Here is a 72,089-nt window from a genome sequence, read left to right on the forward strand (position 1 = left end):
TTTTGTGGACTTTACGGTACTATACCTACTTCAATCAAAGAGGCCTTTGATGAACAAAAAACAACAAAACCTGTCAAAGGCTCTTCTTAAAGCTGTTACAAAATCATTTTGTTTTTTGCCAAAGTAGGAAAATATTCTTTTAACAGCAAAATGTTCTTCATTGTTGTTCTTGATGCAGCACACTCATCTTTCATTCCCCACATTTTTCTACATTTCATACAACAGCGCCGTCCCACTCGTTTTCCCGGCCCTCGACAAGTCTAATGCCTTATTAAACAGTCACTCCTTCTCTCTGCGCGGTCGCTCCATTTTCTCACTACAGCTGGAGACAGTGTAGTAGCATATGTACAATACTACAACTGATCTCGAGCATGAGGTATAAATACAAAAGAATCTTGTGTATTTGTGGAGATCTCTCACATTCTTTGCATGTAACAGGATCTCGAGGCACAATCAGCGACTTTTTTTCCAAATTTGTAAATGTTTGTATTGTAATTATCTACGCGTTCATACACAAACTATGTTATAGTGCATCACTGGGCTTATACGCTTCATACGTGTATATAGCTGGACCAGCTTTGTCGTGGCGTTGCACACCGTAAGGCCGGTTGAAGTTTTAAAAATTTCACGTTGTCGGACATGGTGATGTCATCAGTGAATGTCGTGTTTTAACAAAAAGTGGTAGGTACCACATTTGACTGTTGACTTTGCAGATTTGCTATGCACCAGTAAGGGAACAAAGCTTAACATGATTTGTTTCTTTTTCTCAAGTTCACTTGAGCTTCCACATCTGGGAAGCGAAAAAATTAAATCACAGATGGGATGCTCTAAAACCATAGGAAATCTTATTCCAACAATAACAAAAGTGCAAAAATTGGTTGTATTCCATCTTGTCCTGCTGCAGGTTTTGTGAACACAAAGGTCACAAGGAGCCCTTTCCCACTGCACCTGGTGCTGGTCCTCACTGATGTTCGTCCAGAAAAAGCACTCCTGGTGTCATATTATTCAATCCCTGAATCTTGCTTGCCTGGAGTCCTGGTGTGGTGACGTCCCAGCTGGGCAGGCAGTGATACAAGTTGTTTACATCAACCACTTTGAAGCAACCTTTCTGTCAAAACTCCGAAAATGGCGCCGTGATCAGTTGCAGAACAGTGGGAGAGTTTAGACATTTCACATAAAGTGAAGATGTGTGGAGTGAGCTGAAGAGACATGGGGCGACTGGATCACTGAAAAAAATTATGATTTGGCTAAGTCAACACCAATTTTAGGGGCAGTTCAAATAAATTTAGTGCTTTTTGAAGGTCACAGTGTAAGTAAACCTCAAAGTCAAGCGTAATTTTGTGTGAGTGCGCTGTTGGCATGAGGGTTCCATATGTAACTGAAGGCATCTTATACAGGCCATGAAGCCCATCGGTATGATGCTTGTCCCTGGATAACATTACGTAAGAATCTACAACTCTCTCTTGATAGAACCAGCCTTTGAATAGTCCATCCCAAATTACTTCCCCAACTAAAGATCGTACCCATTTATAGATGTTGGAGTCAGACACTGCAGAAAAAAGGTCTTGTCCAAGGTCACAGACAAGTGACCTGAAGCACAGACCTGGTATTGAACCTTGGTCTATATATTGGTAGTCCAAGTCCTATCACACAGAGCCACCTGTTCTGGATGGTTAACTGAAGGATTTTCCTGACATCATGCTGGATGGACGTTTTCTTCAGATTTGACCTTGAATTCAAAGAAAGCAAACCAAAATAACAAAAATGCTGTTACTACCTTTGTCAACTGACAGACCTGTCTGCGTTCTTGGACAAGACACTTGGGGCCGTCTTCCATCAGTTATTACTTTTATTTTGGAAACTTTATTATTGCCTAGGTCTCCCTTGCAAAAGAGATCTTGATCTCAATAGGACTAACCTGGTTAAATAAAGGTTAAATTAAATCAAATTAATTTTGTCGTTGATTTTTGTGTTCAGTTTAGTTTCACAGTCCTATGATGTGTTGTTCCGCCTCCGCAAAAAGGACTGCCCTGGAATGTAGACCAGGTTTTTGCTGGCATAAAGTCCAAATTCTTTAAGCTCTTACAATGCACCTGACCACACCTCAGGTTTTAGACCAAAGCAAGTCCAACTGTCCATGCTGTTTACAGAACATGGCCACTGGGGGTGAAAATGACAACTGCACCGGGTGCAGACTAGCAATGATATTAGTGCTTTGCACTGGCTGGTAGATAAGGTCCTACACCTGCATCATCCCAGTCCACCCAGCTGTGAATGGTTGCCGGTTTTGGCTGGTGAGTACACCCGTGTCCCATCCAGGGGGAGTCACGAATTATCATCTGCTTCACGCTACAGGAACTGGAGATAAGCCTGATGAGCCCTGAGGACATGAGTTTGTCAGAACTGAATGGAAGAACTTGTATTGCTTTTAAGGAATTAGTGGAGTGTGAACAGCGCTGACAGGATGGGTGTAGTTTTGACAGAAGTCTAAAGTGTCTGATACCAACTGGGGTTGATCACACCTTTGGGGTTTTGTAGTAAAGTTAATTTACCTACATTGCTCCTGAATTCCAGTAAAACAACACCAACACAAAGGAAAATAATAGTCTAGAAAGAGTATAGAGAGATGTCAAATGAGATTTCAACTAAAACATTTTGAACAGGAAACAAAGTGAGCAAGAACAGGCTGACAGCTGTCGGTTTGTGACTTTATTATTTATTATTTAATTGCTCTTGCTCTGTTTCACTCCCCATTTTTTTAAATTGGAAAACTGTAAAAGACTTTTGAAGGTTAACTTTACCCAAGCTCTGATCCTACTTAAATCAAGTTCTTTTCAGGATTAATGAAGGAACTGTTTGATCAAAATGAGTCTTTTTTTATGTTACTTTGCTTTAACTGTCTCCAGGTTCTAATGTTTTTTGTTTTTCCTTGATAATTGCTGATTTTTTTTATTTTTATTTTATTTTATTGATGAATATGGTACTTTGTTTTTACTGTCTGCTGCTGGATTAAAGACCCAATTCAGAATTGTAACACAAATATCATCTTTATATGGGACAAATTGATTTAAGGCTAGCACTGGATGCTAAGCGACATGGTAAATGTCTTACAGCCCACGTGGTGGTTTTCAGTGTTGAGCTAATTGTCACACATAAATATAAAATGTTACAGTTGTGAGGTTAATATTTGATCACAATCATAAACTGGGTTAATATTCTTGTAGAACATGTTATTCATTTGCAAAAACAACAACAAAAAAACCCCTCAAACTCACTTTTGAGCTCGTTAGCTGGCTTGACGTGCTAAGCCAGCTAACTTTCCTGGGTAGCATATAGCTAGCTATCTTGACCACTGTCACTAACGTTCCAGATGGATTGGCTGCTATCTGAAAAATATTAACTGTTTGAAGGGCATTGTGCTATCAGTATTTTGATAAAAAAAAAAAAAATTATGCTTTTTTTGGGGGGGGGGGAGTGACAACAAATTAGCATTATCTGCATAGTTTTCTGCTCAACAAATTATGGGGGGGGGACAAAGTGAAAATTCTAGCCAGGTTCCTTAGTGTGTCTTTGTAGGGACCCAGGGACTAGCTATCGATGAAGCATCTTGCAATGGTATTGTTTAATGATGAGCAGTAGTAATGTGACCTAGCATAAGCATTGCCAGCATTTATTTTTCCCAAATGTAGCATTTTTGGAACAGTTTATACTGTTGAAAACCAAAACGTACTAAAATTACAACTAACTAATATACTGAATGCTACTTCTGTTGCCTCAAGGATTAACAATTTTAAGGCAGCTTGCGACTGGACTGCAAAGAAAACTTGGAAAGTTCACCAACTTTATATAAAATTATCACGTACTGTAAATTTATCATATTTTCTCCCATAGATTCCAATTTTTACACGGGAATCAATTAAGTTCAATCCAAAATGGGCATAAAAATGCTAATATGACCCCGCCCTCCCCCCATTCACAGAACATACAGATGAACCATTTTATTGTTGAGGTCATATTTATAGCTTCTCTTACCCATAATGCATCTCTGTGTATTTGTTTTTACTGTTTTGGTGATGGTGCACATATTAATCATTTTGTATTTTCTTCAAGCTGCTACTAGAAACTTCTTACAACATATAATTGAACTTTTTGAAATGTACCGTCCTTCCACCCAATCATGGAAAACTGTGCACGACACGCTCGGCTCGGTCGGCTGTGCCACATTAACCACCACACTGACTGCAGTATGTTCCTGTACAGAGCACTGTTAAATTCCTTGTATTCTCTGGAAAACAAACTCTTGTATTTTCCCGTATATGTAAAGTACTAAAGAAAATGCAGTACACCATGTGATGTGTCTTTTTTTGGTTTTGTTTTTTAACTCTACACATGCCAGTGTTGGAGAAGGTGAATGTTGATGTTTTGTGTAATTTTTAAAAGTATTTTCCTTGCGATTAGCAGTGCCAGCATAGGACTAATGCTGATCCCTCATTAGACATACAACCTACTCCGTATTCCGCTTTGAAATGTTGAGTTCCAGGTGGGTATCAGGCAACCAGCAATGTGATTTTTACACCGGATGTCCTTCATGATGCACCTGCAGCTCTACAAGAGTAGAAGAAGATGATAATATCATAGCAATAGCAATGGAACAGGTCTCGACCTCACAATATCTAATAGTACAGCAGATAACTGTAAGAATCGTTCAAATCCAGTTATAAACACCAAAATTTAACTGTGTATACCTTTTGGTACATATTGTAGAAAAATAACTTTAGCCATTTGAATTTTCAATAGGGGGCCAAGTAGGGGTCAATTGAAGAACTGCATAGGGGTCAAAAAATGTTCCAATCATATTGAAAGCTATACCACATTATGTGTCTGATCACAAAGATCCCAAAAAGGTATAGTTTGGACTATCTGTGACTGAATGTTCTGGTGTTATGGGGTAAAAACAGCAAGAATGGTAACAAAGGTCAGTTTCAGATTGTACAGGGGTCAAAAGTTAAAGTTGCTTGTTTTGGTAAAACGTGGTGCAAATTATTGGTTGAACTAATAGGATTAACAAATGGAATAGTTCTGTGTTGAATGTTTGGTCTCCAAAGTAAAGGTCAAACAATGTCGACATCCATTGGATTCTGTGACATATGTTACCCCGTAACATGATAACTAAGCATGACACATGGTGCAAACTATTCCTTTTTAAAATCCTACTAACTCAACCAATAATTTGCATCACGTTTTACCATAATTGGAGCAACTTTAACTTTTAATCCCTGTACAAACTGAAAGTGACCTTTGTCGCCATGCTTGCTGTTTTTACCCCATAACTGGGGAGATGGCTGTCATTACATCATCAATAAATGCACAAGTTTACTTTGATATTTTGGACACTTTTCTTATCCCATCAATTGAAAGGATGTTTGGGGATGATGAAATCATTTTTCAAGATGATAATGCATCTTGCCATAGAGCAAAAACTGTGAAAACATTCCTTGCAAAAAGACACATAAGGTCAATGTCATGGCCTGCAAATAGTTTGGTGGAAGTTGAAGAAAATGGTCCATGACAAGGCTCCAACCTGCAAAGCTGATCTGGCAACAGCAATCAGAGAAAGTTGGAGCCAGATTGATGAAGAGTACTGTTTGTCACTCATTAAGTCCATGCCTCAGAGACTGCAAGCTGTTATAAAAGCCAGAGGTGGTGCAACAAAATACTAGTGTTGGAGTGTTCTTTTGTTTTTCAGGATTCCATAATTTATTCCTCAGAATTGAGTGATTCCATATTTTTTTCCTCTGCTTGGTCTAAAAAAGTAACCGTTACTGACTGCCACAATTTTTTTTTCCTGATTTCTTATAGTGTTTCTTAAAGCCAGAAAGTTGCCATTTGAAATGACTTTAGTTTTGTGTCATGTCTGTGATCTGCTTTTTTTTTCTACAAAATGAAACAACTGAATGAACATCCTCCGAGGCCGGTGATTCCATAATTTTTGCCAGGGGTTGTAATCTGGCATTGGCATTTGATGTCTGCTATCAGAAGTATTCACGAGCTGAAACTCTCTAGAGACTCTACACCAAGATGGACCACTTGTACTTTAAAAAGTTTTTTTTCTCTTTTTTTTTTTGTAACATCCTTGTAACTGTTAGAATGGCCCAAGTAGTGGGCCACCCACCTGAGTTTGGTCTGCTTGAGGTTTCTTCCTCATTACCATCAGAGGGAGTTTTTTTCTTGCCATTGTCGCCTGTGCACTTGTTCGGAGGGTTGGTAAGGTTAGACCTTACCCTTGTCAAACACCTTGAGGCAGCATTCTTGTGTTTTGGCGCTATATAAGTAAAATGAATTGAATTGATGAACCCAGGACCTTCTTCCACTGCACCACCATACCACCCAAACTGTCTCTATGACTGTGATCTGCAGTCATTTCTTTCCGGGTGGCAAGCAGAGGACTGAACCAATGTGTGCAGCAGCCAGTTAGACCTCATCTACCCTGGAATCAAGGGTCACGTCTGCAGCAGGGAGACTCCCGTCCTGTATTCACATCAGACCGGGTTCGCTGGAGCCCTGCCACAGGTGAAGCTCGATGTATTTTATGGCAAAGCACTTTTATTTACACTTTCAGCACCAACATAAAAGCAAAAACAGATTTTTGTTTGTGAAAAAGCAGATGCTGATTTCTCCCATTTTTTTTATTTTCCTCCTGTGGATAGGCGAGTCATGAAGCCTGTGATCTCACTTCAAGATATTTCCAGAGGAGCCACAATGAAGCCTGACAGCAGAACCATCTTTAACTCCATAAAACATCAGCAGTAAATGTCAGAATTCTCTGTCAGAGCCTCACAATCAAAGGCAGAGAGGCTTCTTTCTACACGTACAAATTTTACAGGCCTTCAACAATCATACAGGGAGAAATCCATCACAGACGGGCAGATAATGTGCTCCTCTACGGACAACAATGCACTGCACAGACACAGCACGCTGCATTCTTGTTACGGCCTGAGGGAAAAGCTCCTTGTCAGTAAAGTTTCATTTCTGTAAATGTACTGAAGTAATAAATCACAAACTGCAAAACTCACTGAAATTTAATCACACACAGGCACTCGAGAGAGCGCAGACCTCCACCAATGACTTTGTCCCGAAGGGCCCTATCTTGATAGTCCACAGCGAATAGCACAAGTGCATTTTGGGTGTGTCCAAATGTGTTATTTAGGTGGAACATCTGAACACAAAGTAAGGTGCAGGGTGAGAAGATAGGAGCAGAGTGCATTGTAAAGTGTATAACACAAAGTAAGGCACAGAGTTCAAAGTAAGGCGCAGGGTGCAAAGTAAAGCTCCAACACCTGCAGCATCTGCCTCTTTCATTCTGGGATGCGCACACAAACAAATAAACAATCAGATGTCATCACAAAACTTCTGCCCTTCTCTATCTTTTAACATATTAAAACACATACACACAGACAGTAACAGTCTTCCAGGCCGTCAGGGGCAGTGATGAGTCATGTGACACACACAAAGTGGCGAGCATGTGTGTCACATGATGATTGTTCAATTATATTCCAACCTAGAGAGTCACATCTGATGGACTGTAGGAATTGTGCCCTCGAACTTGTTGCTCTGCTTTGTGATATAGTCCAGATTCGAAAACTGTATCTTTACTGGTTCTGATTGTAGACCAAAACACGTGGACACTATGGCGCAATCTGGGTCACATGAATTGGATCTGACCTCCTTCATCCAGAGTGGTTTCAACACTTTTTAAACTGAAGTGTGCCAGCTTTGACAGATCAGCTGCCATGTTTGCTGATGATGACACACTTTGTGACACTAAGTGGGTTCACGCATCACGAGCCAAATCCAACATCAAAGTGTCTCGGTTACCCACACCGGCTGTGAAGGTGCCAACGGACCAAGAACACATTTTCACTGTTTGAGAGATGCATTTGCATGTCATTACATGGAGATGACTCCAGGGTCCAATCACAACCCACTCTGAAAATCTGAGATTTTCCTGCATTTCACATAAAGTGGAAAAAAAAAGCAACAACCGAGTCAGACAGCAGCCCTGCAGCTTTAAGACATACTAATTATTTAATGACATTCTGTAATTATCCATTCAGGCCACAAGTAATATTATTCTTTTTGACTGATCGTCATCATTAATAATATTAATAATGATAATCAGTCATTATTATTAAATTACCAATAACAAATAAATCAATAAGATTATTATTATTATTATTATTATTATTAAATTCCAGAAATTGTAAATTATGTTGTAACCAGGTAGTTAAATCCAGTACATGTAAATTTTTGCCCAAATCTGTAAAACCAATCCATTTTTTGATCTGTTTCCTTCACAGTTTACAGATGAATAGAAACAAGAATTGTTCCATTTCACATTTTCAGTTTAGTATTTTGGACAAAACTGAGTTTCTGTTTAGCTGGAACACCATGTACATCCACAGGAAAAGCATAATTAAATCCAATTACTGAACATAACAATAGGACAATAGGAAACAAAATCTTCCTTTGGGTACAAATAAAGTTACCTTGATTTTGACTTTGTACTGTGCAAGTGTCCTTTTATGTGAAGCATTGTCATTTTTAAACACCAGTTAATAATTTGCACAAATTTGCTTATACTGTTGACTAATTTGTGCAAATGTGTGTATACTGTTTTCTAATTTCTGCACACTATTTCATGCATAAAAAATAGAAGTAGCTAATCATACACACATTTTGTAAAGTGTGCACAAATTACTAATTTGTGTTACTTGTTAGGAATTTGTACACATTATTTAGTAATTTGTGTGCACCAGTATTTTTTCCCTTTTATATGACGATATTAACAATAATTGCAGCAATGTGTGAAATCCTGAATTATATTTGAAATGTCAAATTGCAGCTCATATTTCTGCTGTGAATTATAACCATATATTAACACAGTCACTCTTGCTGATGTTGGTTTCTTGCCCAAAAATGGAAGGAGAAGCCAGTCTAACTCTTGCACAGCTTGGAATTGATGTGCTTGAAGGTTTCACTGTGAAACATCATTAAACTAAACAAGTCTGGATGGATATCAAGAGGTTCCGCCGTGAGTGGTCAACACATGTTGTGGAAACAGTCCAGACACTGAAATAGGTAATAACTGAGTTGCGTCTTACTGTGGGATCAGAAGAGGTGATTATTTGGTATTTGGGGTTGAAAGTTTTGTTGTTATCACAAACAGCACCAGACCACCAGTACAGATTTGGAATTAAATTTATAATAAATATAACTGCAAATGCAATATTGTTCAGGAAAAGCAGAAATTGTTGTTTTCCCTGAAATATTAAGCTCAAATGTTAAGGCAGCTTGAGTATTCACAAATTTACATTCTGTGTGTTGTGGCTGTAGACATTTTTATCCCTTCTGCATAAAAAAGGAGAAAAAGTAGTGAATACAAGTGACAAAAACAAGCCCTGAAAATGTCGCTGCAGACTAATACATAATGTGTTCTTGAACCACCAACAGTCCAAGAATGGAACCACTTTAAATTTTTTGTTCAGCTACAAGAAAACTTATCCAATAAATAACAGACTAAAAATGTGTAGCGGTTCAAAAAGAACAAACATACTTGAATTAGGTTACAGTCATAACTTTCAGGTAGTAAATATGGTAGAAACCCTGTTTTTAAAGGAATTCCCAACACAGGTCGTTTGAGATGTATTTGACATTTATTTAATATATATTATAAATGTATTTTTACTTTTCTTTTTAAACATTTTCTTCCATTTTGGTCTTGACAGGTGCAATATATATATGAACTTTAAACCCCGACTTTACTTTTATGCTGGAAAAAAAAAAAAAATATATATATATATATATATATATATATATATATATATATATATATATATATATATATATAAGTTCTGTTGCGTCCCCTTTCAGAAAATTGAGGGAACGACCCTACATTTCCCGAAATACCATGCGTCTGTTACGGCGTACAGTTAAGGTCATTTTTAGCTGCGGTTTTTTTTTTTTTTTTTTTAAATACAGTGAGTTGCGTTCTCGAAGAGTTGAAAGTTTCCACGTTTATGTTTAACTTTATCAGCGACTATTTTGTAAAACTAATCTAAATATATGTACTTGTGTACGTGAAACGGAGCTCGTCAAAAGCAGACTGACTGCCACATTTAAACATTTAAACTAACCGCGTAGCTAAAAACAACATAAGCTAACTAGCATTAGCTGTTTGATTGTGAACAGGGTGATAATAAATTAAAATAAATAAATTGAATATGGTGGTGTTGAGAGACGGATTGTGTCCTGGACTGGATGAAGATTTAGTTCGCGATCTACGAGCTGCTGAAGTTAAAACAGGTTAGTTTGTTGTCATCTTTGATACTTCGAAAGGACCACGTTTGAAAGTACTGCACTAGTTTGTATTTTACGTGGATGAATTTTTACCTTATCTTAGCACTGCAGTTAAATTCCTAAGTGCTTATTAAGTCATTTTGGAGATAAATGGTAACAGTTCTGATTTCTTCTTTCCACAGTGGAAGACTTGGTGTCGTCTGATATTGAGCAACTTGCTCAAAAATGTTCAGTATCCTACAAGGTAACTGTGTGATTCATGTGTCTGAGTGATCTGTATGGATCTCACAAAATTCTCAATTTCAATTTTTCAATTTATTTTCATTTATATAGCGCCAAATCACAACAGAGTTGCCTCAAAACTGTGTGAAGCGTAAATTCTCGTGTTTTTAAAAAAGGCAGTGGATATTGGTTAATATTGGTCACGTGATCATGAGGCTACGTACTTGTATTTGTTATTAATACGTAGATTCCTAATCTCCGTTAACCACTAACCCTAATCATCACCCCTATCCTTAACCCCCTAACCATAACAATAATAAATATAGCTGCAAGCAGCGATTGAGGGGTCGAAGCCCTGTTCACGCAATTCAACCCATGAATAACAGCCGTGCAAAGCTCCCAATGTCCCCCGCATCTTCCGATGCCATTACCTCTCTGTGCTACGACACTTTCGCATTAATGGCTACATATAGTTGCCGTTTTAAAAGTCTACTGTGCTGAAATTCACTTAAGGTACCAAAGTAACACTGCATGGAAAAATAAGCATCAAAATGTTCCGCTGGTCAGTATTAAGTTAATTTTATGTTGGGTACAAGTTTGAACACCTATAACATACCAATTTACTTTGGATACCTAACACAGTTTCATAAATCAAGACAACTGGAAAGTCTAATTGAGGGGAAATCACCCAAAATTGCATGTCACAATTGGCCACAGCACATTTAATGCACACAACTGACACTAAAATATGTCTTCTGTTGTTGATTCAGAGGCACTTTTTGTGTTTTTTATTTATATGGGTTCCACCGAATAACATACACATAAAATCATAAATCTGGCAATAATTTCTTCTTTAGTATATTCATGTGTACAAGTCAATCATATATCTCACAGTTCAATGGTTGCGAAAACGTGTCATTTTTGAAGCAGCTTTTAAGCTCCAGTTTTAAGCTCCAAATATATGTTGTTTACAATTTACAACTAATTCCATGCTGTCTATTTTTCGCAGGATATTTATTGTTTACAAATAGAATTTTTGCCTCCGTTTCCATACATTTCTTAGTGGCTGCATTATGACTGCCACGGATGCGAATTCCGTAACGGTTTTGTCACATATGTAAACCACCATTTCCTGATTATCTTCTTGATGTTTTTGTTCTAAAACTGGTTGTTGAGTTGTCAGTATCAACAATGGTGCTGAACACAACGGTATTTATGAATTTCAGTCTAAGCATGCTTGGTGGTGATTCTCGATCTTTCACTAAACTCACTAATTATTGTACGTCACGTCCGTAGACCAAACAGTACCTTAGTGCTCACAGTCTCCTAACCTATTATCATTGATTACTAATATTAGTAAACAACTTTTAAGCCTGGTATATCATTATATCACTCCATCTCATGCTTTATCTAACCTGTTTTCTGGTGGGGGTTTTTTTTTTAACTATTCTGCACTTCTCTATATTTTCCAATGAAAATCCATTGTTGTAGATCAAATGATTTACAACAAAGTTCTAATGCATCAGTTCAGTGTACAAGGTGACAAAAGGTTTTCTGTATACTATTTACACCTTACTTCATGCCCTTCTGGACTTGGACCCCTAATAATAATTTAAAAAAGCTTAAACCAGGTTATGAAGGAGCCACATTTTAGTTTGGATTCTGCGGTGGCAATAAACAAATGTATGTGAACCTTTGAGCTTTTGCACATTTAAATGTTGGAATGACAGCAAGTTTAAAAAAAATGCTTCTGCATATAAAAATTTCTGAAAGGATGCCCCCTTTAAGTTCACAGTGAAAACTAATCTGGGCAACATGACTTAAATGAAGTAAAAATATAAAAGCCAAAATGATGGCTTGCATAAGTAGTGGCACCCTTTAGTATAAAACAAGTAAATTATCACTTTTACAGCCAGTTTTCTTCAGACAAGTCAGGGAATGAATACATGAATGTTTCCAAGTCACTGAATATGTCTTTGACTTTATTTACATCAGTCATGAAGAAGTACAAACAGTTTGGTAAATCTGTCTGGAGGAGGCAGTTCTCAAAAACTGCATAACCGTGCTGGAAGAAGTCAAATGCGGAAAGCCATCAAGACACCCAGGCAACCCTGAAGAAGTTACAGGCTTCTGTAGCTGTGATTAGAGAAATTGTGCATCGTGCAACTTCCGCATTTTGCATAATCAGGTATAAATCTTCAGTGAAGTGGTATAGAGGAGAATTTTCTGAAAAAGAAGACTTGGAAAGCTCTGCTGCTGTTTGCCAGAAGGCACGTGTGAGATGAAAGCCTAGATTAGGTCTGTTTTATTGGATGAAAATCCTTCTCTGCTTCACTGATGCACAATGCAGAACTTGCGCTATGCACAGTTTCTCCAATTGCAGCCACAGATGCTTATAACTTCTTCAGTGGTGTCTTGGTGGCTTCCCTCACTCTTCTCCTTCTTGCACAGTCACTCAGTTTTGAGAAGTATTTCTTCCAGACAGATTTGCCCCATGATACCATCCTGTCTGTATTTCTTATTGATGGATGTAAATGAAGTCCAAGACATAATGAGTGACTTGGAAATGTTCATGACTTGTCTGAAGAAAACTGGGTATAAACGTGATGATTTACTTATTTTACAGTAAAGGGTGCCATTACTTACCCAGCCCATCATTTTTGTTTTTATATTTGTATTTAATTTCTCTTGATGTTGAAATATATTTGTCACTGTGTGTTTAAAGGGCATCATTATATATATATATTTTATACAGAGAAAGCAGATTTCAATTTTGTTTAAAAAAAGTTGTCATTCCAACATTCAGATGTGTAAAAGCTCCAGGCTTCACATACTTTTTTTTTTGCTGCTTTTTCTTGTGATTTTGTTGGATTTATGTCGTGTTTCCACCTACATAAAATGTTTAGCTCAGGTTCACATTATCCAGGAGAAGGTTAGCGTTCTGTCAATATTCGTTTATTGCAATTTTCTTCAGAAGAAGCAAATATAAAATCTTGCTAGCGCAGCTTACAGTGTGGCCTATCCTGGGCTTGCTCTGAGTTTAAGGGTTGAAAGTCAGATTTGATTTATGTCCACCATACTTTCACAGTGGTTCTCTTCTTCAATGAATCACAGTTTAACACGGGTCAAAAGCAGTTTTCTTCTCCAATGAAACGGAAAAGTAGAAAGTCCTCACATAACTGAAATAACTGTCAAAATTATTATTTTTTTCTTTCTTGAAAAATGAAATGGCTGTTAAAATAGCAGCCGATTAGTTTTGTGTTGAATGATTATTTCATGATTGCTGTTTTAGTTGAAGTTGGCGGCATCACATTACTATTATTATTATTTTTTGCCAGTTTTTCCTGTGGTTTTAAAAAAAGTGACAAATATGTTGTGCAACCTAACTTATTTATTTATTTGAATGATTATTATTTTTGTTGCTCAATACTGCAGACAAACTTCCACATTCATTGTAATTATGATCAATCACATCCATGGTTTTATTTTGAAAAAATGAGCACTTAAAAAAAAAAGAAACTTGGCCATGTCTTACTTGGAATAAATAATGTGGTGTGGGCAGCTGAGGCTGTGACCTCTAGAACGTTGATCTTTGACACAGTTACACCCACATGCGCCACAAATTCCTCAGTGTGGAGGTAAATGTATTATATTTGATGGGCTGTAATTTAAAAAGTCACCCTAGAAGCAGACCACCCACTGCATTTATTATGTGGATTCATGGTGAGTCAGATTATGAGGCTAACAGGTTTGAGCTTGAAACTGTTTGGTCGCACACCATCAGTGCACTGAAGAACAAGTTTCAGTTCATTTTCCTTTCTGAATATTTCATTGTATTTTCCACCCTTGATCATCATAATCATCATCATCAAATTGTCAACAAGAAATAATGGCAAATGCTGTGTGTGTATATGTCTCTCTCTCTAATAATCATTTTAGCTTTTTAATGTGTTGTTGTCTCTGTTACATTAATACCTAGAGATCAAAGATCTCCCTGCCAACAACAAAAAAAAAATCATACATTACTGACATTTATAAATACGTTTTCTTACTGAATTCTGGGTTTCAGATAGGGAATGTACTGAAGCCCTGAAATGCTCACATTGCCCACTAGATGGTGACAAAAGCTGCTGAAATGTGTGGCAAGGTCTGGACTGTTTATTCATTTGATCTACTTACAGTTGTGTCCCTGACCTTATGGGCCACTTGCTTTGGCTCACCAGCAGTATAAAAATAAAAGGCTCCTCTTGCTGTTGTTGTTTTTCAGTATATAGAGTGTTGCTGTTTACATTTTTCTTTTCAGTGAAGTAGAAGTGAGCAGAGCTCATGAGAGGAACTCTGCTTTGTCACTTTCTGACCTTATGGGCAGATAACATAGCAAGTTTAAGGATTATGGTGTTTTTCACAACTGTAGAAATGTTCCTGTATATTTCTAAGCCTGGAAGTGGAACCAGAACAGTCTTGTAGATAAAACTGTGTCAGTGTGTGGGTGGACGGGCCACAGAAGTCAATCCAAGTGTTCACGGTACACAGACGAGAGACTCGGTAACATGTCATTCTCTGTGGTCCACCGTCGTTGCTCTTGCTGCAGGGGCCAAATTTGGCACTCGGAACCCAGAAACTGTTTTTTTTTTTTTTTTTTTTTTTTACTAACAGTTCATCTGTGCATTGATTTTACAGTTCAACAGCTAAACGTGCAAAATGTTGTAAAATAACAACAACAAATCTTGAGGTCACTCAGAGACAGTGTTGCCACAGTTACTTTGAAAAATTAATCCAATTACTGATGACTCCTTGAAAAAGTACCTTACTTACTTTACTGATTACTCAGTTTTAAAGGTAACTAAGCTAGATTACCAGTAGCTGCTGACAACACCACCCCACTACCACCACCACCACCACCACCTAAACATGAAAATGATAACCATTTTTCCAAATGTTCACTTTACTGGAAGTGAATTTTTAACAGTAATGTAAAGAAAACAATGTATGTCCTGATATTTTAAGTTGAATTTAAATACTATTTCCTGAAAAAAAAAGTAAAACATTAAATAAAGTCTAAACATTTTAGTTGTTGAAAGTATTATTATTATTATAAGTAGTAGTATGAATAAATGTCTCCAAAAGTGGACCTTTAATCTACGGGTGTTGTTGGGGGCCAGGTCCCTCTCCCCCATGCCCCCTTTCCATCTGGATTTGCCCCTGGTTTGCTGTCTGAGCAGGAAGAAAGGATAACGTGTATTTATGCAGAAAACATGACCAGATTGACAGGTAAGAAAGTTTTATCAGGGTTTTTTTTTTCATCATGCCGTCCTCAGAGACTTTTGGCGCATTTGGGTGGAAAGAGAGCGCTAGTATTTGTTGTTAACGCATTGCGGGTCTTCAGCTGGTTTTAGTGAGGACACTTACAGCGGCACCAAATTTTAAAGAAAAAGTGTAAAAATGTCTCAGTATAGCTTGGTGCAGGTGTGCTGCCGTCACCGCGCTTTGAGACACGACAACTGTTTTTCAACTCGGAGCTACTCTGCCCATGGGCCAGTTTTACTGATGTGTGGTTCCCGTGTCTTGGACTTGAACATTTGTCTTTAGATTAATACTTTAAGGTGGATGCAGATGCAAATTTTGGTGCTTTTACAAATAGAACGATTCTCTTGAGATTTGTAGTTATCTGATGTACTGTTAACAGAAGTGGGTCAGGCGTAGGAACGCGTGCTGGTTCTGGCTGTTACTGTGTCCACAAACGCATAAAGAGAGAATAGAAAAAGTTAACTAGAATAGCACTCAGTAGAGGATGTGCACTATGTAGTGTCATATGTAATATCTGTGGACAAGAACTTTGGAACCTGAGTGAGTCTGCAATGTCCAAGTATTTATGGACCTTCGCTCCATCTGTCCTTTTTTAACCTTTATGTTAATTTAGGCCTCAATCCATTTTGTAATCCTTAACCCATTCCAGCAGCCCCTTCCTGTCTGAAAATGTGTTTTTGTCCATCAGATCCGGATTGTTTTCTGGATCTTGGCCAAAGTGCATCTGGGTTAAATATGCATAAAGTTTTCTCATGGAGGCCGGTTGATTATTTTATGAGAATTGTCCCATCTTGCACTATTAACAAATGTTGGGTTGGGGGGTGGGTGGGGCCTGACTCCTTGGCTGATCCATGAAGACGTGCTTTGTGTCTTTCAGGCTCTGTTTGCCATCCGCAGGGTGCTGCTGGCCCAACACACCGCCTTCCCCGTCTCAGGAGCCCATCTGTATGAAGAACTGTTGAGCTCCACAGCCATCATCTCCACCGGAAATCCCAGGTAAAGACAATTCTGCTCACGCGGCAGCACACGGCTCCCTCTGTGGGAATTTAAATACGGGCTCAGTGCCATAGGAGCAGAATGCAGGGTTCACCTCCGGAATAAAATATCCACCCGCAAGGACACATCTTCACATCCTGAATTAAATTAACAGACAGTAAATTACTGAGGAAAAGAACCCGCTTTTGTGGCAAGTTTCATTTGATGGCACTTTGTAACCTTCGTTTGATGCAGTGGTTCATTAAATGGACGTAGAATTTAATGTTAAAGTGTCACATGGAATGATTTGTTAAAAAGAAGCCGTATTAAGCCTTTGTTCAAGTTTGCTAGCAGACACGTGGGAAACTCGAAGCTTTTTAAAACCTTGAAATCGGAGTGTCCTGCAGGCAGCCAAACACCATGGAAGTAGTATTAGCGATGTTTCTTAAGCGCTAATTGTCAACAAAATGACAGTGTGTGGATGTCAACAGACAGTTTACCTTCTCACAGATGAAATTAATCCCAATAGAATTCCAATATAAATCCAAAGCACAAAATAGCCTCCAGGCTAAAACATAGCTTTCTCACTTCTTGTTGATGTCAGTCCTGGGCAGGCTTCTCTTTAATTCCATAGTAGGCTAGCAGAGGATTTGATTGGCTGGTCAGTGGACCTATCAGGTTTTTGTTGAGCTATGGCAACAGGCATGATTTTTGGTACGTCAATGACTGGACCCTCCGTGTGGGAAAACTGCTATGAGGAATGGGGTGGAAACTGTATGAATTTGTGTAAAGTGTTGTTTTTTTGTGCAAAAATGACATTTTCTCAGCTTTGTCAGTAATTCCAAGTCTTTCTGCAATAGTTTACACATTTACCAACATCACAAAAGTCAAGCAACATTACACCCAGTGAGTCAAAAAGTCGCACATTCTCGAGGAATATTGGTTTCTCAGAATGCAAAAGATGGAGAACCACACCCTACTTTTTTCTGGGTCAGACTCAAAACTTCTCAGTCACCCCTCATATCTCCCAGCTGGCTTGGGAACACCTCTGGATTCTCCAAATGAAGAGTTATAGCACTTGACTGAGGATAGGGAAGTGTGGGATGAGGATAGGGAAGTGTGGGATGAGGTGCTTGGTCTGCTGTTCCTGTGACCCGGACCTGGTAAAAAAAAAGCAGGCAATAAATTTGATCTTTGTGTAGTTGTGCTGCCCTGATTTTATCATTTTATTTTTATTTTTTTTATGCCTTGCCTGTGTTTTGCTCGTGAAGTTGCTCGCGGTGCCTCCTGATACATCAGCCGCATTAACTTGATCTCCAGCTTGTCGACTTTCCACAAAAAACCAACTGAGCAGTGATAGGTCCTTAAAAGAGGTTTGTGGTACATGATAAAATTAAAATTTAATGGCTGAATGAAGGCAGAGATTCCCTCTGCAGCCTACGCGGCGTTGGGTTACAGCCGCTGCTAAGCTGCAGCGCTCAGATAGAGTATCGCTCGCTGCTCTCCTGCACATCGATGGGCTGCAACACATAATAATTTGGTTATCTTTAGGACGACGGAGCACAAAGCTGATAAATATGCCACAGAAATGTTTCTTTGTCCGGGGCACAAACCGCTCTGGACACGTCTGTGAAATGGGCCGGCGAGAAATAATTTATAGGCTGTTACCTTCACTGTTTCAGCGTAATTAATGACCTCAGGTGGTTTTTCTTTCTCTCTGCGGCTCTTGTTAAGCAGTTTTCATTAATTTGTTACTGCTTTGGACTTGTGATATAAAACTGACTAAGCCCCGGCTGCTGGTTTTGAGTAGAGGTGCCACCACTGCCCCCTAGTGGTGATATGTGTGAACTGAATGAATAATGCCACTCCAAACAACCTGCAGAACCCTCAGTCTCACATTTTAGAACCAGTGAAGTCACTTTAACCTGTGCTTAACTTCTCACCGTAATATTCAGTAGGATGGCCTCACATGAGGTGTTAGACAAGTCACAGTTTAACCATCATCACCATCATCATCATCCGGCTGTAGCCTTCTGGAGATGCTCCACCTTCAGCCCCGGCTGTGTCGGTTTCACCGAGCCTCTGTCGCATACGTCATCATGCAAAGACGATGACATTCCACAAACTGTACGGACCATTGGCTGAAAGCCGGCGTCGTCGAACCCAGACGCTGCCGTGCTGCTGATAGACGAGACACTTGAAGCTTCAGGAAAGACTGATCATCATCCAGACAGCACTCAGAAATCCCCAGCGTTCCTTCAGAATTCTCAGAAATTGGTGCAACCAAACAACTGAGGTTTGAGGAAAAAATGCACCCATGAGATGTTAAGTCCTCCATCAAACTGTTTTCTCAATCTTGCAGTTGCTGTTATTGTTCAGTGCTTCCTCTGTAATCATTTTGTGGTGGTGGGCTGCCGCTGATTCAGCAGGTCAGGTGCACGTTATAGCTGCATGCACACGTTTATTTGATCGCCAAATGCAGTGATGTTGAAACAAACCTGGGAACAAAACATTCTACGGAAATACAGTTGTCAGTTGACCCGAGTAGTAGGTTTTTCTTTATGAAGTAGTACATCATGTGTATCTGACAGAGCGTCCGTCTCTCTCTGCTTCATAAGTGCGGAGCAATAACAGGCAGCGCTCAGTGCTGCCACACTTAAAACATTTCACTCTCCTTCACTTAAAATACACACAAAGTCTATTTTTTTTGTCTGTTTTTGTGATATATATAGCAATTTACATGGAAAATAAATGATTTCCCCACCCCTGTTTTGGTGGCTGTTTTCTTCCTGCTTACAAGGACTGTACAGGTGTGTAGCCAGAGGGGCAAAGGGTTGAAGGTCCACTTCTAAAGAGCCTGATCCTGTCAGAACTCAGAAGCTAAGCAGAGCAGGATCTGGTTAGTACTTGGATGGGAGACCTCTTTGGAACACCAGCGGCTGTGTGTGTTTCTCTAGGTACAACTGGAGTTGTGTCAGGAAGGGCATCTGACGTAAAACTTGTGCCAATTACCAATGCGGATCGGGCTGTATCTGCTGTGGCGACCCCGAACAAAACTGGGAGCAGCTGAATGAACAACAACTAGCTAGGGTACCCGGCGCTGCCCGGGTTAACCTGTTTTAGACACAATCATTTTAATCAAAACAATTGCCCAACATTTGTTTTTGTAATGCTGATGTCTTAAAAATGTAATAGTTAATGGACTAAAGTTTGTCCAGCAGAACTATAAGAGGTGGACTCCCCAAACTAAGTGGAAATACTTGGTTAAAAGACAAACACATTTGCAGTCCTTCATGCAGACTTTGCTTTGCAATCAAATTTATAACAAAATTACACACAAAAGGTAGGTAACAGTAAATGTAAATATCAGTGAATCAAAATTGAGGTAGTGGTGTATTTCACAGTTTTTACATTGCGATTTTACAAACATAAAATGAATGTATTCAGACAGGAAGGCAAACTGGGTTGTACAGGACAGTCAGGTGCTTAATAGTTGAGAACATAAAGTAGCTGTAGAAAGGGATTAAATAGACAGAGATGGCCAACACATATACAGGGCTGGAAATTTGAATCTGCCTGGTCATACCCACAGCCGGCTATTTTGGGGGGATTGGTATCAGCTTGTTCCCCATGTCATGAGGATTCAGAATATATATAGTTTTTAGGGCTACATATTATAGTTTGGGAGTTTAGCCCGGACAGACAGACACCAACAATTATACTGTTGTTATTTGGGGTGTGGCGTTGGTTGGAGGGTGCAGACTGGACTTCCTCCACTGCAAATAAAAATTGTCAAGGAAACTTTCACCTCTAAAACTCTGTGATTGACAAAAAATAACATCCGAACATCTGTGGACTGACGTAGCATTTATTAGCATTACGTCTTTGGCAGAGGTAACACGTTTCCAGCGTCTTTTTTGAAATATCGCGTTTGACCCAAACCCAGTGGCTGAGCTGGATAAAGCTTAAACAGCGGCCATTAAATTGAACTCTGCTAAGTTCCTTCTTTATCCAACAGCAGTATTTATTTATTTATTTATTTATTGCTGTGAGTAATCCTTGTGAGAAATGAACTGGACGTTGTTCCTCACAGCTTAGATCAACTGCTGGATTCTGGGGTGTATACCGGAGAGATAACGGAGCTGTGTGGCAGTCCCGCCAGCGGCAAAACGCAGGTAAACATGTCCTCCCTTCCTGCCATATCACTGATTTTATTTATTTATTTTAACGTGTTCCTTCATGTCTGCTATCATAAGAAAATGTTACTCTGGATGACGAGCGTTTTTCTACCTTTTGAGTGTCAGAATGTCTGAGAAATACAAAAATCAAGAAAAATGTTCTGAAGGGGGAAACTATTATTTAAACTTGAAGGAAAAGGTCATGATGAGAATAAAAGAATGTCTTTGGAGAATTGCGTTGTAAGAAGTCATAATAAAAAGCTGAAGGTGATGAGAATAAAGTCATAATTGGACCATTTTTTTTAAATAAAAAAATATTTATTTCACAAGTCATATGTTCAGATGTTATAATTTGTCACATATTATTGTGACCTCATTTTATTGTAACATCGCAGCCTTTTTTGCTGTATTTTTTAGTCTTAAAAAATACAACTTTATAATAAATATGTTAATGTTGGAAAATGGACTTTTCCTCATTATGACATTTAAAGTGTTTTTTGTTATAACATCACAGCTGCAGTTCATTTATTTAATTTCATATTTTGAGTTTTCAGAAAAAATATCACTTTAACCTAATATCTTTTTTGTAGGGGTTGACCAGTAATCAGTGTCGATAATTATTGGTCAGCCCCTAATTTTTTTGTAAACTTTTTTTTCCTCTTAAAATCAGCTGGGGTCAACCGATTATTGGCCTGACCGATTATCAGCGCTGAATATCGGTTGACCCCTGATTTTTGTAAACTTTCGTTCCTGTTAAAATGCACACTTAGGACTTTTTCATCAGACTTTTAAGGTAATTTTCGTTGAGTAAAACTTTTTTCTTTCAAATGTGACACTTTTACTCTCTGACCTGTTTTTCTCTTTCAGCAGCGCATCTCATCGTCTGTTGTAGTTTCTAGGTTGAGTGAGTGAGTGATTGATTGATTTATTTATTTTTGTCATCACGTGTGTTGGCTGCTCTTCTGTGATAGGTGTGCCTTGGCGTCGCCGCGCACGTCTCCCACCAGCTGAAACAGAGCGTGATTTACGTGGATACGACAGGCGGGTTGTCAGCCAGCCGCCTCCTTCAGATGCTGCACGCTGAGACGAGTAACACAGACGAGCAGGTGGGACACCAGCCGTTAACTTTGGAAACGCACAGTGGCATGTGACATCACACTGACTGTGTGACATCATCATTTTCTAGATGCAAGCTCTTCAGAGGATCCACGTCTTTCAGATTTTTGATGTCTTCTCTTTACTCGACTGTCTGTATGATCTTCAGCAGGTTTGTTTGTTGTTAGTTTTTTTTACTATAAGTACTGTCATGCTACTTTAAACACACTGACAGTCATGCTGCTCCCGCGGGAGCTTTAAGGAAGACGGATCAAATTTTCAGCACTCTAATTTTGTTGCATCAGGCGTCTGTTGGTGGCGGCTCGGTGAAGGCGGTGATCGTGGACTCCGTGTCAGCTGTTATCGCTCCTCTGCTGGGAGGCAAACAGAATGAAGGTGATATCTCTGTCTGCTGTTTGCACCCGAGCCAGTAAATACCAAACGTCTGTCATCATCTGAAATAAACATCACCACAGGGCTCAGGAACGCCGCGTCGGTGTTCACTCATCAAAAACATGGAAGTTTCACACCAACTCACACAACAACTTCAGTGTTTAATGTAGAAACTAGTCAAATTCATCTCACCTGGCTGTTCTGAAATGTTTTTTTATTTATTTTACTTTTTTTTTATTTAATAAGTTCAAACCAGTTTGCCTCTAGTCTTTATTGATTTATTTATTCCAGTTCAATAAACCACAGATCACTGACCAGGATTTATGTCTCATATCATGAACACTCACAGTTAACGCAAGTTTTGACAAAAATTTTAACAACCGCGACATCCCCTCAGATAATTCACTTTAGTAATTTACAGTAGTGTTCAGAATAATAGTTGTGCTATGTGACTAAAAAGATTAATCCAGGTTTTGAGTATATTTCTTATTGTTACATGGGAAATTATTGTTACAGTAGATTCAGTAGATTCTCACAAATCCAACAAGACCAAGCATTCATGATATGCATACTCTTAAGGCTATGAAATTGAGCTATTAGTAAAAAAAAAAAAAAAAAAGTAGAAAAGAGGGTGTTCACAATAATAGTAGTGTGGCATTCAGTCAGTGAGTTCGTCAATTTTGTGGAACAAACAGGTGTGAATCAGGTGTCCCCTATTTAAGAATGAAGCCAGCACCTGTTGAACATGCTTTTCTCTTTGAAAGTCTGAGGAAAATGGGACGTTCAAGATATTGTTCAGAAGAACAGCATAGTTTGATTAAAAAGTTGATTGGAGAGGGGAAAACGTATACGCAGGTGCAAAAAATTATAGGCTGTTCATCTACAATGATCTCCAATGCTTTAAAATGGACAAAAAAAAAACCAGACGCATGGAAGAAAATGGAAAACAACCATCAAAATGGATAGAAGAATAACCAGAATGGCAAAGGCTCACCCATTGATCAGCTCCAGGATGATCAAAGACAGTCTGGAGTTACCTGTAAGTGCTGTGACAGTTAGAAGATGCCTGTGTGAAGCTAATTTATTTGCATGAATCCCCCGCAAAGTCCCTCTGTTAAATAAAAGACATGTACAGAAGAGGTTACAATTTGCCAGAGAACACTGGCCTAAAGAGAAATGGAGGAATATTACAGTAAAACTGTTCTTTTTGGGTCCAAGGGCCGCAGACAGTTTGTGAGACGACCCCCAAACTCTGAATTCAAGCCACAGTTCACAGTGAAGACAGTGACCAGACGTCATCTCCACCTCGTTGCCGAGATATCATACTTCATAGGAGGTACTACTCTCAGCCTTTTTTTGAGATTTATAAATCTGTGATTGTGAGTGTTTGCAGGAGAACTGGTCGTTTTGGTGGAGGCTGTGCATGACGGCGCTCCTTTTCCTCTGAGACCACTGCAACGTGTTGAGTGAGAGGTGGAGGTGGCATTCCCACCGTTGTTGTTACTGGGTGTACACACACCCACACTTGACTGTCTTTGTTCTTCGCCAGCAGTACCAGATCCGACAGTCGGGGACGGTGATCACCTGGGAATTCGGGACTTGGCGGCTCCAGTATTCACCAGGTTCTGGTGGGCGTCTATGGAGGCCGACATCCAGGAATATATCCAGGCCTGCACCACCTGTGCCAGGGGCAAGGCAGTACATAAGAAGGCCCAAGGGCTTCTCCAGCCGCTGCCGGTGCCTCATCGCCCCTGGTCCCACATCGGCCTGGATTTCGTCACGGGCCTCCCGCCGTCCCAGGGCAACACCACCATCTTCACGATAGTGGACCGATTCTCCAAGGCGGCCCACTTCGTGGCCCTCCCGAAGCTCCCAACAGCCCAGGAGACAGCAGACCTCCTGGTCCACCACGTCGTCCGTCTGCATGGGATACCCTCCGACATCGTCTCTGATCGTGGTCCCCAGTTCTCCTCACACGTCTGGAGGAGCTTCTGCAGGGAACTGGGGGCCACCGTGAGCCTCTCGTCCGGGTACCATCCACAGACGAACGGACAGGCAGAGCGGGCCAACCAGGACTTGGAACAGACCCTCCGATGCGTCACATCCGCGCACCCGACGGCCTGGAGTAACCATCTGGCCTGGATCGAGTATGCGCATAACAGCCAGGTGTCTTCTGCCACCGGCCTCTCCCCATTTGAGGTGTGTTTGGGGTATCAGCCCCCGTTGTTTCCCGTGGTGGAGGGAGAGGTCGGTGTGCCCTCGGTCCAGGCCCACCTGCGGAAGTGCCGTCGGGTGTGGCGCTCCGCCCGTTCTGCCTTGTTGAAGGCCCGGACGAGGGCGAAGACCCATGCAGACCGCCGGCGATCCCCGGCCCCTGCTTACCAGCCCGGGCAGGAGGTGTGGCTTTCCACGAAGGACATCCCCCTCCAGGTGGACTCCCCAAAACTTCAGGACAGGTACATTGGCCCCTTCAGGATCCTCAAAGTCCTCAGTCCTGCCGCAGTGAAGCTCCAACTCCCGGCTTCTCTGCGGATCCATCCGGTTTTCCACGTGTCCCGCATCAAACCTCACCACACCTCACCCCTCTGTGCTCCCGGACCGGCGCCGCCTCCTGCTCGGATCATCGACGGGGAGCCGGCTTGGACGGTGCGCCGGCTCCTGGACGTCCGTCGGATGGGTCGGGGGTTCCAGTACTTGGTGGACTGGGAGGGGTATGGACCCGAAGAACGCTCCTGGGTGAAGAGGAGCTTCATCCTGGATCCAGCCCTCCTGGCCGACTTCTACCGCCGACACCCCGACAAACCTGGTCGGGCGCCAGGAGGCGCCCGTTGAGGGGGGGGTCCTGTTGTGTGGGCCGCCAGAAGAGGAGGTACTGCTGGCCCACCACCAGAGGGCGCCCTGCCTGAAGTGCGGGCTTCAGGCACGAGAGGGCGCTGCCGCCATGGACACAGCCGGGGGTGACAGCTGTCGCTCATTACCTCTTGACAGCTGTCACCCATCTACTCAACATCATCTCACTCCATAAAGACCAGACGTCATCTCCACCTCGTTGCCAAGATATCATACTTCATAGGAGGTACTACTCTCAGCCTTTTTTTGAGATTTATAAATCTGTGATTGTGAGTGTTTGCAGGAGAACCGGTCGTTTTGGTGGAGGCTGTGCATGACGGCGCTCCTTGTCCTCTGAGACCACTGCAACGTGTTGAGTGAGAGGTGGAGGTGGCATTCCCACCGTTGTTGTTACTGGGTGTACACACACCCACACTTGACTGTCTTTGTTCTTCGCCAGCAGTACCAGATCCGACAGTCGGGGACGGTGATCACCTGGGAATTCGGGACTTGGTGGCTCCAGTATTCACCAGGTTCTGGGGCGGCGGAAATCGTGTGGTTCCGGCTCTTCTCAGGACAGACGTCTTCTATCCTCGAGCCTGCCCACACGTCACCTCTGTGTATTGACTGTTATGATATTCTGTGATTGTCTGTATGTAGGTTGTGCACATTCACAACATTAAATTGTTATATTTTGGCTCATCTATTGACCGTTCATTTGCGCCCCCTGTTGTGGGTCCGTGTCACTACACTTTCCCAACACAGGATTGCTAAAAAAGCAGTTTGAACATAATAGTTTTGAGTTTATAGCATCAACAGCAGATGCTACTATTATTGTGAACACCCCCTTTTCTACTTTTTTTTTTTTTAACTAATAGCCCAATTTCATAGCCTTAAGAGTGTGCATATCATCTTGTTGGATTTGTGAGAATCTACTGAATCTACTGTAACAATAATTTCCCATGTAACAATAAGAAATATACTCAAAACCTGGATTAATCTTTTTAGTCACATAGCACTACTATTATTCCGAACACTACTGTATTTTACTAAATTGAATTATCTGAGGGGATGTCGCGGTTGTTAAAATTTTTGTCAAAACTTGCGTTAACTGCGAGTGTTCATGATATGAGACATAAATCCTGGTCAGTGATCTGTGGTTTATTGAACTGGAATAACTAAATCAATAAAGACTAGAGGCAAACTGGTTTGAACTTATTAAATAAAAAAAAACAAAAACATTTCAGAACAGAACAGGAAACAAGGTACCAGTAGATTCAGTAGATTCTCACAAATCCAACAAGACCAAGCATTCATGATATGCACACTTTTAAGGCTATGTAACTGGGCTATTAGTAAAAAAAAAAAAAAAGAAAAAAAAGAAAAGGGGGTGTTCACAATAATAGTAGCATCTGCTGTTGATGCTACAAACTCAAAACTATTATGTTCAAACTGCTTTTTTAGCAATCCTGTGAATCACTAAACTAGTATTTAGTTGTATAACCACAGTTTTTCATGATTTCTTCACATCTGCGAGGCATTAATTTTCTTGGTTTGGAACCAAGATTTTGCTTGTTTACTAGTGTGCTTGGGGTCATTGGGCCTCATGTATCAACGTGCGTACGGCGATATTTGAGCGTATATGGGATGTACGCCAAAACGGCTGCGCCACTTGGCATTTATCAGTGTGGTGGTTGGCGTATGCTGCACTGAAAATATACACCAGGTCGAGAGGTTTTGTAAATTATACGCCAAAATGAACCAGCACTGGAATCCACATAAAAATGAAAATGATCGGCCTGATAAACAGTGCCATCATACAAATCAATGCATATGTTACATAAATAACACTTTCTTGATTATACTACATAATAATCAATACAAATCCCGCTTTTGCGGGATTGTTGGTCTATCAAGCATGATCCGTGGCCACAGCGCTGACCGCAAAGAAAGCGCTGCTCGCCTTTTTCTCCAGAGCCTGGAGCCAGAGCAGCGCTGAGCTTAACTTTATGTGCTGTGATCGTTTTAGACAAATTGTTTATTACAACTGTAGTGTTTTCATTCCCTTTGCCTGTGCTGCAATCAGGTTGTGTCGTCTCCATTCGTTTGTCACAATAAAATAAATTAAGAAATACATTTTAAGAATAAAGAAATCTGAAAAATTAGGCCTGTCTGTTTATAAGTATCTTCTCGCCCAGAAGAAAAAAGAGCGCCAACAACTACTCATAACTGTGTTTGTAACTCGGAAACAGACACCTGCTGCAGCCAGGTGTGAGTGGAAAAAGGCGCGGCCTCAGGACGCAGAGGCGCTATCTGTGAAATACTGGTCAGTCACTATTAATAATTTCTTATGTGTCCAACCTCGTACATTGATCGTTAAAATTAAATTCGTTAGTTCTAAAAGCCATCATATTATTTATAGGAAAACATTCTATTTTTATTTCTCAAACAAATGTTTGGGCCTGAAAACAGTTTGGTCTTATTTTTCTACTAAGGTTTGAACTTTGAGAGTGTTTACACACGAGAGAAAAGTGAGAAAATGTTCATGCCTGATTGAGAAAGTGTATAAAGTAGTTTTACAGGGTTTTTACAGCTTTAAAACGTCTATAATAATTGTAAAAAAAAAACGCTGACTACGTCGCAGTTTCGCGTATTACGGGCTATTTTTAGAACGTAACTCCCGCGATAAACGAGGGACCACTGTAACACTTTTTTGATTATACTACAAAACAGTTAATACGACGGCCGCTTTTGACGCTCTATTGGCACGTGTCGTGATTGGTGGAGTTCTTTTTCTTTGCCGTCTTCCTGCCTTCCATGTCGTAAAATGAGGGTGTCTCTGAAGCAGAGTGAATATTTATGGGCGTGTTTATTATAATTACGATTGTTTTCACCTGCCGCATTTATCAAGGTCGCGTCAGACGTACGTCGGAAATGGGCAGACGTGCACTGCTTGATACATGTCACGGCAACTTTGGTGTACTTCAAATTTACACCGTAAATTTACGCCACAAGTGCTCAACTTTGATACATGAGGCCCATTGTCTTGTTGAAACACCCATTTCAAGGGCATGTCCTCTTCACCATAAAGCAATATGACCTCTTCAAGTATTTTGACATATCCAAACTGATCCATGATACCTGGTATGCGATATATAGGCCCAACACCATAGTAGGAGAAACATGCCCATATCATGATGCTTGCACCACCATGCTTCACTGTCTTCACTGTGAACTGTGGGTTGAATTCAGAGTTTGGGGGTCGTCTCACAAACTGTCTGCGGCCCTTGGACCCAAAAAGAACAATTTCACTCTGATCAGTCCACAAAATATTCCTCCATTTCTCTTTAGGCCAGTTGATGTGTTCTTTGGCAAATTGTAACCTCTTCTGCACATGGCTTTTATTTAACAGAGAGACTTTGCGGGGGATTCATGCAAATAAATTAGCTTCACACAGGCGTCTTCTAACTGTCACAGCACTTACAGGTAACTCCAGACTGTCTTTGATCATCCTGGAGCTGATCAGTGGGTGAGCCTTTTCCATTCTGGTTATTCTTCTATCCATTTTGATGGTTGTTTTCCATTTTCTTCCACACGTCTGTTTTTTTTTTTGTCCATTTTAAAGCATTGGAGATCATTGTAGATGAACAGCCTATAATTTTTTGCACCTGCGTATAAGTTTTCCCCTCTCCAATCAACTTTTTATTCAAACTACGCTGTTCTTCTGAACAATGTCTTGAATGTCCCATTTTCCTCAGGCTTTCAAAGAGAAAAGCATGTTCAACAGGTGCTGGCTTCATCCTTAAATAGGGCACACCTGATTCACACCTGTTTGTTCCACAAAAGTGACAAACTCACTGACTGAATGCCACACTACTATTATTGTGAACACCCCCTTTTCTACTTTTTTTTTTTTTACTAATAGCCCAATTTCATAGCCTTAAGAGTGTGCATATCATGAATGCTTGGTCTTGTTGGATTTGTGAGAATCTACTGAATCTACTAGTACCTTGTTTCCCATGTAACAATAAGAAATATACTCAAAACCTGGATTAATCTTTTTAGTCACATAGCACTACTATTATTTTGAACACTACTATAATCTCCAACATAGTCAACCAATAAAGCACCAAATACAGTGTTGATTCATTGTTTCCATTGATGACTATAAACCAAAAATATATATAATTGCTTAAATTTATAATTTGTCTCACACTTTGTTCAGGCTGGATTTATTGAATATCTGCATATCTGATTCAAATCTTGTCTCGCTGATCGATTACTCTATATAACAAGAGACCAGATCTGATCTCTGTCTCCATGTAGCAATCCTCATTTTGTGTCTTATCCACATCGGTTGCTATAGTAATGACATATCAGGCAGGAGCGCATATGGAGCTTCATATTTTGTGGCAGGGGAGAATGGAGTGTCACCTCCACCTGTTTGCTTGCCTCTACTGGTGGTTGGCTCTCACTGCGGTATTGTATCACTTCCTGTTCCGGAGCACAGCGGTGTTTTTCTGTATCTGTTAGCTGTTTAATCTGCGCAGTTAGATTGATCTAGTTATCTAGATTACGATTTGTTTCCCAGTGTAATCTTCACGTGCCTTAACTAAAGCACTCCTTCTGTCGGTGTGTAACTTTGCAAAAACAATGTCGGACTCTGTAGTTTTCTCTGGGCCCCTCCCCAATCGGACCGGGAGTGACATGTTTAGCCGCATGTTCTCCTTGAATTGCTGGCTGTCTGAGTGGTGTCCAAAAAATGAGGTGGGCTTCATAGATAATTGGCAAAGCTTCTGGGGAAAACCTGGTCTTGTTAGGAGAGACGGCATCCATCCCACTTTGGATGGAGCAGCTCTCATTTCTATAAATCTGGCCAATTTTCTTAAATCCTCCAAACCGTGACTATCCAGGGTTGGGACCAGGAAGCAGAGTTGTAGTCTTACACACCTCTCTGCAGCTTCTCTCCCCCTGCCATCCCCTCATTACCCCATCCCCGTAGAGACGGTGCCTGCTCCCAGACTACCAATAACCAGCAAAAATCTATTTAAGCATAAAAATTCAAAAAGAAAAAATAATATAGCACCTTCAACTGCACCACAGACTAAAACAGTTAAATGTGGTCTATTAAACATTAGGTCTCTCTCTTCTAAGTCCCTGTTGGTAAATGATATAATAATTGATCAACATATTGATTTATTCTGCCTTACAGAAACCTGGTTACAGCAGGATGAATATGTTAGTTTAAATGAGTCAACACCCCCAAGTCACACTAACTGTCAGAATGCTCGTAGCACGGGCCGGGGCGGAGGATTAGCAGCAATCTTCCATTCCAGCTTATTAATTAATCAAAAACCCAGACAGAGCTTTAATTCATTTGAAAGCTTGACTCTTAGTCTTGTCCATCCAAATTGGAAGTCCCAAAAACCAGTTTTATTTGTTATTATCTATCGTCCACCTGGTCGTTACTGTGAGTTTCTCTGTGAATTTTCAGACCTTTTGTCTGACTTAGTGCTTAGCTCAGATAAGATAATTATAGTGGGCGATTTTAACATCCACACAGATGCTGAGAATGACAGCCTCAACACTGCATTTAATCTATTATTAGACTCTATTGGCTTTGCTCAAAAAGTAAATGAGTCCACCCACCACTTTAATCATATCTTAGATCTTGTTCTGACTTATGGTATGGAAATTGAAGACTTAACAGTATTCCCTGAAAACTCCCTTCTGTCTGATCATTTCTTAATAACATTTACATTTACTCTGATCGACTACCCAGCAGTGGGGAATAAGTTTCATTACACTAGAAGTCTTTCAGAAAGCGCTGTAACTAGGTTTAAGGATATGATTCCTTCTTTATGTTCTCTAATGCCATATACCAACACAGTGCAGAGTAGCTACCTAAACTCTGTAAGTGAGATAGAGTATCTCGTCAATAGTTTTACATCCTCATTGAAGACAACTTTGGATGCTGTAGCTCCTCTAAAAAAGAGAGCTTTAAATCAGAAGTGCCTGACTCTGTGGTATAACTCACAAACTCGTAGCTTAAAGCAGATAACCCGTAAGTTGGAGAGGAAATGGCGTCTCACTAATTTAGAAGATCTTCACTTAGCCTGGAAAAAGAGTCTGTTGCTCTATAAAAAAGCCCTCCGTAAAGCTAGGACATCTTTCTACTCGTCACTAATTGAAGAAAATAAGAACAACCCCAGGTTTCTTTTCAGCACTGTAGCCAGGCTGACAAAGAGTCAGAGCTCTGTTGAGCTGAGTATTCCATTAACTTTAACTAGTAATGACTTCATGACTTTCTTTGCTAACAAAATGTTAACTATTAGAGAAAAAATTACTCATAACCATCCCAAAGACGTATCGTTATCTTTGGCTGCTTTCAGTGATGCCGGTATTTGGTTAGACTCTTTCTCTCCGATTGTTCTGTCTGAGTTATTTTCATTAGTTACTTCATCCAAACCATCAACATGTTTATTAGACCCCATTCCTACCAGGCTGCTCAAGGAAGCCCTACCATTATTTAATGCTTCGATCTTAAATATGATCAATCTATCTTTGTTAGTTGGCTATGTACCACAGGCTTTTAAGGTGGCAGTAATTAAACCATTACTTAAAAAGCCATCACTTGACCCAGCTATCTTAGCTAATTATAGGCCAATCTCTAACCTTCCTTTTCTCTCAAAAATTCTTGAAAGGGTAGTTGTAAAACAGCTAACTGATCATCTGCAGAGGAATGGTCTATTTGAAGAGTTTCAGTCAGGTTTTAGAATTCATCATAGTACAGAAACAGCATTAGTGAAGGTTACAAATGATCTTCTTATGGCCTCGGACAGTGGACTCATCTCTGTGCTTGTTCTGTTAGACCTCAGTGCTGCTTTTGATACTGTTGACCATAAAATTTTATTACAGAGATTAGAGCATGCCATAGGTATTAAAGGCACTGCGCTGTGGTGGTTTGAATCATATTTGTCTAATAGATTACAATTTGTTCATGTAAATGGGGAATCTTCTTCACAGACTAAAGTTAATTATGGAGTTCCTCAAGGTTCTGTGCTAGGACCAATTTTATTCACTTTATACATGCTTCCCTTAGGCAGTATTATTAGACGGTATTGCTTAAATTTTCATTGTTACGCAGATGATACCCAGCTTTATCTATCCATGAAGCCAGAGGACACACACCAATTAGCTAAACTGCAGGATTGTCTTACAGACATAAAGACATGGATGACCTCTAATTTCCTGCTTTTAAACTCAGATAAAACTGAAGTTATTGTACTTGGCCCCACAAATCTTAGAAACATGGTGTCTAACCAGATCCTTACTCTGGATGGCATTACCCTGACCTCTAGTAATACTGTGAGAAATCTTGGAGTCATTTTTGATCAGGATATGTCATTCAAAGCGCATATTAAACAAATATGTAGGACTGCTTTTTTGCATTTACGCAATATCTCTAAAATCAGAAAGGTCTTGTCTCAGAGTGATGCTGAAAAACTAATTCATGCATTTATTTCCTCTAGGCTGGACTATTGTAATTCATTATTATCAGGTTGTCCTAAAAGTTCCCTAAAAAGCCTTCAGTTAATTCAAAATGCTGCAGCTAGAGTACTGACGGGGACTAGAAGGAGAGAGCATATCTCACCCATATTGGCCTCTCTTCATTGGCTTCCTGTTAATTCTAGAATAGAATTTAAAATTCTTCTTCTTACTTATAAGGTTTTGAATAATCAGGTCCCATCTTATCTTAGGGACCTCGTAGTACCATATCACCCCAATAGAGCGCTTCGCTCTCAGACTGCAGGCTTACTTGTAGTTCCTAGGGTTTGTAAGAGTAGAATGGGAGGCAGAGCCTTCAGCTTTCAGGCTCCTCTCCTGTGGAACCTGGTTCTCTCCCTCAGCCCCAACCAGTCCCAGCAGAAGACTGCCCCTCCCTGAGCCTGGTTCTGCTGGAGGTTTCTTCCTGTTAAAAGGGAGTTTTTCCTTCCCACTGTAGCCAAGTGCTTGCTCACAGGGGGTCGTTTTGACCGTTGGGGTTTTACATAATTATTGTATGGCCTTGCCTTACAATATAAAGCGCCTTGGGGCAGCTGTTTGTTGTGATTTGGCGCTATATAAAAAAATTTATTGATTGATTGACCTTAATCTCTTGCACCACCTCTGCATACCGGAGTGGTACCAAACCCACTCACACCTTGTGCCTGAAGCAGGACTGACCCACAATGCATAATTTGTGTGTTGCTAAGCCTGGAACACACTGCAAGTGCCACATCAGACATGCTGCTCAGTTTTTCTGCATCATTTGTCTTTGATATGACTTTTATTCCACACTGTGTGTTCTGTGACCTCAGAGGATCAACGGAGACCAAGACAGTTAATTGCGTTCCATAAAAAGTAAAAAAAAAAAAAAAAAATTAAAGGCTGTTTATTGACTGCTGTCTGCAGGAATGTCTTCGGCGCTCCATGTGGCAAGAGTTCTGAAGATGATGGCGAAGGACTTTAACGTGGCTATTTTGGTGAGTCTGATACAGATCTGTGTCTCTGTCACCTCTGGAGCTTCCAGTCGCAATGCAAACTATTACTCCAATTGAGTTAAAACTTTTAGAAAAGGTACGGCATCACTGTGGCTCGAGTCTCCCATAGGATTAAACACCCTGACCCGAATTGTCGGAGTCTTAAAAGGATTTTCCTACCATTGATGGTGGGGTCATTTTTGTCCCATCTAAATGATCCAGAGCATAAAGACTTACTTACTTATTTTCATTTATATAGTGCCAAATCACAATGTTGCCTCAAGGCGCTTCACACAAGTAAGGTCTGACCTTACCAACCCCCAGAGCAAGCACACAGGCGACAGTGGTAAGGAAAAACTCCCTCTGATGATTTGAGGAAGAAACCTCAAGCAGACCAGACTCAAAGGGGTGACCCACTGCTTGGGCCATGCTACAGACACAATTTACAAAACGAATATACAGGAAACTTTGCCAGTGCACAGGACAGGAGGCTTGCAGAAACCGACATGACACCCATCTCTGAATGGAGCCTCACCTCAAACAGAGAGACAGTCAGGCATCAGAAAGTCAACAAATACAGTATAATTTGTCAGCAGTAAGCAACAAGAAAAACAGAAGAAATACTAAGGTGATCGCCAACCACAAGCCCTAAGCTTCACTAAAAGGCCCAGAATTTAGATGAAGTTTGGGCCGCGGCTCGCATTTTCCAAATGTGAAGCAAAGATATCAGGCAGTGTAGCTTTGAGTTCAATCGTAGTTGAGGAGTTGATGCGTCGTTGCAGTAATAAATAAGGTTGTTGTTCCACTAAACATGGCAGCCAAACTGCAAATCTAATAAGTGAGTGATCAGAGAACCAAATCCAGGGTATTTCCACTAATGTACGTTGAATCCTGAATGCATTGCTGAAATCCTAATGCATCCACATTTTCCATAAATGATTTGCAGAGGGGATCAGAAGGCCTATTTTTATGAATGTTAAAGTCACCAATAATTAGAATGTTATCTGTACTAGTTGACAAGTTAGCGATGAACTCACACCTTCAGTATGGGCCAGGGCCCCGTATATACAGTGACAAAGTAATACAGCTAATTTTTATCCTTCTGACCTTGGCAATATGTAGCATCGTGGGCAGAGCAGATAATCAGATGTTCAAATGAATTATATTTGTGATCCCCAACAGCTAATAAGCTAAACCTAGATTTATAAATAAGAGCAACACCCCCACATCGCATCACGAGGGACGTGACTAAATGTGTATGACAGTGAGCAGGCCTCATTTAAGGGGAAGACAGCTGTAGGTTTAAGCCACGTTTCACATAACCCAATCATATCTAAGTAATGATCCATAATTAGATCATTAATCAACAATGATTTTGAGGACAGTGACCTTATGTTAATGAAACCCAGACTAAGGACCTCAGTTGACAGTTGAACTTTTTGGATTGAGGGGTGGTTCAAAGTAGCATATAAAAGATGCCTAGAAGTAGGTTTAGGTTTGAGATATTCCATGTGGGTTGTAGGTAGCAGACACAAAATCTTTGATATTGCTGGAACAGCCAACAGGCCATCCTCAGTTTCAACATCATCCAATGTAGTAATGGGTAATAAGTTTGCAAAGCATATCCCTCTATGATTTTTATGGACACGTCTACAGACGCAGGCCACAGTGTCAACTTGATGAATTTCCCTCCCTGGCACATAAACTGCACTATCACCATAGTGGATTTTCTGCACTAAGCTAATGGATTCCACACCCACATTTGTCATAATCCTTGCAGGGTCTCTAATCACCTGCTGTAAAATCCTAATCATCAGGCCAAACCCACACTATGTTCCTATAGGTAACAAACCACGTCACCAGGAGTGCTGTCGGAGGTGTCCAGCCCGGCCTTGGGGTGTCCTGGAGCCACGTCCCCAGAACCAGGATCCTGCTGGAGCGCTTGGACAAAGTTGTAGTTAATCACTGCACCTTACGCTCCGCCACACTGATCAAGTCTTCCAGACAGGTACAACACACATCATATCAGAGCAAAGATCAAAGGTTTGTCGCAGTTTAGAACACGTGTTCCTGTTTTAAATCATCACTGAAATCTTGGTATTCCTTGGATTTTTTTTTTAACTCTCGTATCTAAACATTCTTGATTCAGAATTGATGTTTTATGGGGGTTTTTTTTTTCTGCGTTTCTGTTGTCTGCTCACTTCTCAGCCCTGTCACATCAAACATGAGTTTGACTTACGGTGGTGGAGTCAACATCAACAAGAATCATCTGGGAAGAGAAAAATGGACCAGTCCGAGTCCTGATGGAAGCCGTCAGACATTCTTTGGAACCTTCTCCACTGAAAGGTGAGAAGCTGTTCGTGTATCATCTTAATTTGCACTGAGTTCCAGCTAAATGGGCTTCAGAATGAAAATTGGTGTGTAATAATGAATTATTAGCAATTTGTTTAGCTGTTTACTTCCTTCAAATCAGATAAACTCAAACATTAACATACTTTCCTGAGTATTAGTAGCAGTTTTTTAATTGTTAATCTTGTTCAGTTATTGTAATAACTAGTTAATAACATTCCCTAGCTCCGCCCCTTTATCCAGATCAAACCCATACTGTAGCGGCATCTCCACTATATATATATATATATATATATATATATATATATATATATACACACACACACGTCAGTAGTTCCTAGTCATTAGTTTAATGAGTTATGATGTGTTCTGTTAGAATCAATTATTTCCCTGTAAATTGTTTGTATGAGTAGCTTAACCTCACAGGTGTAACGTCACCACATTAACAACACATTAGCTGCAGCATTCCAGCGGGCTCTATCCATTATCGGTGGTGATTACGTTCAAATGAATTGATTTAGAATCTGCTGTTGGTGATTATTTTCTGTGTGCTGACTGTGGAAGGAATAACTCAAGAGGCGGAGTTGAATCAAGGAGACATTGAAGTATTCTGGGAATCGTTTTGGGTTTAGTACATTTAATGATAGAATCTTTACAGCGATCGACTTTCTCAGGCAGATCATAAAAAAACTGACAGGCACCCCCATCGTACATCGATATAAAGAAACAAACGAGTCTCCTTTGAAGTGTTTCTATCCTCCAAAATTCATTAGTAACTTTCAGGACTCAAGTGAAGCAAATCAAGTTGTTGCAGATTTTATTTACTGCATAGCTTCAGTACAGTCCGGCCGCATTCAGATGTCTGCGGCAGAGAACCCGTCACATGGAATTCCTGATATCTGCAGCGGCAGACTGGAGCTCTGCCATTTTTCAGTTCATATTTCACTGAACAATATAGAGTTTTAGTGTTTTGCACAGTGTTGATGGCCAAGTGATTAATGCACTTGGTTTCAGTGCGGAAGGTTCCCGGTTCGAATCCCACCCCTACCACATTTCTCCGTGTAATGTGTTGTGTCAGGAAGGGCATCCGGCGTAAAACTTGTGCCAGTTCAACATGCAGATCCACCTTGGATTTGCTGTGGCGACCCCAAGTACAGAACAAGGGAGCAGCCGCAGGGACTTACTTTTTGCACAGTGTTCTAATAAAACGGGAAGCTCCGCCTCTGATGGCCACTTAAAAATCAAACTTTTTCTGAAGTTACAGATTAATTCCACTGTAATGTCACACAGATTCACATTTATCTGATTAAAACCGGGTGAGTCTGCACCTAATAACCCCTCACTGCCCGTCTTTTCTCCTCATTAACGACAAAACCACATGCTTTTTTTGTCGCCGCAGGAATTGTTAAACGTAGAAAATTCTTCACCTTTTGACAGCCACAGATGGCAGAATTTCTCCATTAACTTAATTGAAAACAGCAAAGCATCCAATTTACAGTCTGCTGCTTACGGTCAACATGTGAACACAGCGTAAATGTTTAAATAATCCACCTGAAGGATTAAAAAAAAAAACCCCTACATGTGCGAAATCTTCAGGAGGCAGCAGTAGCAACATCTCCTCGGTTTATTACCAGTGTCATGATTCAGACCGTGAAACTAAGTTTAGAAAATCTTCCCACGTTTCACCTGAGTGATTTATATTGGCACTGTTCAAGAACAAAGTCACAAAGTGTTTTTACAGATTTAAAAATAAGAGTACCATATTTTCCAAAGTAGGATAACTTGTCCACATGGAAACTAAACTTTCATTGTTTCCAAAAAATGTTCCGTAAACACAGCATTGTTTCAAGAAATATGTGTCCACATGAAAGTCCTATAGTATATATGCCAGGCCTGTGTGGGGCACTGAAAAAACAAACAAAAAAAAACAAAAAGCAAAGATGACGTGGAGCATGTGCATAAATCTTGCACGCTGTAGAGACACAAGAAATTGTTTCACCAAAGTCTATTGGTTGTACACAAAAGAATGCAAAAGTGGTGTTTGAGATGTTTGCACTCTCCAATCAGTTTTCAGCGTTTTTGGGCTCTGAAAACACCGGTTCCATGTGGACAAAATGCCGATTCAACACAAACTTTTTCAGATTTGCTTAAACTCGTCTCCATGTGTGGATGGGCCCCCGATTAGTGGGTTTTTCGCTAGTTTTGGTGGCCCTGTGACTCATACCCTGATGCGACTTGTATACCGAAAAATCATGCATTTGTTATTCATAAGAGTAATTATAATGATTTATATGGGTCTTTTGGCGATCGAAGCACTGAACAAAATAAACAATAATAAAAGAATTATTGCCTATAAGTGCACTTCCAACAATGCACCATAATCCCAATTTAAAGAGGTGATAACAGAAAAAGGTGCGACTTGTACTGCAGAAATTAAAATACTACAGTAAGTAAAAATACATTCATGAAGAAACTGGTTCCTGTTTTTAATGTTTGATCTCTGCAACACTTTTTTTTAATACCAACTCAAGGTTACAAACTATTATGATTCCACCTTTAATAAGAACAAAAACAAGCTCAGTCACTATCTTTTCACACAGGGCGTGGTTTTCATGGTGCTCATTGTTGGATTTAGGTGAAACCTGTTTGTTCTGGCTCCAAATAAACAAGACCAAAGATTTGCCATCTTTGACTAACACATTTATTGTGCGCGTATCGCTGTGGCGACAGACAAAATTTCTTTCAACTTATGTTCCATTGCTGTTCTGGTCGTGTAGTGTCACCGTGTTCAGAGTCCCGGAGCCTAAACTGGTGCAACAAGTAAAACTGTAGTGAGATATGAAATCTGAAAAAAGCACTTCTATTTTTTTTTTTTTTTTAATAAATCTCCTTCAAACCTCGGTGATTTGAAAAAGTTGTTCTTGTTGTCAGTTTGTCCTGTTACAAAAACTGTAAACATCTGGTGCTGTTAGTTTGTAAATAAATAATAAAATCATGTAAATGTTTGTGGACACTGAAGCTGTTCTTGATTTAGAGTCAAAACCTTTTTTTTAATTATGTTTTGGTTCCCCATCAACAGGGAGGAACGACACGTCTCTTGCGGATACATTCCCAGATCCAGTCGGCCGTGACTCTCTGGGCGCGGCTGTCCTCATTGGGTGTGGCCAGCGTGTGTGTGGCTGAGGTAGAGTCATATTCCGGCACCAGGTCGCCATCGTATGCCACAAAGTACCGCCGCAGTTTGTTGTAGTCTTGCACAGAGGAGGGCAGGAAAAGCTTCACACCGCTGAAAATGTCCAGCAACGTCTGTAGAAGAGCACAAAGAGAGACGGAGACACTTCCTGTCAACACCACCAGCTGATGGAGAAATTTCAAGGCGCTGCTGGCAAGCGACGCACTGGAAGGAGGGAATTTACTCTGACAAACTTTAAAAAGGCACAAACTTTTGTTGAGCAGCAAATGAGCCCATGATATCAAATATTCTTTGTATCCTACCACAGGGGGGCGCCACCTAAGGACAACAGGCACTTGAACGTTTTTCATCATGTGCACATTTAAACACGTGACTGACAAACCTGAATCCTCATTCTCACCCACTGCTATGTTTTGGTGTTGCAGAACATGCATGAGTGTATGTTTTCCTATTCAGAGTGCCTATCTGCACCCCCTGGGGGAATGACAATGAAATGACGGCTAGTGTGACTCACCCTGTCATTTCGCGGCTGCAGTAGTTGAGATGTCGGCTTTGCTTGAGTTTGACCATTGCTGTGCACCGTTTCACTCTTCCTCACCTGGGGGGCAGCAGATTACGACACGAGGAGGTGTGAGGTAGTTTGGGGGGGGGGGGGGGGGGGGATAATGTGTTTTACTGTCACTATCACAGTACGTCTGTTTGCAATATTAACACTGATGAAATAAAATGTTAAAGTGGTTAATTTTGTTTTAGTTAATTTTGTTAATTTTGGGTCAAATCTGAGGGACTATGTGGACCATACCTTCTTGGCACTCGGTTCTTCTGGGTCAGGGCTGCGAGGATGAGATTTCACCACTTTTGGCTTTGGAGTGCTGCTGCTGCTGCCGCCTGGTGGCACAACAAGACATTTAAAATTAGCAGGAGGGGCATCACTGTGTGCTAGTTTGATTCCCTTCCTAACATGTAGAATGTTTTGAATTAAGTGCATTAACCACTTGGCCACCGCGCGCCACCCTCTATACTTGTCAATTATACTGTAATAACAGACTTGACTTCTGACTTTGTGTACTTACTGATTCTTTTGGGTGGATTTCGTCCACTAGGTGAGGGCGAGCTCCCTCCGCTGTCCCCGTTAGACGAGTCCTTGTCCTCGTTGGCTTTGGACGGCCCAGCTGTCACTTTGAAGTCTGTGTTCTCCTTTGATATGCGGTACAGCTCCTGAGCACAAACGACGACACATGATGTAACGTTTGTCACCAAAGACGGTCACTGGATTCACATAATTTAGCACGAGACTGTTTTACAGCCGGGGACCATATTTCTGCTCATTTGTCAGAGTTTGATTCCAGACTACAAATTCCGGCAGCTGCTTTCCGCATCTAAATCAGGTTGGAGCGAGGCGGGTGGCGGCCTTAATTATGTCTCTCCTCCCTCCACATATATCACACAGCCGCCTCCGTCCAACACAAAATCCATCACACGCTACAAAAGAGACGGCACATAAGTCAACCTTTAACTTCTGAAGTTCAGTATCAACTGAGAAACTAATGCCTTATTTTTTGATGTAAGCCACCGACACACCAACGAAAGGCGTCGGTGGGGGAACACGTAGGCCTGTTTTTGTGTGCGATATGGGGAAAAAAAATAAAAAGATTCATTCATTTTCTGACTTTGACAACGATGAGACGATATTCTTCCAAAATGTGTTTATAAGTCATAGTATGAGTACACATGAACTGTTGCTTACTAATGACGTTAGGAAAAGGGCATACAGTAGTGTTCAGAATAATAATAGTGCTATGTGACTAAAAAGATTAATCCAGGTTTTGAGTATATTTCTTATTGTTACATGGGAAACAAGGTACCAGTAGATTCAGTAGATTCTCACAAATCCAACAAGACCAAGCATTCATGATATGCACACTCTTAAGGCTATGAAACTGGACTATTAGTAAAAAAAAAGAAAAGGGGGTGTTCACAATAATAGCATCTGCTGTTGACGCTGTAAACTCAAAACTATTATGTTCAAACTGCTTTTTTTTAACAATCCTGTGAATCACTAAACTAGTATTTAGTTGCATAACCACAGTTTGTCATGATTCACATCTGCAAGATTTTGCTCGCTTACTAGTGTGCTTGGAGTCACTGTCTTGTTGAAACACCCATTTCAAGAGCATGTCCTCTTCAGCATAAGGTAACATGACCTCTTCAAGTATTCTGACATATCCAAACTGATCCATGATACCTGGTATGTGATATATAGGCCCAACACCATAGTAGGAGAAACATGCCCATATCATGATGCTTGCACCACCATGCTTCACTGTGAACTGTGGCTTGAATTCAGAGTTTGGGGGTCGTCTCACAAACTGTCTGTGGCCCTTGGACCCAAAAAGAACAATTTTACTCTCATCAGTCCACAAAATATTCCTCCATTTCTCTTTAGGCCAGTTGATGTGTTCTTTGGCAATATGTAACCTCTTCTGCACATGTCTTTTATTTAACAGAGGAACTTTGCAGGGGATTCTTGCAAATAAATTAGCTTCACACAGGCGTCTTCTACCTGTCACAGCACTTACAGGTAACTCCAGACTGTCTTTGATCATCCTGGAGCTGATCAATGGGTGAGCCTTTGCCATTCTGGTTATTCTTCTATCCATTTTGATGGTTTTCCATTTTCTTCCATGCGTCTGTTTTTTTTTTTTTGTCCATTTTAAAGCATTGGAGATCATTGTAGATGAACAGCCTATAATTTTTTGCACCTGCGTATTAAGTTTTCCCCTCTCCAATCAACTTTTTAATCAAACTGCGCTTTTCTTCTGAACAATGTCTTGAACGTCCCATTTTCCTCAGGCTTTCAAAGAGAAAAGCATGTTCAACAGGTGCTGGCTTCATCCTTACATAGGGGACACCTGATTCACACCTGTTTGTGCCACAAAATTGAATGTCACACTATTATTGTGAACACCCCCTTTACTACTATTTTTTTTTTGTTTGTTTGTTTTTTTTTTTACTAATAGCCCAATTTCATAGCCTTAAGAGTGTGCATATCATGAATGCTTGGTCTTGTTGGATTTGTGAGAATCTAGTGAATCTACTGGTACCTTGTTTCCCATGTAACAATAAGAAATATACTCAAAACCTGGATTAATCTTTTAGGTCACATAGCACTACTATTATTCTGAACACTACTGTATTTCCTTACAACTTAAACATTAAAGTAAGAAAACAATCACAAGTGCAAATATTAATTACTTGGATCTAATAAAGCTTGCTGAGTGTGTTGTCCAGCAGCTTCAATGATTTTTTTGTGATGTTTTTTTTTTCTTGGGCAGCTTAGTCTCAACCTTTTCCATATTCTTTACATTCTTTGCTGTCGTTAGTTCACAGGTAGTGAGACAAGTTCATTGTTGTTTTTAACAACAGGTTTCTGACATTTCGCACATTGTCATCTGCTGAGTGACATTTTTTCAGTCTCCTTTTTAAAGCTCAGACATGCTAAGAACTGTGTCGCAATAACACTGCTAATCAGAGTTCATGTGACTGAACCTCCACACTGATGCCAGATACAGCTGGTGATTTCCTAATCCAAGCTTTACGTAGTCTGCCCAGTGTTACTGGTTGTGGAAATATCCTAGAAAATGTTTATAGCTGACATTTTTAACATTTGACGTATCTTCTAAAGGTGAATCATCTGGAGACGTGCACTGGAAAAATAATCGCTAGTTGGTTTTGTTAAAATCTGCTGACCTGTTTCAGTTATTTTATAGTCAGACAAACACACAAGCTATTATAATCTCCTACGCTAGCGCTGGTATGCAGGATAAAAATCTACCATGCGAGGTTCATTCAATGCCGACCGTCCTGTGAGCCCTCCCTGTCACTGAGTGTTATTTTAAAATTTTGGATAAAAACAGTGAACGAGGCTCCATGTTACAGCTTTGAGTGGCTCTAATAAATAAACAAAAACATCTGGTCAGAATAATCCTGTCCAGAGACAAATAAACAAAATCTGGTCAGTGAAAATCCTCATTTGACAAAATGAAACAAATTTGATCCTTTTTTATGTTAAAATGATTACTTATTTTCTAATTTCCATTTCTTTTGTGGTGCCACTTATTTTTTTCTGCAATAATAATTTTTTAAATGTGGTTCAGAGACGGTGTGTGGTCATACTGCCTACACGTGTCCTCGAGTGGACAGCTCGTGGTTTTTTTTTTTTTTTTACAAAGCTCTTCTTCGTGCTTCTTGATTATGGAAGAACTCGTTTTGAATGACAGAATAGCATCATCATACTTTAAGCTGGTGCAGGTTGGTGGCGGTCTTCCAGTCCTTGTCGTCACGGATACGGGTCATGCGGGGAAAGCGGATGGAGATGCCGTCGGCAGTGTGCATCTCAGATTTGGAAAACTCTGCGCCAGTGATCTCCCACACTGGAGCGTTCTGCAACACAAACATCACAGAGTTACCCTGAAATGTCTTTTGGGTTTCTGAAACTTTTATGTTTAACGGGTCAGTGTGGAATGAAGACATGAGCTTGGTTCCTCTTAGAACAGGGTCAGGTCCCATCTGGGTACAGGTATGGGTTCTGTGTAACACCAAATTGGACTCTTGATTTCATTTCACAACTTCAACCAGAACCCCCCAGACAGAAGGTTTCAGAACTTTCACAAAGTGGAAAACTGATGACAACATTTGCACATAAATTTAAAAACTGAACGATGTTGGTTCTAAATAACAGATGTGCTGCACAGCCAAACCTCACCTCAGGGTCGCGGATGATGAAATCCGGGTAATAGTTCTTGATGATTTTCAGCCAGCTGGGGATTTTGCTCGGCTCCTGAAGACAAACGGAGGTAAAACTCTGGATTTATTGCATCATTTCCCTGTTAACAGTCACACCTCATATGTAAGCTCTGGTCTGACCTTACTGATTTTGATAACATCCAGCTCTTTCTGGAGCCGCGCCAACATGGCGTCGTCGTACCCGCCGGAGCACTTGGTGACTGTGCACCATTTCTTGGAGTCTGGATCATAGCAGCCCATTAGAAAGCTGGACATGATGCCCCCTGGTGGGTGGGACAACACACAGCATGAGAAAGGAAACTAACTATGCATAACTTTTGAGGACCAACATACATACACACACACACAATATAAATATATAGGCATTTAGCTTAGTAAGAAGTTCAGATATTTTTATCTTAATTTATTATTTTTTTTATCACGCAATTTATGATCACATCCCTAGAAAGACGCAGGTTGTGCAATGCGGTTTGTCAAAGGTAGTTTGCACTCGAAGGCCACCATACACTGCGTAGTGTACAGTGGCGTAGTATACATATACATACATATATATATACATACATATACATACATATACATACATATATATATATATATATATATATACATACATATATATATATATATATATATATATATATATATATACATACATACATACATACACACACACACACACAAACACACGAGGTCTGTCCATAAAGTATCGTACCTTTTTATTTTATTTTTTTAAACTATATGGATTTGATTCATATGTTTTCACGTCAGACAAGCTTGAACCCTTGTGCGCATGCGTGAGTTTTTCCACGCCTGTCGGTGACATTCGCCTGTGAGCATGCCTTGTGGAAGGAGTGGTCCCGCCCTGTCGTCGGATTTTCATTGTCTGGAAATGGCGGAATGATTTGGGGTTTTTTTTCCATCAGAATTTTTTCAGAAGCTGTTAGAGACTGGCACCTGGAAACCATTCGAAAAATTTATCTGGCTTTCGGTGAAAATTTTACAGGCTTCACAGAGAATAAGGTCTGTTAGTACAGCTTTAAGGACCCCTTTAAGGACACTCGGCGCACTGCGCTCCGAGCTGCGACGACACGGCACAAGCCACCGGACCATTTCTAAATGGATGGCTCTGTGGATATGAGACCGTCGTGTGCTCTTCCAAAGCGAATCGGTCGTGACGCGCAAAGCCTCCGCGCGGCTTTCCATGACAAAATCTCTTGTTAAAAGTGAAATCTGCCAGAAAATGGCTGATGTCCAGCTCTTGTGATAACCAGAGAAAGAGCACACGACGGTCTCGTATCCACAGAGCCATCCGTTTAGAAATGGTCCTTAAAGGGGTCCTTAAAGCTGTACTAACAGACCTTATTCTCTGTGAAGCCCGTAAAATTTTCACTGAAAGCCAGATAAATTTTTCGAATGGTTTCCAGGTGCCAGTCTCTAACAGCTTCTGAAAAAATTCTGATGGAAAAAAACCCCAAATCATTCCGCCATTTCCAGACAGTGAAAATCCGACGACGGGGCGGGACCACTCCTTCCCAAGGCGTGCTCACAGGTGAATGACGTCACCGACAGGCGTGGAAAAACTCGCACATGCGCACGAGGGTTCACGCTTGTCTGACATGAAAACATATGAATCCATCCCAATCACAATTACTTTGGGAAAAAACAAAACTTTAAGCTTTAGTAATTTAATTAGTAACTGAATATTAAAACAATGACTGAAACACCGACTTCCTGCAGTTTGATTGTGATTCAAAGTTAAAAAAGTGTCCAAACATTAAAATAAATCCATCAAAAACAAAGAAAAAGTCCACCCCAAGAGTCACCAGAAAGTCTGTCAGGAACATTTTTAGGATTTTACTGACCGTTGGATCCTTTTCCGTAGAACGCTCCCAGCACCACCAGGTCAGCCGTATCCGCCATTGCACCCTCGTTCAGATAGTCCTTCTTCACCTTCAGCCAGTGCCGCTTCCCAGGTTCATATGTGCCCTGTGACAGAATATAATCCATAATCCAGATCAAACCTGAAATGTTACTGTAGCCTTCATAAACAGCCAGTCAGACGAGATGGAACATCAAACTCCAAAAATCCATGAACATATTTCATGTTGAAGTTAATGTGGTGAAAGATTCGGCGTACAGCAGGTGGCGTAACGTCAGTGTGAGTCACTAACTGGACTGCTCTGCAACATGCAGTTACGGTATTTTCTGGAGTATAAACCACACTGAAGGATAAGTCACACTGGTACAAAAATGCCTCTTTAAGAGGGATTTGCACTGCATGAAAGAAGCAAATTGGATTAAATTGCTGTATTATTCATTTAAAAAGGAACAAAAGCTAACTAGCTAATTGATGTCACTTTAAAGGCACAAAATGTGAGTAAACGGCTTCTTTCAGCCACTGAACAGATGATCATATGTGATGTAAACGTACCACACAATGAAACATTTGAAAGCCCGGTGAATCATTTATAATATTTACAACAAATTCATTGCTTTAGCCATCGGAAGCTAGGAGCAAATACATTTTTTTTTTTTTAATACGTGCAAACCGCTTCTTTAAGCCACTGAACAGACGATCATATGTGATGTAAACATACAACGCAATTTAAACTCCTTTTTTAGTACATTTATAAAATAAACTCACCATTAATTGTCTTCTTGTTAAAAGAGCTGTTCTTGTATTTCCAAATAAGGTTTCTTCCAAATAGGGGGGGAAAAAAAGCCCATCTTCATTCAAAAGTGTGGTCTTCCAGTATAAAAAAAACAAACAAACAAAAAAACCCACACACACATTACGGTATTTCTTCAGAACAAAATGGTTTCTTTCTTTTGTGATCTTATACCGGTGGTTCAGAGTTTTCCTTCGTGAAGCAAAGCATCTTGGGGCAGATTTAAGCCACACATAACTTTGGGCGAGAAGTGGGGCTAATAAGGCCTCGCTGTGGCGGGGGGAGCAGTCGCCCCATCCCCTCCCTCTCTCCCGCCAGCTGAAGACATGGACCAGCAAGCCCACCTCACGGGTGGTTTCTCCCTCTGGATGGGTTCCTTTCATGGATCCTCTCAGCTATGGACCAGCCAGGACTGCATTTTGTGATCAGACGACAGACTGTCACCTCCACCATCTAATTTGGACGGAGGTTATTTTTTCACCCGTTTGTTTGTTTGTCTGTTTGTAAACAGCCTTGTTAGATATATCTGTGGGTTTATTTTCAATTTTGTTTAGGTATCAAGTCTTTACTTAAATGATCATACTTCTTATGAGTTATCGCTGTCTGCTTAATTTGCATGTAAACTGGTTCGAGCTAGTTTAAAGCAAAGCACACAAAGAGAGTCATGTTTCAGTATGTGTCGTACACGCACGGGCTTTAGGCACAGGGCTGGACTCTGCCGATGGGAAGCCAATAAGTTAGGAGTTGCGAGAACAAAATCTGCCCTTTTTACAGTCTATGATTGCTTTTTATAAAAACTGTTTACTTCCTTCATTCGTGGTTTTCACTGGGCAAAACTCCTGCGTGAGCTTCATCGGGGCGAAACCAGGCCTGTAACCTCACCATAACTTTGAATAAATTTAATCAGAGTAATAGTTTGTTGCCAGACCTTAGTTGGGACTAATAAAAAGAACCAAGTGAAGTTAACAGCCTGTAACCCACTATTTTTCATGTTATTACATTTCTACAGAGGATTCATACCTCGATAAGCAAGAAAAGATTCAATTTTCAAGGTCATAGGTCAAAGGTAAAAGTCAGGAAAAATGTTTGAAAAATTCCATCCATTTTCTTCCGCTTTATCCGGAGTCGGGTCGCGGGGGCAGCAGCTCAAGCAAAGCCGCCCAGACCTCCCGATCCACAAACACCTCCCCCAGCACCTCCGGGGGAACCCCAAGGCGCCAGCCGAGACATATAGTCCCTCCAGCGTGTCCTGGGTCTTCCCCGAGGCCTCCTCCCAATGGGACATACCCGGAACACCTCTCCAGCGAGGCGTCCAGGGGGCATTTGGAAAAGATGCCCGAGCCACCTCAACTGAATCCTTTCGACGTGGAGGAGCAGCGGCTCAACTCCGAGCTCCTCCCGAGTGACCGAGCTCCTCACCCTATCTCTAAGGGAGCGCCCAGCCACCCTGCGGAGGAAACTCATCTCGGCCGCTTGTACTCGCGATCTCGTTCTTTCAGTCATGAGCCAAATCTCATGACCATAGGTGAGGATCGGAACGTAGATTGATCAGTAAATCGAGAGCTTTGCCCCCATACTCAGCTCTCTCTTCACCACGACGGTCCGATACAGCGACCGCATCACTGCAGATGCTGCACCGATCCGTCTATTGATCTCACGCTCCATCCGTCCCTCATTTGTGAACAAGACCCCGAGCTCCTTAAACACGTCCACTTGAGGCAAGGACACTCCACCGACCTGAAGAGGGCAAAGCACCTTTTTCCGGTCGAGAACCATGGCTTCAGATTTGGAGGTGCTGATTTTCATCCCGGATGCCTCACACTCGGCTGCAAACTGCCCCAGTGCACGATGAAGGTCCTGATTTGACGAAGCCAACAGAACCACATCGTCCACAAACAGCAGAGACGAGATTCTGTGGTTCCCAAACCAGACCCCCTCTACACCCTGGCTGCGCCTAGAAATTCTGTCCATAAAAATAATGAACAGAACCGGTGACAAAGGGCAGCCCTGGCGGAGACCAACGTGCACTGGAAACAGGTTTGACTTACTACCGGCAATGCGAACCAAGCTCCTGCTGCGGTCGTACAGGGACTGGATAGCCCTTAGCAAAGGACCCCGGACCCCGTACTCCCGGAGCACTCCCCACAGGGTGCCCCGAGGGACACGGTCGAACGCCTTCTCCAGATCCACAAAACACATGTGGACTGGTTGGGCGAACTCCCATGAACCCTCGAGCATCCGATGGAGCGTATAGAGCTGGTCCAGTGTGCCGCAACCAGGATGAAAACCACACTGCTCCTCCTGAATCCGAGGTTCGACCATCGGTCGAATTCTCCTCTCCAGTACTCTGGAATAGACCTTACCCGAGAGGCTGAGGAGTGTGATCCCCCTATAGTTGGAACACACCCTCCGGTCCCCCTTCTTAAACAGAGGGACCACCACCCCGGTCTGCCAATCCAGAGGCACTGTCCCCGATCGCCACGCAATGTTGCAGAGGCATCAGCCAAGATAGTCCCACAACATCCAGAGACTTAAGGTACTCAGGACGGATTTCATCCACCCCAGGAGCCTTGCCACCGAGGAGCTTTCTAACCACCTCGGTGACTTCGGCCTGGGTAGTGGATGAGTCCGCCTCCGAGTCCCCAGTCTCTGCTTCCTCTTCGGAAGACGTGACGATGAGATTGAGGAGATCCTCGAAGTACTCCTTCCACCGCCCGACAACATCCCAGTCAGGGTCAACAGCTCCCCACCCGCACCGTAAACAGTGCTGGTGGAGAGCTGCTTCCGCCTCCTGAGGCGTCGGACGGTTTGCCAGAATCTCTTCGAGGCCAACTGATAGTCCTCCTCCATAGCCTCCCCGAACTCCTCCCAGACCCGAGTTTTTGCCTCTGCGACCGCACGGGCTGCGGCTCGCTTGGCCTGCCGTTACCTGTCAGCTGCCTCTGGGGTCCCACCTACCAACGAAGATAAGTAGGACTCCTTCAGCTTGACGGCATCCCTTACTTCCGGTGTCCACCACCGGGTTCAGGGACTGCCACCTTGCGACCACAGCTACAAGCGGCCGCATCGACAATGGAGGTGGAGAACATGGTCCACTCGGACTCCATGTCTCCAACCTACCCCGGGATCTGGGAGAAGCTCTCCCAGAGGTGGGAGTTGAAGACCTCGCTGACAGAGGGTTCCGCCAGTCGTTCCCAGCAGACCATTTGGAACGTTGTTCTCCTTGTTCTCCTGTTCTCCTTGGAAAAATTCATAACTGTCAAAAAAGATCCATCAAATGAACGTCATCTCATTTGTGCCGCAACAACGCGCGCGCACACGAATGTCTGTTCATTTGCGCTGTCACAGCGTCTGTATGAGCGTCTGTTCCTGTGTGTTTTTACAGTGCAGTTCTTTGCTATTTAATGAAGACATTTATTGCTATATATTTGCTTGAAGTGAGCATGACTGTAAACTGTATTTTAACTGGAGCCCAAAATGAAGAAAACCTCAACATAGTAGCGCCATGACAACGCTCAGTTAAAGAACACTAAGTATGACCCGTTTTATACGCGTGCTGAAAGTAATCAAGCCCTGTTCGGAGGTTTCCACCTCTCTCATTTTTTAAAACAAAAGTACAGTTTAATGGTGTGTTTCTCCTTTCATGTACAAAGAAAATTTGTAGTCATGAATGATGATTTTTCCGTATGTAAGTCACACCGGACTATAAGCCGTATGACCTCTCAAACTAGTAAACAAAAAATGCAACTTATACTCCAGAAAATATGGTAATATGAATGGAATTATCTGTAAATACTTGTAATCCGCATTTTGTACCTTTACGTCCTTGAGCACCAGACCTTCCAGCCCCTCTCTGATGACATGCGTGATCATGTCGGCCAGATCAGCTGCTTTCTGCACACAAACACGGCAGTGTCATGCAACAACCATGACATATCGAGCTGCAGGAAAAATAAAGCAAGAGCTTCACTTACAGTGACGTGTTTCATCTCCGAGAACAGGATCCTATTGGGAACTTCAACCATGTTGTCATGGAGGAACTTCTTGCGTTCACACAGAGGCCTGTGGAATATTGCAGATGTTTGTATTTAATAATGAAAAGAGGAAACGTATATTCCAGATTATAAATTGCACCAGTGTTTCCAACAACAGACAGGAACTGAGTGTAGCACATGTGCACACCACAGCCTACGCTGTTACTTAACATAAGGACTTTCAATTCCAAAACTAGGCAAGATGGACAAATAAAAGTGCTGGACAACATATTAGATTTAATTTGATGCAGTCTGGACAAACCAACATGAGATACTCTGACATGAACCTGCACTCAAGCGGTACGAGACAATAAAAGAGCTTTACATGAAATAAAGTTCATCTGATCAAATGCAGGAATTAAAATATAGGCTTCTCTGTGTGAGGTCCAGAATATTTCACTGAAAGAATTGAAACTGGCCCGATCTCTGCACCTTCATCTATAATCCACCACGGTGACATCACAAATGGTGCCAGTAGTTTGTGTGTGCAGACGCACACAGCTGACTACAATACCTGCCCTTATAATAAATAAGTACACTTATTTAAAAGTGAAAGTCCTTTAAAATTTTCAGTCAATCTATACGACCCCAACCCCCCACCCCAGTAAGAACAGTCGAAGCATAAAACCACGTTACCTCTCCATGAGACTCACGCCATTGAAGAAGATGCAGTCGAAAACAAACAGGCAAACGTTGGCGTCTTGGAAAGCGGCTTTCTGTGCGCAGAAGGTTCGGGGGGATTACATAGTGAGACTAAAAGCCAGCCTGAAATTCAGGGTCAAATGTTAGGCCGCCGCTGCCGTGGCAACAGTGACCTTAATCTCACCTTGTGTACACCCAAGGTCCCAAATGGGAGGGGCTTACTGGTCTTCGTGTCGATTAGAAGGACCTCAGCGTCTAATATCATACTGTGTCCGCCAGGAAAAGCCTGAGGGATAAACTCTTTGAAGTGGACCACCTGAAACACACACACACACACACACACACACACACACACACACACACACACACACACACACACACACACACACACACACACACACACACACACACACACACACACACACACACACACACACACACACAGGTTGGCGCTACACACCACAACCTGAGCTTCTCTGTGTTAAAACAAAACATTCTGGTTGCTGGATTGTGTAGTATTTGTTCTTTGTGTGTTTATGTACACACGCACTGACTTTGTGCGGTAAAACCGGTTTGAGGCTGCGGCTGAAGTAGCTGAACTTGTCTCCGTCCTTGTGGACCTGCACGCGCTCACCGTCGTACTTGATCTCCGAGTACATCCCGTTTGGACATTTCTTCATGGCGTGCTCGATGGACTTACATGCCTCTGCCTGCAATTTCCCAACAACATTTGGTGAAAATAGGTTTGAGATCAAAGAAGTTCAGCCATTAAACGGTTCCGTGCTGAATCATTTTAAAGTAAAAATTTGGGTCTCTGTAATGTGGTGAGTTTCGGCCGTCCTCACCAACATGGGCTGTACGGGAGTCATGAGTGACGCCTCGATTGTGAGCAACTTTCTGGGCCCCGAACCGTCTGATGCCTCTTGATGATTCCTCAACACCCTTTCGATCACGTCACCCAGGTTGCGTGAGGCCTTGAAGGCATCGTAGGCATTTGGATCTACAGCATCCAAACTAGATGACACAAAAAAATTTAATAATTTTAACATCACGTCAACATATTAACAACATCAACATACTGAAGAAGGATATTCATTTGTGGGGAGAAAACGGAGAGAGACTTGCACGTGTTTGGCGCCGGCGTTCATCTTCAAGTCGTGTTTAATAAGTCGAATGATGCATTTCAGGTCGTTACTGGTGCACCTGTGACGAGATCAAGTGAAATACGTCGTTTCCTGTAGTTTTCCTGCACAGTTCGTTAACGTGAAAACGAAGGCGCGTTACTTTTTGGCGATGTCCTCCAGCTCGCTCTGCTGCTCGTCCTCTTTGGTCAGCTGAGCGAGGCGGGTCAGCGACGCGTCCACTTCCTGGATGGTCAGGACGCTTTTGGCAGCTGGAGGAAATGATTTACTCTCCTCGAAGAACATCCTGACCGTCTCAGACACATCACCCTGAAAAAAAAAAAAGGCAAAACTGGTGGGGTTTCTTTTTTTTGGTAGGGTTAGATAGTGGAGTCAGTGTGCTTGGAGCAGATCATCATCAAAAAGTGAAGGAAGCCACCAAAACACACATGACAGCTTTGACATTCTTACGGGGAGCAATTTAAAACAAACATGAAATCAAAAACCCACAAAACTTTTACATGTACTAAACTGTGGACTGTATACCATTTATATATTTTTAAAAAATGTTTTGTTTTTTTTTTCATTTTGGGGATTGAGAGAAGACTGTGCAAACCCCACAAAGAAAGGCCAGGCAGGAATTGAACACAGGACCTTCTAGTTGTGAGGCAACAAGTGCTAACCACTAATCCGTAGTGCCAAAAAAAAAAAAAAAAAAAAAAAACCCAACAAAAAAACACCTTAAATAATTAACTCTGAAAACATTTTGTGCGTAGATGAATAATGTTGTAGGAAATCATTTATGGAATTGTTGAGTCGATCCGGAACATATTCTGGATCTGGGATCCAGATGAATGTCAGACACACAGCAACACTGAGCTCTTTATAACATTTATAAGCACAGAGCTAAATTCTTACAAAAAAAAAAAAAAACCCCGAAAAAAAAAAAAGGCTGGAAGCTCAATGCAAGTGAAATGTGGGGGTTTTGGTGGTGATGAATATGTAGCCTTGGTGGAGGTGTGCACTCTCCCACTGCCTTCTACTTAATTACACGAAAACTGATGAATTTTTGTGTGTGTGTTTTTTTTGGCGTCATCTCCCTCAGCCCCAACCAGTCCCAGCAGAAGACTGCCCCTCCCTGAGCCTGGTTCTGCTGGAGGTTTCTTCTTGTTAAAAGGGAGTTTTTCCTTCCCACTGTCGCCAAGTGCTTGCTCACAGGGGGTCGTTTTGACCGTTGGGGTTTTTACGTAATTATTGTATGGCCTTGCCTTACAATATAAAGCGCCTTGGGGCAACTGTTTGTTGTGATTTGGCGCTATATAAATAAAATTGATTAATTGATTGATTGATTTGTTGTTTATGTCCTCTTTCATCCTTTTGTTTCTACTGCTTTTTCTTGATTTATTCATTTTGGCCTTTTCTGTTGATTTTTTTGCTGTTTTTGTGTCAGAAACAAAAGACAAAAACTTTTTTTTGTGACAGGAGTTCTGAATGTTTCCTGGATGAAGCTGATCAACATCAGGCCGTCAAATTCACTTTATTTTCAGTCACAGAGGAAACAGTTGCAACACTGAAAACCAAAAAACAGTTATGACATTATTCCTGGCCGCCTTCAAATATTTGTGCTTGCAGCTGTCGATATGACTGACCTGCTCCAGATCGCGCACCATGTCATCCTGGTTGGATTTAAAGATGCGGCTGAAGAGTTTCACAATCTGCTTGTCGTTGAGGTTGTAGACACTTTTGACGACGCCGGGCAAAAGCAGCTTCACTGTCAGGTAAAGATCTCCATGGAACTTATCTGAGATCAAAATAAAAAAAGTGTGTGGTTATGTTATCATACGTCAGCCCGTCAGAACCCAAACAGACAACGAGAAAGTGGCATCAGAAAACCAGCAGAACAGACAAACCGCCGCCTGAGCCTTTCTTCAGGAATTTCTCGATAATCTGCGTCTTGGTGTTGTAGCTGTTGTTCTCCGCCACTGTGGCACACAGCTTGCGAAACTCTCGTAACAGGCAGTCCTTGTGTTTCGGGTCGCAGAGTTGCACTGACAAGGCGCTGCCCTGGCTGGGTTTAGCCGCGGATGAGGAGGGACCTGGACTGCTGGAGCTGCCCACCTTTGCAGCTGAAAAATAAAATTTAAAAGAAAGAAAGAAGAAAAAATTAGTTAGTAGTATAGTTTTGCTTTTGTTGTGAGGACTAAAATTTAGTGAGGCAAAAGGGGTTGGTGTATATAAGCTTTTGCTTCTACCTACACCCTTTCGATTATAGGTTCACTGTGAAATCAGTTTTGTTTTCTACTGAAAAGTTTCTTTTCCCCTCTTTTTTATACTGAAATAAAACGTATTTTCACAAAGTGATTGGACCCGTTTGACCCTTTGTTACAGTAGAACAAAACAGGCATGTACAAAACATTAGATTAACAAGATTATTGTAATGTTCTATTTTCAGGGTTACCGCAGTCCAGCATCAGGGGTCTTCAGCTGGTTCAGAACGCTGCCGCCAGACTTTTGACACGTAGCAGAAGGTCTGAACATATCACACCCATTTTGGCATCTTTGCCCTGGCTTCCTGTCTCTGTGAGAGCAGATTTTAAGGTTTTGTTATTGACTTATAAAGTTGTTTATGGACTGACGCCATCTTATCTGGGTGATCTGGTGGAACTTTACGTGCCGGCCCGGGCTTTGCGGTCGCAGGATGCGGGACTTCTCTGTGTTCCCAGGGTGAAAAGAAGTCAGCAGGTCAAAGAGCCTTTTCTCATCGTGCATTCACCCTGTGGAACAGTCTTCCTGCAACCGTGAGGCAGTCAGAGTCCGTGGACATTTTTAAGTCAAGACTGAAAACCTATTTTTATTCTCTTTCTTATGAATAGTTTATTTTTATCAGTTTTATTCTTTTACTTCTGTTTTTAATTAGGTATTTGAAATTTTTTATTCATTTTTAATTATTTAATTAAATTTTATGTTGAATTGTTTTGTGTAAGGTGCCTTGAGATGGCTTTTGCTGTGATTTGGCGCATTATAAACTAATTAAATTAAAACTGAATATTATCAATGATGGTGTGCAACAACACTGGAGGTGTACATGCGTGTAATAGCTTTGGTTTCAACACGTATACACGAAAACTATAACAGCTCCATCTGTATAGGAGCTCCATGTTAACAATGCAGTGATAATAAAGAACGCAGCCACTTTAAACTGCAAACTTGAACAAAAATGCCAAGTTGTCTGACAATCCAGCAAGTGATCAACATTCATCCTTGGATTTTACACATTTGGTGTTGCAGCGTCATCAAGCCTCCTACTTTTGTAAACAAGCAGATGCCTGAACAGAACGTTTATGTCTCACCAGTGAAACCTGAAAATTTGCGTGGTGCGTTCACGGACGGGTCAGCAACAGGTGACATCAGCTCCCCGCTGGTGTTTAATTTGGCCTGCACCTTCTTCCTTGGACTCGCGCCGACTTTGGCCATCAGGTCTGAAAGAGGAAAAAATATCAAGCGTCTTTATGTACGTTTTTCTACCGTGTGGTGCAAACCAACTCTACAGCCACTAGAGGGTGCTCATATGTCACCTTCCAGTAATCTACCATTAAAGTGAAGCATGGAAACAATCCAAAATTAAACTTTTTAATGCTCCTGAACTTATCTGATCAGCGAAGCGAGAGTGCCACCTGCAGGCTGACTGTGTGCACCGCTTTTACCTGTCACATGTTTGTTAATGAGGTCCTTGTCCTCATCCTGCAGCTCCTCCCAGCCCTCCAGCTCTGTGATGTCCTCGATCTTCTTGGTGGTGGCCCTCGCCCGCTCCAGCTTCTCAAACATGCACTTGACGTGATACCACTCCTTCATCTCCCCCGCAGACTCGCTGAAAGGGTTTGGCACAATCTTCCCGATACGTACGACGCCCTTTGCGATTTTATCTTTACATTTCTTACATCCTGCCGTGCCGCGCTTGGCGTATTCCACAAGGAACCTCTGATCTGCCATGTCTGGGCAGCCGGAGAAACTCTTCAGCAGAGAAACCCGAGTAGAATCACTCTGGAGAGAGTAACGCAAACTTTTTCGGGAGAAATAAAAAGTGCCAACAGATGGAAGATGTTGGAAGTGCAAAGAGACAGAAGAGGATCGACAAAATTTTCGAAGCGTCACAAAGGTTTTGGGAAGTTTTAGTGCAACACAGAGCTTCTTACCAGCCAAGAACAGATATGATCGCTGCATCAACTTATGCAAACAGGCAAAATATAACCTAAAAAAAAAAAAAGAGAGAGCGAGAGAGAGAAAAAAGAATTTATGCACAACCCATTTGTTTGAATACATCCCAAAATTTACTTAAAGTTGAATCAAGTTATCATCACTAACTTGATTTCTGTGTTGTTAGTTAATTTTATTTATTTGGCAGATTCTGAGTCAATTATGAGTTTTCACTGTGATATCTCGCAAGCATAAAGGATGAGGAGCATGAGGAGTGTTTGAAGTTTGTGTTGTATTCAATGGAAACTGGGAACTCTGAATTTCTTACTTACAAAAACATTTTGCATAAACCTCCCCACTGACTCATTCTGACACACCAAATAAAAATGTTGTAAATATCACTGACTTCATTATTAACAACCGACACAGCAGAGCTATGAGCATTGTCTCATCTGTCCAGCAGATATCCAGCAAAACATTTACCCAATTTATTCCAAATGGGAGTTGTGTTTAGGGCTGGGTATTGATTTAAATTTCAAGAATCTATTTGATTCCGATTCTTAAGATTCAAAATTGATTATTTTGATGCGATTCGATACGATATTGATTTGGTTTAGTGCTATTAAAAACTTTTTTGAACGGTTACCTGATGGTCTAGTTATGCAACATATTAATACTAGTATTATATCAACATCTGACAGCAAATTAATGAAGTATTGGTAGTTAATAATGATGGCTAAAAGACTGACGGCATGGTCCAATCCCCCTCCCAGAATGATAGACTAGTATTTAGATTTTACAAACATGCTGTTGAGCAGAATTACTGAACAGATCGAGGGGGCCAAAAGAGGGCGCTGGAGGTCTCTACACCTGGTTCATTGCTCCTGACACGTACATTTCTACATCCTTCCATGTTTTGGCCTGATACCTTGGTTCTTTTGGCTTTAAAGTGAGGCTGCAACAAAGATAAAAATAAAAAAAAACCTATGGCTTTACTTCACAAAATTTCACCCTGAAAATGCAGGCAATAGTGTTTCAGAGAGTTATAAATTTAAAAATATTCACATCAGCAGCATGACACTCTGCAGCAGAACTTTTCCCACAACTGCACAGTGAGTGCTGGTGGAAAAGACTGACTGAAAAGTAAGTCCACACAGAGAACCTTTGTGCACGGTCCCACACAAAAGGCAACATTATGAGGGGAAAAAACAAAACAAAACAAAAAACCTACTGTGTGAATTAAACGGTCACCGTTTAATTCACACAGTAGTTTTTCCGTTTAACGTCAGATGATTTTCTTTTCTTGCCCCCAACACACACACGAGTCCCAGTAGTCATGACTGACATCTTTAAATGGCTTTGACAGAGGTTGATGAATAAATTGTGGATGTGCTGCTTCTAAATCAGAACCAGCAGATCATTTCTCTAATCAATGTAGAGAAATAATCATTTTCACACTGTCGGAATCAGTGCAGCAGCCCAATTGCAGTGTAATTTTTCAGGCATGCTGCAATGCTGGCGAAAAGTGCATGCATGCATATATATATATAAATCAATCTTTGTATGTATGACTCAATCTGTGATAATTAAAATGAGAATCAATTTAAAATCAGCGAATAGATCTTTTCAACCCAGCACTAGTTGTGTTGACCTATGTGTACTAACCGTGTCTGTCAATCTCTTGCTTTTATTTATTTACTTTTTCCTCTATGTGACACCAGTGCTGGCTGTTTGCAGGCTGAGGGTTTTTACCACCCCTCACCTACCCTTCAACATACACCACATGTGACCAAAAGACAAACCTGCAGAAAATTCCTTTAAAAGCTACATGCTTAGAATTCCAAAAGAGACGTGATGCCCTGGAGGTTAAAGTCACATGCTTGAGACCAAAAGATCCTTGGTTCAGCTCTCGGTGTGAAGTTGAGTGTCTTTGGTTGGATCCTAAAACCCAGAAATGTTCAGACACATCTCGGAAACATTACTTATTACGCAGAATAATGCATTTTATGATAATTCTGTCTATAATTAAAAGTAATATTGTAGAAGATAATTTAATGCAGTTTTAAGAATGATTGTTATTTTTGTTTTGGTTCTGACCGCAACTCGTTTGGAAACAAAACGATTTCCCCCATTTAAAACATCTACAATATTACATTTAATGCTAGAGGTCACAAAATGCATGAGGGTAATCTACATAATAAATATTTCAGAGATGTCTCCAAATGTTGACGGGTTTTATGATCCACCGCGTCTTTGCGGCGAACGCGAAAAACTGAGCTTTTGGATCCTCTGCAAAATGTAGTAACTTCTGATTTATTTTACATTTTAAAAAATGAGATGAATCACGTGTATGTTAACTGCATTTTGGGCTAAAATGCTAAACTGGCCCGTGTTGAACGAGGCTACAAACATAACGTTGATCTCAAAGAACTGCGTCGGTCTGACTGTCATTATTCGTTTAATCGTAAACTCCACAAAACAGTTTTAGATTTCATTCCTAAAATAAATAAATAAAAATAACTTACTTTGTTGTTCTGTTGTTTGATAAAATTACAGGTAAAAAAAGTTACTTACTTGCACTCGAAAAGAATAACAAATTACGTTGTTAAGTAGTCATTATTACTTGGATTATTCATTATGGTTCTACTTAATGGAATAAAACTAAGCTCGTTTTGCATTAAAGGTGAAAAAACGAATAAATGCTAAAGCTAACACTTAGCTTTACCCGAGCTCAACGTCTTTCATTAACTCACAGAATGCTACTGCGTAGTGTTGAAAACGTTTAAAATGGATCATCCTCTGCGCATTTTCATAAAGTTTACCTTAAAGCCCCGATAAATCAGTTATCATGGTTATTTTTATGTAGAACTCCTCACTGTTGTTAGCTCCTGGCTAACTGGTGTTAAGAATTTTTTGTTACACCATAAGTACGTATCCACCTCCGATTTTGACCTTTCAAAATAAAGCATGTTTCCATATTTCTAAATCTGTATTGTTAAAATAATGTTGGGAATCTGTCAACATGATGAAATATTTATTGTTGAAACTAATAAAGGCTGGCATCCTAACATAGGAGATGAATTGTGCTTTTAGAGAATTAAGTATTAGTATCAACTAGACAAAGTTCAGTATTATGAGTCAAGCTGTGAAAGCACAAGAAAAACATCAAACTACTGCAAGTGTGATGAATCTAAACACTTCATAATTAAAAATTTTCATGTTCACAAGAATAAAGTAATGTCACATAAAATATGACACTAAAGCAGACTATCAAAATTTGTTCATTTTATTACAGAAAGCATTAATGTCAGAATAAATTGAATTACTTCAAGATAAAGTACAACTACTGCAAACAAAAAATACCATGAGAATTCAGTTATGTCAGTAAAATAATTTTTTTATGAGTATTTCAGAAAAAGGTCAGCATTTATTAAATCCAATTATTTGTAAAAAAAATTAATAATAGACATCACCATCATACCATATTGAGAAAAAAAAAATCAATTTGCCATTTTTGTTAAAAAAGTGAATGTTATTACATTTGTCTTTGTCAATGTGTGTATATTGACAAGTGAAAAAAAATGCGACTTTATTATGTTTTAATATAGTTGGAACATTTGACATATTTTCACATGAAATGTAAAAAAGTGCATTATAAAAACACAAATCATAAACATAACTGAATAAACATTTTAATGTATTTGTTCTGTATTTATGACTATGTTTGAAATAATTTTTGGAGACAAAGCTTTAAATAAGTTGAAAAATAAAACACAGCAGGTGCATTGCTTTATGTTGAAAGGTAATCTTTGTTTCCGGTAGTACTCCTGTTAAATCGAGACAACTTGATTTAAAGAGACAACAAAGCTGCAACATGTCCAGGGTTTTCGCACTCGCCACGCTGCGCATACAACGCAGCTGTGCCGCCCAGTGGTACCGCCCTCTAAGCGCTGAACTCGCCTCTAATCCGCTCCGCCATTTTAAAAGTGGTCAAAACACATAGTTACATTAAAACTTTATTAACACAGAGTTACTGGTATTTACAACAGCACACCTTGATTAAAGACTTGGAAGAAATCATTTACCATATGGGATATAAGTTTTTACTAAGAAAAAAATGGCACTGACTGGAGTGATATAACCTTTAATGATGCCCAAGAAAAATAACAGACAAAACTAGAGCATCACACTCATAGAGCGCAATCTTCCGCCAACACGACTTTCCAATTCCACAAATTCTTTACAATAGAAAAAATGATAAAGGTCAAAGTCCTGTTTAGAAGTGGCTTTTCATAAGATAAAATATACTACAAAATATACTGTAGATCAAAAGGGCTTTTCAATGTTAATATCAAATATCCCCTAAATCCATAATACGGATCAGATGCAGATCAAACTTAGTCTATTCATTGAGAGTGCTAGTTTGCACCTCTTTGTCACAAATGAGAGTGACTGAAGCACTTTTGACTGACATATAATGCAAAAATGTACATCAAATTGGCTTTTCAATATTAAATTAAAATGTTCACAAAATCCATAATCCGGAAAAGATCAGGGTCAAAGTTTGACAGGTGATAGCGAGTGCCAAACTGCACCTCACAATCAAATATGAGAGTGATTGGAGCATGTTTGATTACAATATAATGTAAAATATACATTAAATAGGGTTTTCAATGTTAAATGGCCACAAAATCTGTAATCTGGATCAGACCTGGATCAAACCTTGTCAGTGGATACAGGATTCCATCCTACATAACGCTCTCAAATATGGACCTTTGATCTTTTTTGACAGCGGTATGAATTTTTGGAAATTCGTTCAATGTCAAAGATAGGGATTTTTCCAATTTTCCAGGAAAACTGACTTTTGACCTATGACCTTGAAAACCAAATCAGTTCTTGCCTATTAGGATATGAATCTTCAGTAAAAAAATTCATAATGATACATGAAAAAAAATTGTGGGCTCCAGGATGTTCACAAACAAGCGGGGCGAAAACATAAACTCCTCCAACGCTGTTGACAGAGGTAACAAAAACACCATATCTCCATTAATTTGGAAATGATTACCTCTGCAGCTCAAAGACGTTCTGCAGCACCAAGACTGTGAAAGCTACATTTACTTTGTGTTCTGAGTTCCACACGAGTCACAACACCTTTTCTTATACAAGTAACTGGTCACAAAGTCCTTTTGGAGACCGAACACACTGAAATATGGTGAGACTGTGACTGCTGTGTGAACGGACTGGAATAGTCTAAACTGTCCACATTCAACTCTTATTCAAATGAAATGATTACTGAAGGAGTCCAATGAGTGATTCCACTGTCAGTTGTTTGCTGGATTTCAGTTCCTTCACTGGCCCAAAAACAAAACTGCTTTTGTCAGCTGATGACGCTTGATTTTTATGAACATATCTATGTGTGTGGAGTCCTCTGTGATGATGCAGAAGGGTTTGTACAAAAATCTTTGAAGCCAGTTTGATGAGCTGGTTGCCATGATCATCTTCTTCCAGGTCCAGGTTTGCCGGTTGCTTTCTGGAATGTGGTTGTTTTTTGTTTATGGGCTGGATGTTCTGGGAATCCTGTCAGCACAGCAGACTGTAGTTAAAGTTGGTGGATGGAATACTGATCATCTCTCATGGGTTCCTGTGGGAAAGAAAGCAGACCTTTTTACATTATTATGCCATATTGGGCAATTCTACGGTAACGGAATTACAATCTGAGCTAATCTGTCGTGGTTAGATGCCATATGTCCAGATTTTGCTGCTGTTATAATTCTGTTACCATAGAATTGCCCTATTATTCAGAGCTGTGAAATGAAAATTGTGAAATCTGAGGAAAATTTGCAGGGGGTCAAGCCGGGGTTTAGGGCACATGGGGCCCCAGAAACCAAAATTCATTTTTATCTAATGATACATTTTCAGCATCTCCTTGAAGAAAAAATCTCAAACGTAGTGCATATTTAAATGATCCTATATTTAATCTTTCATTTAAACTGCCAATGATTGTGTTGAAATAACAGAATATGACATGGAAGTAGGACCTGGATTGATTTCCCTTTTAATTATAAACCAAATTATGCATTAACTCAGAACAATTAAACTACATGAAATTCATGAAGACTGAAAAGACTGTTACAGCATTTCAAAAACCACAGCTAAAGCTTGTAGAATATTTTGAAAATCATGGTAAAATATCAATAACATACATTATAGTAAAAAAGCCACGTGTAAATTCCTGTAAATCCACTCAAAGCCACAGTGTCTTTTTCCCATGAAAAAAGTCTACATTAATAAAAACTCTAGTCTAGATTAATGAAAAAAAGAGTCACAAAATCTTGTCTAAAATTCTGTTTGAACAGCACAATATTTATTTTCCAGGGAGAGAAAAAAAATCTTACCGTGTTTCTTGATGACACAGTTCCCTTTTCCCGTTTATCTTTCAGGTGTGTTGATGAAGCCAGCGAGAATTCCACGGATTCTTGTCCTTATCTAACTTTTTCAAACCGTCTTTCTCACCATCTTTGCTCTGTCTGATGTCGCTTTGTGACAGAGACATGCTGCAAAATTCTTCTTTTAAAAACTTGAGAGCTCTAAAAGTTTGCGATGTCCACATGCTACGTTTAGCTTCAGCGTCTTGCAGGAGCCACAGTGTCGCCGCAGCAACCAGCCAGTCCCACTTTACAACTGTCGCAACAGCTACACTTTGAGTGGCATTTTTCCTTTGAGGAGTTCCGCGGATCCGAGGACACATACAAGGTCTGTCCAAAAAGTATCGTACCTTTATATTTTTTTCAAAAACTATATGGATTTGAATCACGTGTGATTACATCAGCCAAGCTTGAACCTTCGTGCGCATGCGTGAGTTTTTCCACGCCTGTCGGTTGCGTCATTTGCCTGTGGGCAGGCTTTGAGTGAGCACTGGTCCACCCCTCCCGTCGGATTTCTTTTGTCTGAGAACTTGCTGAGAGACTGCCGCTTTGCTCCATGAAATTTTTTTCAGAAACTGTTAGAGACAGGCAGTTTGAAACCATTCGATAGATTCAGTTGGATATCAGTGAAGATTCTGTCGGCATCACACGGATTATGGACTGTTAAAACCTTTTTAAAGACGGCCCACAGCGGCGGAGGGCGCGCCGAGCGGCCATTCGACAGGCTGGATCGACCAGATCATTTCTAAACTGAATGTTGTGTTGATCTGGGACATCATGTGACTATCACAGAAATGGCAACAGAGCTGAACATAGCACTTTTGCGGCACATTCCACTGTTACAGGAGATTTTGTAATGAAAGATGTGCGGAGGATTTCGCGCGTCGGCACGAAACAGTTCAGGACGCGCAGCAAAAAAACACCTCTGTCTTGGAAGTCTCACAGGACATGCTGGGGCATGTCCAGCTGTTACACAATTTCTCTGATACTCGACTGAAAGCCATCGAAAGCCGTCTGAATCTTCTGAATGGTTTCCAACACGGAGGTGTGTTTTTTTGCTCCTCTAACAGTGGAATGTGCCGCAAAAGTGCTATGTCCAGCTCTGTTGCCATTTCTGTGGTACTCACACGATGTCCAGGATCAACACAGCTTTCAGTTTAGAAATGATCTGGTCGTTCCAGCCTGTCGAATGGCCGCTCGGCGCGCCGCACGCCCTCCGCCGCTGTGGGCCGTCTTTAAAAAGGTTTTAACAGTCCTTAATCCGCGTGATGCCAACAGAATCTTCACCGATATCCAACTGAATCTATCGAATGGTTTCCAACTGCCTGTCTCTAACAGTTTCTGAAAAAAATTTCATGGAGCAAAGCCGCAGTCTCTCAGCAAGTTCTCAGACAAAAGAAGTCCGACAGGAGGGGTGGACCAGTGCTCACTCAAAGCCTGCCCACAGGCGAATGACGCAACCGACAGGCGTGGAAAAACTCACGCATGCGCACGAAGGTTCAAGCTTGGCTGATGTAATCACACGTGATTCAAATCCATATCGTTTTTGAAAAAAATAAAAAGGTACGATACTTTTTGGACAGACCTCGTATTTGTATCTGTAATACACAGATAAGTGTCCGTGGACTTATAAAACTTGCACAATTTCTTAAAAAAAAAGAAAAAAAAAACAAAAACAAAAAACGCTTTCCGGTAGGTTTTAAAAACTCAGTGACGATCACAAATACAGAGTACAACATTAAGAGCCCCCCTCCTCCCCATGATGAAATCCGCGGAGTATTCACAGCTCTGATTATTACCCGAGACCAAAATATGGCCATCGGGTATTGCAAAGGCCTTGCGTCCATCCATCTGTCTGTGCTCAGCATAAGTCCAGTTCTGTTGCTGCCAGAGTCTTCAAATTCACAGGAAACATTCTTGGGACACAGACCTCGGACAAGTTCAAAGATGGCTAACCTTGACCTATTTTAAGAGGTCAAAAGGTCACATTCTGTTTCCTATTTTTATGGTCATACGACTGACAGCATGAATTATACAAATTTGCTTTTTTCGGGGGGGGGGGGGGGGGGTTCTGAGAAGGACACAGTGACAGAATATCAGAGTAGAGAGGTACTGTAATGTCACTGTCAGGTCTCTCTCTGGCTGCGAATCCAACATGGCGGAATTTGCTCTGAAACCGCTCCTTTTCTGTTTAAATTTACAACCCCAATTCCAATGAAGTTGGGACCTTGTGAAAAAGACAAGATATTTAATGTTCAAACTGATAAACGTTATTGTTTTTTGCAAATATTTGCTCATTTTGAAATGGATGCCTGCAACACATTTCAAAAAAGCTGGGACAGTGGTATGTTTACCACTGTGTTACATCACCTTTCCTTCTAACAACACTCATTAAGCATTTGGGAACTGAGGACACTAATTGTTGAAGCTTGGTGGTGTAATTCTTTCCCATTCTTGCTTGATGTACGACTTCAGTTTTCAACAGTCCGGGGTCTCCGTTGTCGTATTTTGCACTTCATAATGTGTCACACATTTTCAATGGGCGACAGGTCTGGACTGCAGGCAGGCCAGTCTAGTACCCACACTTTTACTACAAAGCCATGCTGTTGTAACACGTGCAGAATGTGGCTTGGCATTGTCTTGCTGAAATAAGCAGGGACGTCCCTGAAAAAGTCGTTGCTTGGATGGCAGCATGTGTTGCTCCAAAACCTGGATGCACCTTTCAACATTGATGGTGCCATCACAGATGTGTAAGTTGTCCATGCCATGGGCACTAACACACCCCCATACCATCATAGATGCTGGCTTTTGAACTTTGTGCTGGTAACAATATGGATGGTCTTTTTCTCTTTTGTCCGGAGGACACGACACCCAAAAACAATTTGAAATGTGGACTCAGACCACAGCACACTTTTCCACTTTGCGTCTGTCCATTTCAAATGAACTCGGGCCGAGAGAAGGTGGTGGCGTTTCTGGATGTTGTTGATGTATGGCTTTCGCTTTGCATGGTAGAGTTTTAACTTGCACTTGTAGATGTAGCGACCAACTGTGTTAATTGACAATGGTTTTCTGAAGTGTTCCTGAGCCCACGCGGTAAGATCCTTTACACGATGATGTCGGTTTTTAATGCAGTGCCACCTGAGGTAAGGTGGTCATGGGCATTCAATGTTGGTTTTTGGCCTTGCCGCTTACGTGTAGAAAGTTTTCCAGATTCTCTGAATCTCCTGATTATATTATGTACTGTAGATGATGGAATCCCTAAATTCCTTGCAACTGAATGTTGAGAAACATTGCTCTTAAACTGTCGGACTATTTTTTCATGCAGTTGTTCACAAAGTGGTGATCCTCGCCCCATCTTTGCTTGTGAATGGCTGAGACTTTTGGGGATGTTACTTTTATACCCAATCATGACACTGACCTGTTTCCAATTAGGTATTCTTTGAGCATTCATCAACTTTCCCAGTCTTTTGTTGCCTCGTCTCAAGTTTTTTGAAACATGTTGCAGGCATCCATTTCAAACTGAGCAAATATTTGCACAAAAACAATAAAGTTTATCAGTTTGATCATTAAATATCTTGTCTTTGTGGTGTATTCAATTGAATATAGGTTGAAGATTTGCAAATCACTGTATTCTGTTTTAATTTACATTTTACACAACATCCCAACTTCATTGGAATTGGGGTTGTAACATGTTTCTCATACATTAAGTAAACGCTAGCAAGAAATAAACACTTCTAAAACTGAAAATGCCATTTTTGGAACCTGATAACACCTCTGGTGTAGAGGCCTGTGTAGGACTAATTTCTCCTTGCCGCTCCCGCCCGCTCCTGCTGACTTTTGGACCATTACCCTCCGCATCCGCAACGTGTGTGTTACACTCCCGCCCGTTCTTGCAATGTGCCTGTCCAGTCCCACCTGCAAAACGCTGCAAATTTATGCGGGTACAATAACAGAGATGCATTAATTTTGTGTCTCCTTCCGTCTCGTGGGAGAAAAGGCATCATTTAGGCTATTAATAAAGGGATTCACGTGGTTGTATGTTTCAATTCCCTGTCCTGTATGTCTTTTGAGACACTGGTCAGGAATATCACTACTATTTGGTTGTTTTCATTTAGTTTAAAGACAGTTTCATGTGACAGTTCAGTTACAGTCATGCAGTAACTATCTCTGTTTGCTCCTGTGATGTCCGCTGCGCCTGTTAAATTATTTAAGATGAAAGTAGCGTGTGAACAGATTTATGGTGAAACATTGATCATACCCACTGATTTCTATTTATGCCTGGTTGTTGTTAGACGCTAACCAAGATGGCGGTGCTCTGGCAACAGCCAGCGAATGAGCGAATCGCCTCGGCCCTCCATCTAGTGATTAAATACAAATCGATGGTCAACATACACTGCAGTCTGATTGGTCCCCTCAATAATTAGTTCCCCCATGCTAGACGAAGACGTGAATTTTTAATTTTCTCAGATGTAAAGGTTAATGTGCACAGAGTAATAACTTACTTTCAATTTACTTACACTTTGCTGCTGGTGAAAAAACTGAAAATTTGACATTGTCGCATCGGGCGCATTTCTACACGGCAGAAAGTTCCTCTGTCCTCGTCCGTTTGGCGGGGGCAGAGTGACCTGAAATAGAAGAAACAACATTAGTAGTGTGACTTGAACAAGAAGATGGAGCTGCTTCTTTCTCTTCAGCTTCAGTTTTTCTTAGAGAGATGAGCAGCAGGATCTGCTGTAACTGTAACAGAGGAGAGAACAGAATCTGCTGTCACCATACTGGCCAGTGAGTCCTGTGTGCTGGAGGTGTCGGGGCCGGCTGCCACGGGTGCAGAGACAGAGACACACACAGGAGGCGCTGCGGTGTCAGCTGCTCGGATCTGACTGTCACCAGCTGGGAAGGCAGAGCTCTCAGCCGCTCCTGAAGAGCAGCTTCCCACACTAAGTCCATACTGGTCCTCCTGTCGCACATCTCCTGGCCTGCTGGTGTACGGTCCAAACCAACTGGCACCAAACTGTCCGTCCTTCCAAGCCGCATTCTGCACGTTGTTCCTCTGAACCTGCTGGTCGGGCCTGAGGTCGGACGCTCCAATACTCTTCATCTTCCTCCTTGCACACTCCTCTTTCTGCTTCATCTTTGCCATCTGCAAATTCTTCAACACCTGCAAACATATCAAATGTTGTGAAACACTGAGAAAAGGAGTTTCAAAAACTACCACATTAAACCACATTTATGAGTTTTGCCATACTTAATAGGCAGTGGATATTCTCCTGTGACAGGAAGAGGACTTACTTTGGCTATTTGTCCGGAACACACTGTGATTTGGTCAAGCACAATGACGTCATTAAGTGGGTTTTCAATATTTTTGTGACACGGTTTTTTAAATTTGGTATTTGTAACCCTACCCCTTCCCCTACCCCCACCCCCACCCCCAGACCTCAGATCCCCTGCCCCCGTGTCAGTCTCTTGTGCTCCCGTCACAGCATGTTCCGGACAAATAGCCAATGATATAATAACCATGAATTATTATATAACTACTATACTGTACTTTTAAATAATTACTCTGAAAACATACCAATATAACATTATTATAAAATGATATATAACATCTTTTAATATAATCTGAGATAGGGTGAGGAGCTCGGTCACTTGGGAGGAGCTCGGAGTCGAGCCGCTGCTCCTCCACATCGAAAGGAGTCAGTTGAGGTGGCTCGGGCATCTTTTCCGGATGCCCCCTGGACGCCTCGCTGGAGAGGTGTTCCGGGCACGTCCCATTGGGAGGAGGCCCCGGGGAAGACCCAGAACACGCTGGAGGGACTACATCTCTCGGCTGGCTTTGGAACGCCTTGGGGTTCCCCCGGAGGAGCTGGGGGAGATGTGTGTGGATCGGGAGGTCTGGGCGGCTTTGCTTGAGCTGCTGCCCCCGCGACCCGACTCCGGATAAAGCGGAAGAAAATGGATGGATGGATAATATAATCTGTTGCTACTCAGACATACACACCTGCTCATTTACAGTCTTGATGCCGTTCTCTGTGCTCTCGAGAAGGGTTGCGACAGCAGCCTCAGTCACAGCCTTCTCCAACTCGTCCAGATTCACCTGCGTTTCTTCCTCTTCTTCCATGTGGTGAGGCATTCGAACCTCCCTCCTGAACATGAGGAAGAAGGGGGTGAACTTAGTGGACTTCTGTTTCTGGCTCCTCATGGAGAAGGCGACGTGATCCAGCAGCGTGTCCCAGTCATCCTGCTGGTCGTTCATGAGTCTCTTGAGTCTGTCCATGAGGGTCTGGTTTGTCCTCTGACCCAGTCCTGAAACATAGGAACATGACAAATAATCACATGTATATAGATCACTAACACAATAATGATTCTAATGTGTATTAAGGACAAATCAAATGTAATACCACATATCAACATACATGACTGTATCAAACAGGGTTATTTCATTACCACTGCTGATATATGACCATCTACCAAGCAATTATATTGATGGACATACCATTGGTTATAAAATGGAAATACGATAGTGAAATAAAATATTTCATATACAAAATATTTTGGCTATGAGGACATACCATTGCCCTGAGATCTGCAGGCAGATGTTACCATCGTCTTCACCTTAAACCTTTCTGCCAAGGCTTGGTTTATCTGGTTGACAAGCTCTCGTCCCTGGTCCGACAACAGCTGTCCAGGTGCCCCCCATCTGTAAACACATAGGACACAACTGTTGCAGTGAAAGGGCAGCAAATTACAACGACATATTTTACTTTTAGCTATTAAACGTATATCTATTAAGTATGTCACTTATGCAGACCAATTCTTAGACACCTAAACATAAGTAATAAGTCAAAGTGTATAATTTGTGGCCATGGCGTATGATAACGTTAACGGAATAATAATAATAATACTAAGCTGTGAAGCTGCGGGGGATGGGTGTCCATGACTCAGTGGTCTCCTGGGTTACTGATTACTTGACAGGCCACAGTTTGTCCGTTTGGGCAGTGTCCTGTCTGATGTGGTGGTCAGTGACGTAGGAGCTCCTCAGGGAACTGTGCTTTCCCCTTTTCTCTTTACCTTATACACCACTGATTTCCAGTACAACTCTGAGTCATGTCTTCTACAGAAATTTTCTGATGACTCAGCTGTTGTTGGGTGTGTGTGTGGGGGGGGAGTACAGGACATTGGTGGACAACTTTGTGGAGTGGTCTGAAAGAAATCACCTGAGGCTGAACGTGAGTAAGACCAGAGAGATGGTGATTGATTTCAGGAGGAAGAAGACGACTTTACAGCCACTTAGGATTAGGGGGGAGGTGGTGGAGGACTACAAATACTTGGGAGTGGCGATTGGCAACAGACTAGACTGGGCATCTAATACTGACGCTGTGTGCAAGAAGGGGATGAGTAGACTCTATTTCCTGAGGAAGCCGAGATCCTTCAATGTGTGCAGCAAGATGTTGGAGATGTTCTACAATAGTGTTGTTGCCGGTGCCATTTTCTTTGCTGCTGTGTGTTGGGGCAGCAGCATCAGAGCCAGGGATACAGATAGACTGAACAAGATCATTAAGAGAGCTGGCTCTGCCCTTGGTCAAGGGCTGGAGTCGCTGGAGATGGTGGTGGAGAGGAGGACACTGAGGAAGTTGTTGTCCATCATGGATAATGAACAGCACCCTCTCCACCGTACAGTGGTCGAGCAGCAGAGCAGCTTCTCACATAGGCTGCTTCAGCTCCGCTGTCGGAGGGACAGATACAGGAAATCTTTCCTGCCACATGCTATCACATTGTATAATAAAAGCTGATCCATCCTTTATCAGTATATTGAGACACCTCATGAAATCTGGTGTATACTGCTAATCCATATATTGGCTCTAATATACTGTTACTATACATTATTACTGCACACTGTACATTATTATTGCACATTTTGCTGTACATATTTATTTATTTTTTCTTATTTCAAATTTTAATTTTATATATTTTATTTCTATTTTACTTATTTTATTCTACTATTAATAGTGGGAACAAGGGTGCACTGTCTAAGTGTAAATGCTGCAACTGCAAAGAAATTTCCCAGCCTGGGATGAATAAAGTATTTCTATTCTATTCTATTCAATACCTCAGGAAGAAAGTCTCCAGTGCCTTTGCCACAGCCTCTCCACTCTTGGCAGGTATGGCATTAAAGTCAACAAACTTTGTGAAATAGTCTGTCAACGTGAGGATGTACTGATTCCCACGAGGCGTCAGTTTCAGAGGGCCAACGAGGCCCATCACCACCATATGCCAGGGACCCAACACCTTGGCTGGCTTTGAGGCACGGGCCGTGATGGTACGCTTCGGCCGACGCTGACAGCGATCGCAGGATTCATACTGAAAATATATACAGACATAGAAAAGTGAAAAAGGTATATACAGAATCCTTAGTCAGTCAATATCAATACCTATCTGCTACACTAACTATAAATACCACATGTGACTGTGACACAAATACATACAATGCTAAAATTTGAACAGTATTTTTTTTTTTTTAGCAATTATCTATCCATCATACTTTATATAAAACATATAGGTCTATTTATTACATAGATCTATTTTAAGTCATCTACACACTCACATAACGTCTCACATCCTCCTTCATCCCACGCCAGTAGTGGGTCATTGCCAGCTTCTCTTGCGTGGCGTTAACCCCAACATGTGCAGACAGGCCAGCTGTGTGACAGTGCCACAGAAGGCGCATCTTCTCCTTCTTGTCCGTCACAACAAGCAGTCTCTTGTTAAGATGGCAGTTGGC

The 72,089-nt window shown here is 41.2% G+C and overlaps 3 protein-coding genes across 5 annotated transcripts in view; 2 read left to right on the forward strand and 1 right to left on the reverse strand.

The window, feature by feature from the left end:
* Positions 1 to 775, forward strand: part of tmem132e (transmembrane protein 132E) — a 1,128,337-nt gene extending 1,127,562 nt beyond the window's left edge. For both annotated transcript variants that reach the window (XM_034177754.1, XM_034177753.1), the window contains one exon: positions 1 to 775. This exon is cut by the window's left edge and continues 1,414 nt beyond it. The gene's annotated coding sequence lies outside the window, so the exon portion shown is untranslated.
* Positions 776 to 10,039: 9,264 nt separating this feature from the next.
* rad51d (RAD51 paralog D) lies at positions 10,040 to 39,800 on the forward strand. The gene is made up of 11 exons (XM_034177757.1): positions 10,040 to 10,362; positions 10,539 to 10,600; positions 16,763 to 16,881; positions 20,954 to 21,035; positions 22,010 to 22,144; positions 22,225 to 22,305; positions 22,439 to 22,529; positions 33,810 to 33,880; positions 35,721 to 35,885; positions 36,086 to 36,223; positions 39,306 to 39,800. Exons 1-10 carry the CDS (start codon positions 10,281 to 10,283, stop codon positions 36,179 to 36,181), a joined length of 984 nt encoding a protein of 327 aa, XP_034033648.1. The 5' UTR covers positions 10,040 to 10,280; the 3' UTR covers positions 36,182 to 36,223; positions 39,306 to 39,800.
* Positions 39,054 to 59,835, reverse strand: lig3 (ligase III, DNA, ATP-dependent). Of its 2 annotated transcripts, none has more exons than XM_034177755.1 (21): positions 59,708 to 59,835; positions 56,396 to 56,940; positions 56,042 to 56,170; positions 54,602 to 54,817; positions 54,341 to 54,492; positions 52,855 to 53,021; positions 52,696 to 52,773; positions 52,416 to 52,584; positions 52,125 to 52,280; positions 51,755 to 51,886; positions 51,565 to 51,644; positions 50,869 to 50,956; positions 50,711 to 50,788; positions 46,088 to 46,211; positions 44,346 to 44,488; positions 44,185 to 44,259; positions 43,716 to 43,862; positions 40,493 to 40,637; positions 40,222 to 40,307; positions 39,934 to 40,017; positions 39,054 to 39,532 (listed from the first exon to the last, which is right to left on the reverse strand). In XM_034177755.1, exons 2-21 carry the CDS (start codon positions 56,910 to 56,912, stop codon positions 39,299 to 39,301), a joined length of 3,000 nt encoding a protein of 999 aa, XP_034033646.1. In that variant the 5' UTR covers positions 56,913 to 56,940; positions 59,708 to 59,835; the 3' UTR covers positions 39,054 to 39,298. The 2 variants fall into 2 exon arrangements, 1 of the variants encoding a protein (XP_034033646.1); XR_004562561.1 differs by having other exon boundaries at positions 39,475 to 39,532; positions 40,222 to 40,302; positions 40,499 to 40,637.
* Between the last annotated feature and the right edge of the window lie 12,254 nt (positions 59,836 to 72,089).

This window comes from Thalassophryne amazonica, chromosome 9, assembly GCF_902500255.1.
Source record: "Thalassophryne amazonica chromosome 9, fThaAma1.1, whole genome shotgun sequence".
In the NCBI taxonomy this organism is placed as follows: Eukaryota; Metazoa; Chordata; class Actinopteri; order Batrachoidiformes; family Batrachoididae; genus Thalassophryne; species Thalassophryne amazonica.

What these genes read in the sequence shown, in the direction of transcription:
- lig3 (XM_034177755.1), bottom strand. Translation starts at nt 56,912, where the DNA reads ATGCAGCGATCATATCTGTTCTTGGCTGGTAAGAAGCTCTGTGTTGCA. An exon ending in GGCGTGAGTCTCATGGAGAG is followed by an intron (nt 50,957 to 51,564) that starts GTAACGTGGTTT and finishes AATATTCCACAG; the next exon opens with GCCTCTGTGTGAACGCAAGA. An exon ending in ATGTTATCAAAATCAGTAAG is followed by an intron (nt 44,260 to 44,345) that starts GTCAGACCAGAG and finishes GTTTGTCTTCAG; the next exon opens with GAGCCGAGCAAAATCCCCAG.
- rad51d (XM_034177757.1), top strand. Translation starts at nt 10,281, where the DNA reads ATGGTGGTGTTGAGAGACGGATTGTGTCCTGGACTGGATGAAGATTTA. An exon ending in CGAGTAACACAGACGAGCAG is followed by an intron (nt 22,145 to 22,224) that starts GTGGGACACCAG and finishes ATCATTTTCTAG; the next exon opens with ATGCAAGCTCTTCAGAGGAT. An exon ending in GGGAGGCAAACAGAATGAAG is followed by an intron (nt 22,530 to 33,809) that starts GTGATATCTCTG and finishes TGCTGTCTGCAG; the next exon opens with GAATGTCTTCGGCGCTCCAT.